The following is a 71618-nucleotide window of genomic DNA, read 5'->3' as shown; positions in this document are numbered from 1 at the left end:
TTCTCTGTGGAGGAATGTGGAGCGATGCGCTTGATTCTCAGTTGAGACGATAAAGGTCAAGCGTATTAAAACGAGCTATAATTATATACTGTCTAACATTTTTCATTAAAAGGACTCAAAGTCATTGGAGCCTTAAAGCAATTATAAAACTCTGACGTGCATGACTTGTGGGTCAGTTATGTAAACACAGAACTCTATTATTGTATGTTTTAACTCGTAGATCAATAGCCATACACACTACGTGGTTTGTTCATTCTCTCCACAAAAGCAATGAGATTAATTCTGCCCCCAGAGGATCACGGCCTCACAGAGCTCCTGCCCTCTGCAGTGAGACAACAATATCCGAGGCCTCTGCGGGCGAAACTCTCTGAGGTCGTTCTCCTCTGTTATATAACAGCTCCGATTCCCTCCCTCCTTACTCACTTATCATCTCTGCCTCTGAGTGTGTGTGTGTGTGTGTGTGTGTGTGTGTGTGTGTGTGTGTGTGTGTGTGTGTGTGTGTGTGTGTGTGTGTGTGTGTGTGTGTGTGTGTGTGTGTGTGTGTGTGTGTGTGTGTGTGTGTGTGTGTGTGTGTGTGTGTGTGTGTGTGTGTGTGTGTGTGTGTGTGTGTGAGAGAGAGAGAGAGAGAGAGCACAAAACAAGGGCTTCTCAGAGGCAGTGGTGATGGCTCCGGGAGGCTCCCTCTGCAGCAGGCAGAGATTAGTGTTATGTCACAGTTCTGACAACCTCCGTCTTTGTCCGGGCACTGGCCGGGGCCTCGTCTTGTTGTGGGTCTGAAACAGTGTAGGAATTTGTCTGCAGAGTATCCAGTGCACCACTCCGCCTTGCTTGAGAGCTCCTTCCCTCCCATCCCTGTTGGTTCCAAGTCTGGGTGTAAGCAGAGAGGATCACATGCTGCAAATGTGACCCTGCAGCAGAGTCACACTGACATCAGACTGATTTTTGTTTTGGGCCGTCTCATACTTTCCAGTGCACTTCTGATAGAAAGAGGCCCACAAACTGATCACAGTGGAAATCACCTCATATGATCTCTATTATATTTTCACATTTGTTTCTTGGTTATTGCTTAAACATTGTTGCTGTAATGACTGTAATGATTGTGACTAATAGCTTAGTTTTTTCCCCTCAATTGAACATGGGGTTCTACAGATCTGGATCATTATATAAGACGTGGTGTGTGAAAGCCTTTGGTCACTTGGAGTCATGTTTTACAAACAACATAAAAAGCACTAAAAAGTAGTCTAAGACAGGAGGAGTTGTGTAATATTCTCTGAACTCCTCATATGGTCTCCTAAGAAATGCTGTACTTGCTCGACACAGGAAGCTTGGAATGAAATCATGACATTACAGTCCACCAAAGTAATGACTTCAGTTCTGCTTTTCAAGAGGGGTTACCAAAAGAGTGTGTGACACTAACTGCTCTGATGGGGGGGCTTTAAATTGTATTTTGCATGACTTTATCTTGAATCTATTATCAGTAAATGTCCAGTCAGGCCCTCCATAACGTGATATAGGAAGAAAAATGTACACGGAGGGGATACACTCCGATTAAGACCTTTTATATGCCTTACTAAAGCATTTTACAGTTGTATAATCTAGATCTGTTCCTCAGTGTAAGCATACTTCGATTTGTGTCCATTTCAATTGCATTAAGGTTTTTACATGGGGTGGACACAGTGGATTTATTGCCTGAAGTGTTAGTTTTAAAGTGCATTTCAACGTACTGACTATTCTTCAAATTAATTCTTCTGTGTTTGGCAATTAAGCCTTTAAAACCCACATCAGCTCAACTCAGTACAAAGCCCAACTTGCACCAGGTCAGATCGTGGTCTGACCTGGTGTTGACCTGAAATTAGATGAGGACACAGATGTTGGACACACATTACATTTTACTTAACATACCAGTTGAGGTTTGTTGAACTTGACGTATTGACATATTACAGACAGTATCAACATTGGATATCCTTACATCCAACTCCTTGGTTTGCAGTGTTTAGAGACAGCAGATTTGCTGATGGATACTGTGTTTTCCCCTTATAAAGCTCTAGGAACCATCTGGTCCCTGTCATGTTTTGGCAGGGAAACACAGTGTTTCACTGCAGCACGAGTTCAGGCTTTGTCAGCTACGTCTTTTGTTTTAGTTTGGTGTTTACATTTTGGACTTTTAGCTCATGCTCTTATCCATACTGTTCTTCAGAGTGGCATTGTTAAATATTGTTATCATACATTTCTTGATTAACAGACTCAAGTAATCGGTGGTAATAAGTGTTAAACACAGCTGCAGAAAGCTGTCTGTGGGTGTAACAAAATATTCCCCTGACCCGACAGTGATCATGATAGAGAAGCGCCAGCAAAGCAAACAAGAGCTCAGCGAAGAGCATACTGTAGAGGGGAATTTTGTTAAGTAAAGAGAAAAGCAGTCAGAGGCTGAAGAGACACGAGAGCAGCATGTGTGTGTCTGAGTGCAGAGAGGTGAGCATGACAGATGAGTGTTCAGGTGAAGAAGGAAGAGAAATGAGGAAGTCTGTAACGTGAAGTGGCAGAGAGAGGTTGCAGTAAGTAGAGTTGGATGTTTTTCAACGGCAACGTGGCCAGATTGTCTTCATTTCCTGTTCAGATACAGATTTGGACTCTGGCAGTAACACACACTCGCACTGTGTTCCCTCATGCATAGTAGGACTGCTAAATCACACCCAAACAGACAGCTGTCACTCTATTTGTAACTTGGCAGTGATGTGTTTTTCGAGTAAATAAAGGTGATTAACCGAAACCAAAAAAATCTTTTCCACATCACTCTCTTTGTGAGAACCCGCTACATAAAGCAGGTAGCTCCACCTGGAGAAAGAGGCTGACGCTTTTGAGTTAATGGAAGGGGTGAGTGTAGACTGAGTGGAAAGGAGGGAAAGTGAGGAGTGAGTTTGAAAGTGAGAGGGTGACTGGGATGAACAGCCCCTCCACAGCTGTTTCCTGTTTTCACCGCACTTTTCCAGCCATTAGCATTTTAGTGATGTTTGAGTGGATGTCTTTGTATCTGTGTGCTCGGTTCGGGGGTGTGTATCCAGTATTCCTCCGGAATCAGAGGAGGTAATCAAAATGCAGATCCTCCATACTGAGGAATTCTTCTTGGTCATTTAAGCACTACAGAAGTTATCATGTTTCCAATGTTAATGGTTTGAATCCTGGTGTTTTTGTAAGTTTTTGATTGTTGTGAAGTCCAGACAGTCAAATCATATGAGGATGATTGCATTGTCTGTAATAGATGAACAAATGTCATGTTCAACAAGATTTATCATCATACAAAAGGTTTTGGCTTCATTTAATGACCTTAATTTGCCTTTGTGGCAGATTGCATTGATTTCGCCTCCTCAGTCCGTATACATTAAGTTAACTGCTGATGACTCAGTGTGCAGGGGAGTGCTGCAGCAAGCTTCATAAATAACTTGTTCAGCAGCACTTTGAGATTCAACTTGCACCCAGAATTCACTGGTAAAGTGAAGTTTCATGTAACCTTGATGAGGGAAGACATTGAGAATGTTTGTATTTACCTGGCAGTTTATAATATATAGTTTTTTTGTTATTTTCCCCTTATTCTTACAGGGTGATTATACTAGGGAGTGTGTTAAACATTGTCAAAGTAGCTTGTTAACTTTATGTTTAAGCCTACAGAAATGTTTCCGGGAAGCCAAACCCATCGGCCCTGAACTGCCCTGAAAGCCTCATCTTTGATTAGTCCTTTACTTCCATTATATGTTTACGTAAACATGTGCCACCCCTACACACACCCACAATGAGCAGGGCTAAAGAGCAAATATTTGGCGAGCATCCACCACGTCACGTCTGACGGATCAGAACATAGTGGACTTTTTGGGTTGGGGGACTTAAAGATACAGTACCCAAAAAATGCCTGTTTACACTCGGTGTGCACAGCAGTGCTGCCACAGCGGAGAATTGAAGCAGATCATTGTGTTTTTCATATGTATAAGCAGATTTCAAAATATGTATCCACAAATGAAATTAAGAACATGGAACTCGGTATAATTATCTATCTTTAATATGTCGCCTTTGATCTGCGCTTGTTTTTGTATACAGTTTCAGGTTGCTGTGGAAATAGGATCAAAAGCTATCAATGGTATTTAGCGAGGTGTGGTCACATCATGTCTAAATAAAGGTATGGTGCTGTTTGTTTGAGCTTTTATTGACGAACCCTGGGTAATATAGTCACCCAGGCTTCATTAGTTAAGTCAGGTAGGGCATTCCAGGGCCTCTGACAGGACACGTGGCTGTTGAAACTAAGGCCCTGGCGGCAGTGGGGGTCGTCCCGGAGGCCTTCTGCATACAGAAACATCCTCTCTAACTGCTTGGCTGTCCTGCCGCCCGCCGGCCTGGGTTGACGTCAGTGTTCCCCTGCAGGATCTGGCTGCTTCCTCAGCACTTTGCTCTCGGGCTGTTTATCTGAGCTATCGATGCGACCCGGCCACGCGGCTGTTTGTATTTCTGAGAGGAGAGGAGCCACGCAGCCAGGATGGGAGATAAGGATCCCATACTGCTGCATTGCTGACATGTTAAGTCATCACATGCTGGGGTACTGTAAGGGGGAGCTCCACTCAGACTGAGTTCAGCTGACCTTTTAGGGTGCAACCACATGTACAAAGGTGTTAATGTTCAGAGGTGGAAGGAAAAGTACAAACAACCCACAATTGTCCTCTCCTATTAAATAATCTTCTCATCTTCCCCTCCCAATATTGGTTTCCCTGAAGCAATAAAAGTCTTAATTCTTTGTTTGCTTCCTTGCCACATTTGGCTGTATCGTGAGTACTTCAGCATCACTGGGACATGTTGTTGCGTCTCTTTATCAAGCCATTAGTTTGAGTTGATGATCTAAGGAATTTGAGCCTGTTGTACTTTTGTCCTCAGTAAATGTTAGTTAAGGTAAAGCCATTACGTTTTACACCACCCATGCTGGCAGCAATTCTGTTTGCGAGAAGACTTTTGTTCTTCTTCCTGTTATGTTATTTTATGATCTGTTTTTGTTCTTTTTAGATGCTACATTAGGTTGTCTGGGCATCTCATCCCTGCTTCGAGTGGGTCTCTCCTCATGTTCTTTCTGGTGAAAAGCTTTTAAAAGCATCGCCTGTGATTTGGAGGCCTTCTCTGGTAGCCTCTGGTAGATGAAGGTACCAATGTTGCTCCCGTACATATTCCACTTTTTCTGAACTTCTGCTGCCCATTGGCTCTGTCTTCTAGATAAATGCAGGAAATATTTGTACTTTTCAGCTGTCTGCAGTTCCAGTTTATTGAGAGACACAGGTGTTTTCTGTTTAGGTTATAATAATTTGTTTCAACTCGACAACGACCAAGAACTGCCTGCAGTACAACTAGAATAAATGCTTGGAAGAGGACAATGACTGCCTTTGTATCAGTTTCGCGCTTTCATGTGGGCCCTCATTTTCTGTGAGCTCTCTGTGTTCAAGGCTTCAGTTGTGAGCTTCAGTGTCTTGTCTACTCTCACTGAGGCCTGTGCCACTGCTCCACAGTAGAGCTCTCAGAAGGCTCACAATAGGAAGACAATACATGGAGACAAAACAACAACAAAACAACTCCATGTATGCTCGCCTGTATGCCCCTGGATCCAGTTTAGTACAAATGTGTGTTTTGTCCATTTTAGATTTACTCTGTAAACAAACAAAAAGTAAACAACAATTTTCAAAAACAAGCCTTTTTTTATAAGATGACACAACTTAACCGACAATAAACCACGCCTTCTCAAACTCTGTCCATATAGAATGTAGCAGATCAGGCCTTTTTTTTTGTTTTTTTTTTTACATCTATGCAGCTTAATATGGACATGCTTGGAAGAGTGACATTAGAGCGACCATGTTTAAGAGCCAAAAAACACCTAATCCCTTTGTTGATACCTAAGTAGTCCTGTTCAGTGTTGCACCCCTGCCCCCTCCTGCTGCCTAAGTAAAAACACTGGAGGAATAATGAAGGCAGAAATACAAACGTTGCAGGTGAGATAAACCAAACGGCGCTGGGGCTTATAAAAACGTCTCGGGCTGAAAGGGAAAGTGGTGGTCCGGTCAGACTCCTCCTCCTCCTCTGCTCTGCAGGCTGATTGTCAGTAGATTTGAGGAGTGTGAGTGTTTCCATGGAGCCTGAACAAAGCCATCTGGACTGAGGAATGTGGTTTGGGAACGCTCCCTGTTGCACGCTGGAGGACCAAAAGCATGGGGGTCCTGATAAGAGCTGGATGACGAGGATAGAGGATAGAGGGAAGAGGGAACATCCTTCAGAGTCGGGTTATTTTACTGCTCCTTACTTATAGAACGTGCAAGAATAAGACTAGAACTTGACTGGAATAGAACTTGTCAAGTGAATTAAGAAAGCCTTAATTCACTGTTGTTTTTACATGAGGGTTGTGTTGTCTTGGGGCTCACTGACTTATATTCCTAGAAATTATGCAAAACAATGCTGTACAATATACATATTAGGGTTATTTTAATACAATACAAAACTAGTTATTGAATTTTTGGATAATTTGATAAAAGTTTTAAATATCGGTCTACAAGATGTTGGCAGTAAGCCCTTAAAGTGCCAGCATGTAAACTGAGCTGTCTCAGTACAGGCAATGTGTCACAACCAGCCCAAGCAGGACTGGATTTAGCTCAGCTTTGACATCTAATTAAAGGTGTTTTACTCACAGCAATGACTAATGATTGAAGTGGTTAAGGGAAGAGAGAAGGGGAAGGAAGTGAAGTTGAAAATCACACACCAGATTGCAGAGAGACACAAAGTGGTTGAATAAAATAAAGGGGGAGGGGAGTGTTAAGAGCAGCTGGTGTGTATGTGTGTGTGTGTGTGTGTGTGTGTGGACACCTCCTTAGTGTCATGACAACATAATGACACCTCCATGTTTGACATTAATAACAATGGTTTTGAAAAAGTGGTAGTAGTATTAAAGATGTGTTTTTGCTTTGAAAGGTCTCCCACAAATGCCCACCTGTTGTCCGATGTTCAGTTACGATGACATTTCTTGGTAATTTGCCAAACTGTCAATCACAGAGGAACAAACAGATCAATGAGCCAGTCTTGTTTTCACACTCTCCGCTGTGTTCCCAACAAATTGTCAGGATGTGTGGACACTTGGCACTTCCCTCGACATTTCATGAAGCGAACCCTAGTTTCACAGAAGCCCGTAGACAATTGTGGACAGTTTCCTCGACAGATTTTCCGAGGATAGAGCTGGTAGACAAACCACTTGACATCTTTTGTTTGTTTGTCATTCCATTGGGCACAGTAAGATGTATCTGTGTTTTCGCATGGTTCTCACAGATCCTTAAATGTTTTAGTTTTGTGAGTCAAGTTCTTGGAAAAAAATTGTTATTGATATCTTCCAACGATGACAGCTTACAATGCTTGCTTTGAATAATTAGAAGTCTTGCCTCAACCTCAATGTTTTTGTCATGAAAAATTGTTAATTGCTAAATACGTTTAAAAGGTTCATTCCTGTTAATTGTGTAGACAACCTGTGGTAACCAAATTGCAAATTGACACAGATTCCCTCTCTACAAAAGCTAATTTGTGCTCATCCAAAGCCCTGCCCTATGGAAGTGTTCTTGAGCCAGACATCCAATCCAGTAGCTCCTGCTAAAGCCTCTGGACATGGTAATCATCTAAGTGCCTAACTGCTGCAAAAGCCACGAGAATCAGCTCTATAATCCTGTCAGTTTGGGAGAATGTTGCTTGCGCTCGAAATGTTTTTGCAGCATCGCTCAGACTGTTGGGATCCACAGTGGACTCACTGGTCATGGGGTTGTGAGACACTGATGACATAACTGGAAAGAAATGTTATTCTGAAGTGAAGGAAAACAGTGAATCAAAATGTGTTGCTAACTCTCAATAACCAAGAAAGGTTGTGGAAAAGACTGTGTTGTTAGTAGCAGTATAAATATAGAGTTTGTGTTGTAAATCCAGGGTCTTGTGTTGTGTGTCTTTATGTAGGAACAAAGTTGTCGGTTGGCACATTTGCTGATGGCATGACTTATCACTAACCAAAATCTGCAATAGTATGGTATTTCCGAAGGGAAAATTCATGGGAAGCGTGGGAAAGTCTCAAAGCAAAGTGTATGTGACTGTGATTGATGTGTCCTTACTGGATGTGTTTTATTTTTTCCTTACAGAGAGGAGGTCCAAGAAAACTGTGTTCGCTGGAGGAAGAGGTTTACCTTTGTGTCCAAAATGAGTGCCAACCCCCACACAGGAGTCCTTGATCCGTCTGTCTGCAGGGTGTCTGTCAGGAAGGTACAACTACACATTTGATAAATCACAATTACAATTAGGATTTATTCTGAATTACAGTTAGTCTGTGAAATTTAATCTTGTTATCTAACATAGGTGCCACTTTGTCGATGAGTTTGTAGGATTACTACTCTAGGCACAGTTGCTACACTTGAGGAAATTAAGTACTTAAATGTGGTAATTGTACAAAAACTGTCACACTGTCAACATTTCCTGTGACCCTGTCACTTCACGCAAACAGCATTGTGAAATCTGAGCAGTTCTAAAGGTGTTTTCACACGTACATGGTTTAGTCTGCTTCTTTCAGACTCTTTCCTCTTGGCACACTTCACTACAGCAACGACACCAAGGTTGCACTTTAACGACCACACAAGGCCCTTTTGAAGAAGAGGTCCCAAACAAACTCTAAAGTGGTTAGTTAGTGGTGCCAACATGACCCAAACTAGTTCTGAACCAACTACAAGGCAATCTGTTTATCTATTAGCTGACGTAGCTCTCTGTGTGACGTTTTACATGGTTCCTCTAAAACATATTCCCTAACCCAGGCAGTGTTTACATAAGCCGGTCAAAGACAATATTTATTTAATCATGTTTATAGAGCTTTTATTCATGAGAGACAGCGAACTTTCTGGGGAATTTTCTGTTCAAACTGCTTGACCCTTCTGCTCTCCTGCTCGACTATGTGTGATATCGCATGTGAGCTTAAATGCCACGCTCTGCCTGTTTCCCTGCACAGGGAGCATGCGTGTGGTCACGGCTGTGTAATATGAGCTCTACTGTTGGAGCCCTGTAATTGGAAGTCTCTGTAAAATAACAGTGGATCAGTGGGATCTCTGTGGGTTCAATTACTCTTTTCCTGTTTTCTCCGCAGGAACTCAAAGGAGGAAAAGCATATACAAAGGTAAGAACCTGTCTGTACCGATCACCCACCTCCCCCTGCGCATTCATAAACAAATACAATTAATTAAGAATGAGCTCATTTTAGTCCTGTAAATGGTAATGCCTTGACATGTAAATATTAGCATTTCTTACAACCCTTGAGCGCATGTGATGGGGCCGCTGTGCGCATAAATCACACAGCCGTCACATTTTCCCAGAATCTGCAAAACATCCTGCCAACACCTCTCTGCCCGTAACCGTAAGAGCATGTGATGGATTTTTTCATCTCTTGTGAATGAATTTACAAGGTCAATCCCCTCATGAAGATAAAGTTTTGTTGATCCACGGACGGCTGTTGCCCGACAGGAACCATTTCCTTGTTTTCTCCCATTCTCCTTTTAGATTTCCTTTGGCTAAATTTACCCTGTTTCCCTCCTTAGAAGTTGGTTTCCTTAAATACACACCTATGAAAATAGGAGCTCCTAAAGAAAGGGAAACCTGGGGAATGAAGAATGGGAGCCTTCTCCTTTTGCTCGCCGCAGAGTTAATCAAAAACACATCACAACTGCAGTACAGACAATGGCAAATTCCTCACGGACAAGGCGGCAACGGTTGTTTTCTAAAGATGGCGTGTTGATCCCTATCTAGCCTTCAAATAAAGCACACAGCTTTGCCCTTTATGCAGACTGAGCAGATGTTGTTCGCACACATCTGTCGGCACTGACAGTAAAATTACGTGGCGCTCATATGTTGTTTTAGCTGTTCACATTTGTGTTCATTGTTTTTGAGAATGAGCCTTCATCCAAAGAGATTTTGGATTGGCCAAAGTAAATGCCAATCGGTGTGTATCTGCATTAACTAGCGCATCGTGGATATTTGTAATCCGTAATTGAGATTGCCAAGAAGTTGTAAGTCGTGGCATTTCATTGCTTCGCTGCTTCCTTTGTTACTTTGCATTTTGTCTGCCTGGCCTTCATTCTTGAAGAATAAAGGGCCTGTGTATTCGAAAAATCTGTTTCCATTTTTCTTTTGTTTGTAAAAATCTGCAATACTTTGATGTTTTTTGAATTTCTGGCAGTTTCATACAAATGGAAGGAAATGTGCACAGTAAAAGACGATGATGAGGTCGGGCGCTTCATAACAGACGGTTAAAAAAAAAAAAAACCTTTATTATATTTGTCGAAGCAAAAACCTCCCTGCTTTTGTTGGTGGCATGGGTCAGGATGGTAGAGCCGTTGTCTAGGGATTGGAGCGTTCCTGGTTTGTTTGCGGGCTCCTCCCGTCAAAGTGTTGTTGAGCAAGACACTGAACCCCCAACTGCTCCTGATGTGCAGGTTGGCCTCTTTTGCTCCTGCCATCAGTGTGTGAATGTGTGAGGCCATTGTGTTTTGGTTTCAGTTAAAGTTTTCAGTCTGTTCATTCATACATATACTGTATATATACACATATACTGTATGATTCTGCATGTGTTCCTGTCTCATAGCTTTGTGGGAGCTGCTCTGTGTCTGTTAAATTGTTGTTCAACCGTAAATATTCTTCTCACTGTAATTCAAATATTTCCGTCTGTTACTAAAAACGAGTCAAAAGAAAGAAACCGACTAATTGTTACAGAGACTCTCACTTCACTGCAAGGTCACAAACTAGAACTAGCGCAGCACTGCAGGTTTTCTACCCACAGCCATTTGACCAAGCTGTTAAAATAATCAAACCGTTCACATTTTCTCACTCGGTTAGGTATCTCTGATTAAGAGCATCACTTAAGTACTTAATTAATTAAATGAAAAGAAAGCCATCAGGTATGGTAGCAGATCTGTTTCAAAACACATGCACTCGCTGTTTTCGCCCGGTTTGTTTGCAGTGCCGGGGGATTAGCAGTAGGTTTTGCACTCTTTCATATGGTACAATTCAAAAGCCTCTGACGTGAAAGGTGTAATTTCCTTGGCACTCCAAATGATGGGGACACAGAAATGTCTCGGTTGTAAACATGCACCAAAAAGGAAAGCAAACCCCAGCATTAGTGAGTCTAGAATTACTCCATTCATGCCGCCTCTGCTTTTCACCCTCAGCTGGGTTTCACAGACCTCAACATGGCGGAGTTTGCTGGTTCTGGCTCCGCCGTGCGCTGCTGTCTGCTGGAGGGATACGACACCAAGAACACACGGCAGGACAACTCCATTCTGAAGGCAAGGCGCTCTACTAAAGGAGACACGTGAAGACATGTATATCAATAAATACACAAAGATAAACCATCATGCTGATGGCTGCTGGGATCCTTGGCTATTCTCTCTCTCACTCTCACGCTCATATATGAACATGAATTTAGAATTTCCTGTAATTTTTGTGTCCTACAGGTGATCATCGGGATGACCCTTCTGTCTGGAGATCCGTGTTTTAAAACGTGAGTAATTCACATTTTGATACTTTGATGTCTGTGACTATCCCTTTTAACTTTTTATGTCACCTGCTTGTACTTCTTTGGTGTTTTTTTTGCTTCATCTTATTCCCCATATTGCAATTTCAAATTGGATGCTTGGTTTTATATTTGTAAAACGAATACATCATATGAGAGATTTAATATTTATATATTTCAACTTTTGGACACTTTGTTCTTTTCTGCTCTTTGTTGCTGCCCAGATTCAGTTTCTCAGCTGTCAGTAAAGATAATCTAATCTGAACATCAGTAGTTACACATTCCAAACTGTAGCTCAGTATTTATTAGATTGTTTTAAGAGTGAACCTTTTTTTCTGCAGCCCTCCCAGCACTGCAAAATCCATCTCAATCTCGGGACAGGAGCACACCCTGCAGCTGGACTGTAAGGGAGAGGGAACAGCAGACCCGGGGCCAGCCGGAGGTGTTTCTCTGGGCCGATCCTCCAAACCGCGACCCTCCATCGTCAGCTCAGGTACGACTTTCACTAGCTAGATCTGTACACTGTGTAGACTGAAACACATCTGAAACCTGCCAAGTCAGGGTCCACAAGGGCCCATGATTGGTGGGCCAAAGTGATGTCTATTCATGGAGCCCAACATATCGGACTGCCTGGATTCCATCAGTAAACAATTATCAAAGCAATAAAGCAAATGTAGTTAAAAGATTCATTAACCAATATGTCGCAAAAAACATGGCTACTGTCGATCCTGGTGCCTAATTTGCCTCCTCAAACTCTCTTTAGACAGATGTTTTTCGAGACGTCTCTGGAAGAAGCTCTAAAAAAATATTCAGGACATTTTCTAACATGGAAACCGGTTGGCAGTGCTTTGCATTTGTGCAGCTCGAACGGTGAAACATGTTCCAACTTGAGAGGCAGGAATTTCCTCACAGCATGTGTGTCTTGCTATGGAAGAGCTCCAAAACACCTTTTTCACACAAGGCAAAAGTGTGTGCGTGTGTGTGATCAAATGCTCTGCTGTGATACATCAAGGTCCAAGAGTTGTCAGGGTTTTATTACAAACAAACGCTCACAGCAGGTGGTTTCACTGGTTCACAGGTCGGAATGAAAACCTGGCAGCTCTCTGGGCTTACAGGCACAGAGAGTACTCAGCTGAGAAACAATGATCCTGTGATTAACACATGGCTGAGGGAAATGTATCCTTAATGTGAAAGTAAAGAAAGGGAGCAGATATATGTCAATAAATGCCTCATGCTAACAGTTTTTTGTTGTTGTCGTCAGGTCTTCTGGATGAATCAGAAGTGAACCAGTGCTGCTCTGTAGACGTCTTCCAGTCCGGTCACTCCCGTAACTCCAGCTACGCCAGCCAGCACAGCAAAATCTCAGGTACACACACAGTCTCCAAGCCTTACCTGGGTTTTTCCTTTTGTCAATGATCTATGGAAACTTCAAAAAAACAGAACACTAAATGTTATGAAAACCAGCTGCAGTCTGAAAGGACAAATATGACACGAGTCCTCACACACACACACACACACACACATTTCTCACTAAGCACCATCCTTGAGTAAATATACTTAATTTTCCCACACCCTGTGCTGTCTTTACCAGGTTAGTCAGTTCAATTCCAATGTTTGTGCTCAGAGTGGCAGATAAAGCAAACAGTGTCTTGGTAGCTTCATACTTTCAGGCATTCAGGCTTCAATGTTTCAGGTACTTTTTCAGCAGTCTACAACATTTTCAGCATTTGCAAACACAGCGCATTTTCTTCAGGAAATGCATTTCTAGATATTATTATTATGGGCTATAATACGCCTTTGACAGATTTAGAGATATTTATGAATTAACTTCAGTTAACTAAGAGTGTTTAATGTAAGCGCAGTACTTTGTCCTGCTGGTATCCAACTATCCCAGCTGAAGGCTTCCTGTCCCCTCCTGCAGGTTACAGCACCGAGCACTCCTGCTCCTCCAGCGTGTCAGACCTCACTCACCGCAGGAACACCTCCACAGGAAGCAGCACCTCTGGGGGCCTGGTGGTCTCTGCTGACACGCTCACAGAGGGTGACAAAGAGGCTGTGCGCCCGGAAAGACCCCCGCGACCCCCACGGCCCGTCCTGCCCAACAGGCTCTCCAGGTACAATCTCAAAACCCATTGAACATTTTCCGATGTGTGATCATGGAAAATTAAATTACTAGAAAACTAAGGGAATGTGACAAATTCCCCGTTGTTATCAATAAAGTCCAGACAGTGTTGCAAAATGGAATTATGCACAGGAATTTACATAATCTAAGGGCAGTATTTTGAAGTAATTGTTAAAGGCCTGAAAAAACATTGCGTAGAACTTATTTAATGTGAAGATTTTAATTAAAAAGTTCTTGTGATGAATTCTGTAATTTAAATTGAAGATATATCAATAAAGTGGGTTAAACATGAGTTTAAATGTGTTTAACCTCACTACAGCCCTGCTCACATTCACCCTCATCAGGCTCATTCTGCTCTCACACCCATCCTTGGAACAAAAGGACATAAAGGTCAACTTCATCTGACCCCTTTTCCCCATCTTTTCTCCTCTGCTCCAGGAGGAAGCAGGACTCGGTGGAGAGTCAGCCCTCTTGGGTGGACGACACTCGCATGGATGCGGACGACATTGTGGAGAAAATCGTCCAGAGCCAAAACTTTGCAGATATCAACAACACTGAAGGTAGAGTGTGTGTGCCGAGTACTGTTTAAAGAGGGACAGAGGGAGGGATTCATGTACTCACAGTTGTGTGACAACTCCAAAACGAGAGTTCACTTTACCCAAACAACTCGCATGTTCAAGAGGATCAAGGGCAGAGAGGCGTGAGGAACTGTGTGTTTCAGTGTTCGTCAACTTCCTCAGAAGTCTCAGCATCCACAACTGAAAGAGCAGATTTGAATTCCTGAATTGGTTGAAATAAAGAGAATAAAATAGCTGTAAAGTTCATCTACACAATGTGTTATTTTCACCGACATCAGTAACACAGGTTGTGGGGCACAGTACCTAAGATAGCCCATTTTCACTCTGTGTGCACGGCAGAGTGACATTTTTCAGGTGAGAAGAAGGCTCACTCTCCTCTCCAGCACCCCCTCTTTCCTTTGTGGTGAATGTAATACTGCTGCTCTTTCTGTTCATTTGACATCTGTAGCTCCTTTAATAGTTCCATCATCTTTGGCCTGCACTCTCAGTTTTCCGACTCTGTGTTTGATTACTCTGGTGTGTTTGCGCGTGTGTGTGTTCATGCTGATCTGGTTTCTCTCAGTGTCCCTAACTCAGTCTGTGTGTTTGTGCGTGCAGACAGCAACCTCCGCCTGTTTGTCAGCAGAGATGGAACCACAGCGCTCAGCGGCATCCGACTGGGAAACAGGTGAGACAGTTTATTCTGCTGGCCTTTTTCGTCTCACTTCCTCCTTTCTGTCTCTCTAGTGCATCATCACTGTCTGTCTGTGTCTGTGTCAATCTTTCTTCCTCTTCACTGTCTGCATTTAGGAGTTGTACTTATGTAACTATTTCGGTTCGAGACAACGAATGTAATTGTATTTGGTCCGTCCCTATATTAGTTTATAGACTAGTTGACCACTACTAGTTGGCACTGGGCAGTAGTTATCTGCCCTGCTTTATTATATTACATTATTCTCAGTCCATGTTGTTTTATCACACACACCTGCACACACAAAAGTTCTGAAAAGTCCTGAGTTGTTACGCCATGAATTCATTTTCTCCACATAATCATTAAGCTTAACAGTCAGTATGTTTACATTTACACTGCATTCGTCTGCAATTAATGCACAGATGTGGACTAAAACATAGAGTGTACAAACATACATAACAGGATGCAGTTACTGGTTGCTTAGTTGGCTAGAGAGGCACCACAGCAGCTGAGGAAATGCATGCGGACCTCTGGGTTCTCTGTGGAAACCTCCATTATCTTGTGTACCACCAGGGGTCGCTCTGCTACCACCAGTAGTACACGCTTCACAGTTGGACAGCCACTGGTTTAGATTAGCTGTTTTGTTGACCTGCTCGTTGTGCAATGTCACTGCCAGTTAGTTTACTTGTTCTTTAGCTCCACCCACTGACCTTTAACTCAACCAATGAGAGTGTTTCTGCTCCAGGGGCAGCACGGCCTCTAGACCAGAAGCCAAATTCCAATCTGCTTACGCACACAAGCACATAAATAACACAGATGCACATGTAAACATCATTGAGAGTAGATGAAGTATAAAATATAAACGGTGACAAAGATGAATATATTGTACTTTCAGAAAGCATTATAGTGCTCATTTTCTCTTAATTCATGTGTCAGTTTGATTCTGCATCCTGTGTAATTGAGATTGAAGTGGGTTTTAAAGAGGACAGTATAATTTAATGTGTGTTTGACCCCTGCAGGGTGTCAGCCGGTGGGTACGAGCCGGTGGTGATCGAGAGCCACTGAACCGACGGCCTGAGCGGAGCTGAAACCTGACCCCTGGACCGTCTCCGTCTTTTTCGTCTCGCTGGTTTTCTGGGAGCTGCAGCCGGACTGAAGCCGTGAAAGGAAAACCTTCGATCACAGTTAGCACTTTACCAGCATTGCAACATTGAGCGATGCCACCCATGCACAAAATGTTTGTCTGAGGCGTTTAGGTGCTTCAGATTTCACAGGAGATCAGGCCACACCTGTTTGAACCCAAATCACTCACGTCTGTAGTCACTTTACATTGTATATGCTTCAGGTTAATATGGAGCTCAGCGGTTCTTAGCGCGGCTGTGCCTTGCTAACGCCTCCCTCCTTTTGCTTAAGTAACTGTCTTTAATGTAGTTTGGCTACTCATCAAATAGACGACAGTTGTTTGATTGACGAGAGACTATTTGCCACATCATCGGTGTTCAATTTCTCCAACTTTGCCACATAGTCACAATTCATGTTTGACTTCTTTAGTTTCTTCTCTGCACTTCTATTTACTGCCTTAGCAAATTCAGTGTCCACAACATTTGACATGTTGTGAGTGACAAAGGAACCTGTTTATGTAGGAAATGTGCTTTGTTTGTCCAAAGTTGGATAAGAGACAGATGTAGATGTGGTTAATGGTCTTTCATGACTCGAAAGCGTCTTTACGTTTGTGAGCAATGAAAGTATATTGAAGCCAGTGGGAGAGATGCTGGCCTGTGTGCTGATCCACAGGTGAATTGTTCAAAAGACTAAAGATCACATAAGTCCTGTGTTATGATACGGTCAGCTGTATTAAAAGTCAATTTAAGTCAGTTTAGTCACGAGCCACAACTCCAGTTTACCTGCAGGTTCAGGTAAAAGTCATTCAGTCGGAATATCTGCAGCTACAGATATTTAGCCGCATTCAAGTTGATTTCTAACAGTCGGAGAGGGATTTAATTGACCTCTAACACTAATGGATGGTGCCTTTGTGTTGCTGTCAAACTATAAGCGGGTGACCATCCCACCCATTGAAACGTGTCTGAGGGTGTCAGAAAACCACTGAGCAGCCACAAAGGTGCAGAAACTCTGAATGGCTCTTTTCTTTCTGCTCCTTTGATGCTTTTCCCTGTTGATCAGGGGAAACTCGGTGAAAGCCACTGTGCCTCTGAAGTGTGTGTGTGTGTGTGTGCACGTGCACGTGCACTTGTGTGTGTTTGTTTCTCTTGAATGAGCCGAAAGCACCAGGTAAAGTGGGAGAACGCAGTGCTTGTGATGGTGAGGAGAGAAATATTGTCTTTGTTTTCTCTTTGGGCTTCTCTCTGTCTTTACGTTATAACTCGGAGTCATTTTGGGAATCCTGCTCTTTACTGCATGACGATGGCTGAACTACTGCTGCGCTGGTGCTCCTTCTCCAGAACTGCAACACTGCATCTTAACAAGTCATTAAGTCAAGTCATTCATGTTTTTAGTTTTGAATCCACTGTAATCTTTCTTGAGTCTAACTTTGAGTTCTACCTTGTTCTTTCTTGAAATAGATGTATTAAAGGGGCTATCTGCAGTCTTGGGCCTTGTAGGAAAATGTTAATTCGTCTCTCTCAGTCGTTAGAAATATAAAGAAACAATCCACCAATAACCCAGCTGTAAAACATCAGTTCTGTGGTACATGTCAGTTACTGTAAACCAATTCAAGAAGGAGTTTACTGCAGGACTAAGTGCACAAAGAGGGATTTCTACTGTGGCTGTGACTGTAAAGGCCTTTGTTGCCCCCTGGTGGAGCAACAGCCCACGACGGGTTTGCTTGAGTTTGGGCCTTTTGGCGTTTACACATATGAGGATGTTTACTTTGAGGCAGAGCGGATTTGTTTACAGCCACCTTAAGTCAAATAAACCCCAAAGAAGCAGAAAAGGGACGAGTCGCATCATTTTGAGTTTCTGCAACACTCAGAATGTCCACAACACTCGAGAGGAATGTCCACAACCAGCCGGCTGGTTTTTGCTTTTTATGTTCGATGTAACTAGTTTTACCAACACAGTTTTTCTTGTTGTCATTGCGAATCCTGCGAAACATGACCAACTTAAGACGGAATGATAAGGTTCCAATCTGGCACAGTCTTAAAATCTCATTTCTGATTTTAAAAAGCTGCCATTTAGGCAAATCATCTTGTTTCACAACCCCGCTTTAAATTAAGTGAAGTAATCCTCATACAAGTGACTCACATCCATTCTAATAAATAAAATCTTTCAGCTTTGGCAGATTTGTTGATTTGTTTTTGCACAAGAAAGGTGAGATTTTAAGACTGTGCTCTGAATCAGTGAACTTGTTTATCTGGATATATTTCAGTGAAGCTACAGTTTAGTTGAACTGAGTGCTCATATTTTCAACACACTACGCTGGTTCAAATCAGCACATTGTATAACTTTGATCACTTACACTACCCTGTTTGTATTTTGCATACTGTATGTTTATTAATCACGTGGTGTTGGGTTAGTTATTCTCACACTCGGGGATGAACCACTGATTGTTTAGTTTGGAGTCTGGTTTATGTCACCACAGCCCTTAGTATTCTTTTAAAGCATTTATTTATATATTTTTGTTCTGGAGCTGGGTTTTAAGCTACGCACACAACTCTCCTCCATGTGCTTTTTTTTTTTTAATTAGAAATTCTAACAAATGATTCTATTGTAACAAAGTAAGCATAACCTAAATTTATAGATAAATAACTTGGAGCTGTGTTCTTCCAATCACCACTTAGCTTCTATGTTTGTTTGTTTTTGGCATTTCTGGAGAAATTACTTATAAACAATAAACAAAACAAACAAAATGTCTTGTGTTGAGTTTTTAATGATCTGCATTTATGGGACTTTTTGTTTTTTCTATGATCTATTGCCTTAGAGTTAGGAAATTAAGTTAAAACACATTTAAAATTCCACAACTTCCCATAAATTGATTGACATGAAATGTTCAAATTACACCATAAACATTCCTGTAGTTTGACTTCAGATCACGCTGTACACACATTAGTGGCTGACTTCGATTTCTGAAGCGATTCAGAAACTGCCTAAATCATGACTTACCACTAGGGGGCGCTGCGAGTACAATGCAACAGTACAAAAGTCAACTCTAGATTTTCCAGCCATCAAAGGGTATTTATGAAGAAGTAAGACAAAGCAACTGAATAAGTCCCTGAAACTTGGAAAAACTAACATAAAATGACTGACAGTCCCTAAGTACAAAGCAGTCCCTAAGTACAAAGCAGTCCCTAAGTACAAAGCAGTCCCTAAGTACAAAGCAACTGAATAAGTCCCTGACACTTGGAAAAACTAAACCAAACTGCACAAGTCATAACAGAATACATATATGATGTTGATAGTGTGTGCGTGTGTGTGTGTGTGTGTGTGTGTGTGTGTGTGTGTGTGTGTGTGTGTGTGTGTGTGTGTGTGTGTGTGTGTGTGTGTGTGTGTGTGTGTGTGTGTGTGTTTAAGTCCAGTGTCTCTCCAGTGTGTTTTTGGTCTTGATCTTCTTCTTTTCCTTTCGGCTGCTCCCTTCAGGGGTCGCCACAGCAAGTCATCCGTCTCCATCCACCCCTATCCTCTGCATCCTCTTCTCTTACACCAACTAACCTCATATCCTCCTTCACTACATCCATATATCTCCTCTTCGGTCTTCCTCTAGGCCTCCTGCCTGGCAGTTCCCACCTTAGCATCCTTTTCCCAATAAATTCACTATCCCTCCTTTCTACATGTCCAAACCATCTCAGTCTGGCCTCTTTCCAAAACATCTAACATGTGCCGTCCCTCTTATGTACTCATTCCTGATCCTATCCATCCTTGTCACTCCTAAAGAGAACCTCAACATTTTAATTTCTGCTACCTCTAACTCTGCCTCCTGTCTCTTCCTCAGTGCCACTGTCTCCAAACCATACAACATTGCTGCTCTCACCACTGTCTTGCACACCTTTCCTTTCATTCTTGCTGTTACTCTTTTGTCACACATCACTCCTGACACCTTTCTCCACCCGTTCCAACCTGCTTGCACACGCTTCTTCACCTCTTTTCCACACTCTCCGTTGCTCTGGACTGTTGACCCTAAGTACTTAAAATCCTCCACCTTCTTTATCTTTTCTCCCTGTAACCTCACTGTTCCACTTGTGTCCCTCTCATTCACACACATGTACTCTGTCTTACTGTGGCTAACCTTCATCCCTCTTCTTTCCAGTGCATACCTCCACCTCTCCAGATTTTCCTCCACCTGCTCCCTGCTCTCCCTTCAAATCACAATGTCAAACATCATGGTCCATGGAGATTCCTGTCTGACTTCATCTGTCAATCTGTCCATCACCATAGCGAACAAAGGGGCTCATGGCTGATCCTTGATGCAGTCCCACCTCCACGTTGAACTCCTCTGTCACACCTTCGGCAAACCTCACTACCTTCTTGCAGCTCTCATACATGTCTTGCACCACTCTCACATATGTCTCTACCACTCCAGACTTCCTCAAACAGTACCACAGTTCCTCTCTCGGTACCCTGTCATAAGCTTTTTCAAGATCTACAAAGACACAATGGAGCACCCTTTGACTTTCTCTGTACTTTTCCATCAACATCCTTAAAGCGAATACTGCATCTGTGGTACTTTTTCTTGGCATGAAGCCATATTGCTGTTGCTCAAAGTCTCACTTCTGTCCGTCGCCTACTTCCTATTACTCTTTCCCACAGCTTCATTGTATGGCACATCAACTTTATTCCCCTGTAGTTGCCACAACTCTGCACATCTCCCTTGTTCTTAAAGATCGGCACCATCACACTTAGCCTCCATACCTCAAGTATCTTCTCGCTCTCTAAGATCGTGTTGAACAACAGGGTCAAAAACTCTAGTGCCACCTCTCCCAGACACTTCCATACCTCCACAGGTAAATCATCAGGACCAACTGCCTTTCCACTCTTCATCCTCTTCAATGCCCTCCTAACTTCACCTTTACTAACCTTTGGTACTTCGTGGTCCACAACGGTCGCCTCTTCTACTCTTTGATCTCTCTCATTTTCCTCATTCATCAACTCTTTTTGCTCTTGATAAATACATTAAATAACTTTGGCAGAAGAACTCATTTGTATAGCATCAGACTGCAGATGGTTCAAATCCAGATGCCCTCACCATGGACTGCATAGCGCTGAGAGTTAAGCATCGCCTCAAGACAGCTCACAGTCTAATATGCACATGTCCGTTCATACATACTGAACTATATAAGCCTTACTGTCTCTCACCTCCATGTCTTAGATCAGGGGTACTCAAATACAAATCTTAAAGGTCCACAAAGAAATGTTTCAATAACACAAAGGTCCATTTATTATCATTCAAACTTTTAAACAATGCTTAATACGAGGTTGCAAAAACTAAAAAGTCTCTGTATGCAGCAGTTCTTGTTTGCCTTCAAACATGGTCTCCATCACTTCAGTCATGCATTCCTTTATTATTTCTGCATCAGAAAATGGCTTCTTGTGTTTAGCCAACACCTATGCCACTCTGAGTGAGGACTCAGACTTTTCTCGTTGTGACATGGATTTAACAAGGATCCTGTTTGCAGCTTCATATGATGCTTTCATCCCATTTATTTTTGTGGTTCTTACCGCTGAATTTTGAGGAAAGGTTGCTTCAAAATAATTGTGTTTTGTGTCATAGTGCCGTTTCAAATTGCCACTCTTCACAAGAGCTACTGTTTCTTGGCATATTAGGCACATTGGTTTGGTGCTCGCTTGAGGCAGGATGAACGCGAATCTTTCAGTCCATTCATCTTTGAATTGCCGATTTTCGCTGTCCACTTTTCTTTTACTGGTCATCTTTGAACATGCCATTTTCTACTACTAGCTGCCTGCTGTTGAAACTGATGAAAGCTATTGTACAGGTGAAACTAGATGCGCGACTTTTTTTTCTTTCTGACTCAGACATGTCTTGACCGTCAAGACGTTCCGCGGAGACGTCTTCGCGGAACGTCTTCGCGGAATACGTTCCGCGTGCGGGTCTCCGCAGTATTCCGCGAAGACCCACTCTACCTGGCCTCTGATTCGCAGACTGTTGGTGGGGGGAAAAACGCTGACGGGATGCTGAATGTGATTGGACCAAAGCGTTGACAGACACACACACTGACAGTGGAACATTCGGACATGCAGAGCGCTGTTTGCAGTGGACATAGCGGAGAATTTTGACTCGTTGCGTTTTGGCGATGTTTCGCAGATAACACAGATAATACAGATAATACATATGAAAAGTATAATTTGCTCAGAGTCCAGAGACAGTTGTGGTTCGGTCCGGATCCGGACCAGAGTCCGGACTTTGAGGATGCATGTCTTAGATCATGTGTACAGTTGGATTCTTCTTACTGTACAGTTTGTATTGTATCCGTGTTTTTAAAATGCTGTTCATACACATACTAATCAAAATACGAACCCTGGCATTTTTGCTTGTATGATCTGTTTGTGTGCAAATCGTGCGATTTCTTGCAAGACAAACACATTTTCTCTGAAAGGCACCAAATGGCCCTTTCCAAGACGTCAATTCTTTCTGTAACGAGAAAAAGTGGCACGTTTTTCACACTTTACAGCCAGTGCAGACTTGTGGTTTACACCTTAAGATGGCAAAGATTCCAACTTCGCTTTATTGCTTTGGCACTTTGAGCTATGTAGAAACAACATATAGAAACTTAACTGGAATCCTATCTATTAGTGAAAGTGAAAACCACCATCTGATAACTGATGCGCAAAATAAGTGCGGTGACATTTAAGCGAGCAGTCTGTTACAGACTTGAGGTTTTCCTCCAAAGCACAAACAAACCCAGTGCCTGCATTGGTTTCCGAAGGGAAACTAGACGCTTTCAAAAGACTGTAAAACTATATTGAAAGAGTTCTGAACGGAATAAGCGGAGCAACTGTAATGACCTTTTCTGTCATTACAGTTGCTACTTTAGCTCCTCCAATTATTTCGTGCATTTCCTTCATATGCTAGTATAATGTGAAAATGATATAGACAGATATGTGGGAAGCTGATATTTTATATGGTCAGCCTTTCAAAAAGTTTTATCTGAGAAGAAATCAACCACCAACCTCATGAAATCATCCAGAGTTAAGTAAAATGATGTTGACTGGTAAAAATTTGTTGTATGTTGAAAACCTTATGAAATTCATCTGACTGCAAACATGAGGGGACCTGTATGGGAGGCCGTATGAGACACATGCACTATCAAACTCACACAAGCACAATATCAAACTCACATGAGCACACTATCAAACTCACACATGTATGCTATCAAACTCACATACAGGCATGATCAAACTCAGGTGTGCTATTAAACTCACACACTTGCACTATCAAACTCACACATCCACTATCAAACTCTCACTCATGCACTATGTGAGAGTTTGGTTTGAATTAAAGACCCCTTGAATTAAACGTACGATGCATGTGTGCAAGTTTTGATGGTGCATGTGAGCGAGTTTGATAGTGCATGCCTGAGAGTTTGATGGCCTCTGAGAGCAAGTATGAATAATGTCTCATATGGCCTCCCTCAGTAGATTCCCTGAGTTGAGAATTTGAGGTTTGGTGACTTTTTTTATTTTTATTCCAGTTTCGAAGAATGCAAAAATCAATGATGCAAACACAAACACAAGTAAACTGAGCCATTACTGATTGCAACATTACAAAATTCAGTCACATCGCCCAAACACTGAACAAGACTTGCTGAGGTAAGCAGTCAGGGGTTTTTTTTTTTTATGATGTCTATGCTCAGCAGTAGCAGGAAGAGTATTGCTATTCTGATGCACATAGCCAGGAAATTGAAATTCGGTGGTTTCATTTATTGGCAAGCCAAGAGCTTTCACTATTAGCGGCTGGTAAATCAGCCCATCTGCAGTTGTGTGTAGGGGGTGGGGGGGGTGGTCTCTATTTTGATGCACGTGGGGGAAGTCCATTTGAGAAGGACTTTCTTTACTGCAAAATCAAAAGGAGAAGAAGGGGAGCTTTTAAATGCCGATATGGCACAATGCTTAAAAACCCACAAGATAAACACAGGAAAAATTTGAGACATGACTTTGGCCTTGGACAAAAGCCTAAAATGTGTGACAGAAAATCTGAGCATATTGACTATGCTTCTTTGACATAAATATCTCAATATGCACATTTATTCGCGGCATTATTAAAGCTTAACATTTGTCGCCCCTTATTCCTTTTAATTACTTGTTTGATATTTTACAAAACATGATCTGCTAGCTGGATTCCAAATTTCACTACAGCTTTTGTTTGGCCTGTGTAATATGTAATGTGTGTAATTGTTCATCAGCATTTGACTTTTTCCTAGTAATTCATCCTTGTACCCTTATATGTTATTTACAGCACCTCCATAAGCGATGTAACCTATAGGCAAAAAAAAGGAAATGTGTGTTCTGGAAGGTCATTAGGTCGATGTTATCGTTACTAAAGGAGGCTCCAGGAGTTATTAAATACAAGAATCAGACATTCATACATAGACTTTTGGTCTCACTCTTTGGTTATTAAGACTTACAGCATATGAGCTGTATATGAATCTTATTCAAAGTAGGGATATACATGTTTACACATTTTCTGACAAGAAAAGGATGTGGTTATCCATTGCAGACCTCTGTGTGGTAATTATAGAATAACACTGAGTATCTTGCGCACAGTTTGGTGATGCGTACACTCCAGGGACCTCCACAACGTTTTCTGTTCCTGATTCTGGTTGATTCAGACTGATGTAAATTAACTGACATTAATCTGCTTATCTGATTCATTCAGCAAAATGTAAAACAGAACACCCAGAACAAAACAAAACACAGTATCCTCTTTTAAAATGAAATCATTTTCTTATCCAAGGAAAATAATTCTATCTTGCACCACATGCACTCCATCAGGGGTCTCCAACCACAGCAAGGCCTCGTCCTGTGTGTTTGGAGTACCAAGAGAAAGCAATTTATTACCTGATAAACCCAGAAAAATGACATTTGTCATTCCACACTTGTCATGTGGTCACATTCAACATGAAAATAAACTTTAACAAAACTAAACATGCACATTCTACACAAGTCAGATATTATTTTAATGTATTAAGTTGCAGGTTATGGACAAATACCCTAAAATTACCCTTCACAGAGGTCTTGATGTAAGTTGGACGTCATTGCACACATATCTGCCTCATATTGCGAGAGCCAGCAGAGCTAAAGGTCAAACACTAAAGGACAAATTATGCTTCATCAGACAACATCAGGTTTAGAAGTGCAAGAAGGTGGAAACCACTAACGGCTGAGTCTGAGCAATAACATTGTCATCAACCACGCCTGCTTCATGCAGTGCGTCATATATGTGTCAACATATGGCAACAAGTGGGAATGGCTACAGGTCAGCATCAATATGATCTCAAACACTGTTTTCTTTCCATCACACCACAGAGAAAATTAACATGAAACTGTGAGCTTTTATACCCTTTTATGTCCCTTTTTAGAACTCTGTGGAGAGAAACAAAGAGAAGACAGAAATACTGTTAACAAGCTGATTTATAAGATCAACCACATTCAGATTACTTTGCCTCATTGGAATCCAGGAAAAGTTAAGCACACGTTTACATTCCGACTGAGTCTCCAAATTAGAGACAGATTGAACACTATTGAGGTAACTGCTAACTACTTTTGGAATTACACCTTTTAATATTTTATTTTAGTGATGCACTTGCGAACAATCATGTCATATACTTTCCACTTTATGTTAAAGCCACAGTAAAACAATTTTGCAGGCAAGAATCAATAAGTCTCATTGGTTTAATTTGAGCACAGAGAAAGCAAAAAAACAAAACCTCCAACTGTCCAAAAGTCCAACTTTGACTTGATCAGGAAGAACCCTTCAACACTCCTCTCATCTTTTTTTTTTCACAATTTCGTGTCTGGGGGTTGATCTTACACACACTTCCTTATTTGTTGCTTTATAAAGGCGATTATCCTGCATTTACTGTCACACACTCTCACATCCTCATTGATGCTGCGAGATTAAACAACCCAAACCACCAAGATGATAACCAAAGCCCCACTGCTGGTAGCTGTGCTGACTCTCAGCATCTTCTCTGAGACTCTGCAGGGTGAGACACTGTTATTTGTTTATTCAAGTTAATGATTACATATTATTAACATTTTCAATTAAATTACCTACCAAGATAATAATAAAAAGTCATCTGCATTTAAATTGTATATGCCATCACCTCAAGCTAGAAAGAAAATTGTATATTTATAATTTATAATTTGAAGGGAATTTATGGACATATAATAAACATTATTTGAATTTTTGCAATAGTTGCAATTTTTTTATGATGAAATTCATATTTATTTATATTTCCCTATCTTAACTGCAGCTATTCCCAGGAGGTGTGCCTGCATTCGGACCTTTTCTGCTCGCCCCAGATGGCAAGTTGGGAAAGTTGAGGTGTATCCTGTTACTGGACACTGCGACAGAGTTGAAATCATGTGAGTCAATTAAATAAATGTCTGTAAATTCTAAACTCATCTATCATGACTGTTTGCTGCCTGTCAAACAGCCCCTTCTATAGACTTGAAAGATGGCTGGAAAACTGTGAATTTATATTTCATAATTTCCCACAAATTTCCCAGGAGCTCTGAAACAAAGCGTGAAAAGTAAGCCAAGCTGCACTGCTACTTTGGGGGGGAAAAAATGTTAGGTACTGGAAAATGCTACAGGTTATTGTAATTATTATGATTACATATTATTGATAGAATTTGACATTTGAAATTGCCTTTTCTCTGGATTCCTTGGGCCAAGCCTATTCATGCCAAACTCAACTAATGTCAATTGTTAATTGTCGATTGTCTGGAGCGAGCTGGAAAAATTTCTAACTTTGTATTTTGATATTCTTTACTTTTTTCTTACAATTATCTACTAAAGTTGAGTGGGTATGGCTCATTCTTCCAAAAGTGCTGTATGAATGAATGAAGTCCACTGTAACCAAACATGGTGGACATGCTTCACTCACTACTTATGCAAAAACTGAAAAATCAATCGACGTGATGTTGCCTGCACAACAACAATGGTCAAATCACTTAGAACCAGACATGATGGAATCAAAAGTTATGACTCTGACATCTATGACATCATTGAGTTCTATAGTGCCCCCTTTGTCTCCACAGATTCACTAGGCAAGACGGAACGAAGGTTTGTGTGAACCCGGACGCCCAGTGGGTCGGTGGGTTTCTGAGGCAACTGAGGAGAAAGTAATGTCTTCCTTAAAACTAGTGTTGTTTATCATTATAATTAACCCGATCGAGATATTCAATTAAGCATATAACCAATTGCATAACGGAATTATTTCAATTCTGTCCATGTCTATGTACATGAAACACTCTCCACACATGCAAAGGTGATGTTATGAAGTCTCATTTTTGTCTCGTCTTGTCCACAGTAAATCAGCGATCCGCCCCTTCTCCACCGCTGTGGGAACAACTGCTTTGAACTAAATGTTTCTTGATCTGATGTGGAGAACACAATGAAACAATTCATTGCTATAAAAAAAAAATCTGTAATGTGACTGTGAACCTTTAAGTAATCATTATCAATCATTTCCAGTGAATGTGAAGCAAATTCTCCTGTGTTCATTTTGTACTCTTTGATGTTTTAAATCCATCACAAATAATAAAAGCACAGACAATTGGACTCTTCAAAAATGACTGTTTTATTGCCTACAGGAGGTGGGACAGTGGGGGTGAAGAGAGATGATACAAGTGCTGTTGAGCATGAGTGCATATGACATAACTGCTCAGAAATCAATAATAGCCTTTGCTGAGGTCCCCCTTCATTATCCTCATATCTCTGCTTTAGCAAATACAGCAGGCAGGTTGCAAATGTTTGTTATGCCAAACCCAGGCTGGGGATCTGAGGGCTCCAAGGGGTCAGCAGGAGCCCCCTCCCCCCCAAACCCATCAAATTATTAATTCAAAATTGTGAGATGGAAACTTTGACGTGCAACATGTCAACATTGTAAGAAAACGAAAAGTATCCTTGTTTTGTACATGTTGATACCTTCCAAAAGAAATCTATGGTCATTGCACTGATTATTTTATTTATGTTCTGAATGTGCTGCTGCACCTCAGTAGGTACAGAGCAGGAAAGGGGACCCCTGCAGAGGTGACACCTGCATTTGTATTTGTCAGATGAGCTTTAAGTCACATCTGTGATTGACAAACTCCACTCCTCTTTGCAGGTGTACAGTAATTCAGGTGGCCTATAAAGTTGTGCACCTTTGACATTCAACTGTCAGACATGCAGCCTTTGGCTTCCATAGAACAAATCCCGCTCCTTCTAGCAGCTCTCAACCACAACCTCCACTGCACTGCAGTTTTCATTCGAACCAAACACTCGCTGACTGCTTCTTCCTGTCTGTGGGTGGTTGAATTAAACGCCAACATGAGTCATCGTGGTTAAGAACCACTGGAGTCTGTCGACAAGCCTAACATGGTTTTTAATTAAAAGGTCAAGTGCAGTTGTTTGAAATCATCTTTGTGAGAAATATAGCACCTTGGTTGGTGTCTGCTGGTGGCTTAGATCCTCATTCAGTTTAACTGCAACTACTCCACATGAATAAAACAGGCAAAAGGCAGCAACAACAACTCCCTTCATCTGTACTTGGGAGAAAACACTTCCTTCTGAGTATACAGACACCTTAACCGCCTGATTACAGGTTTGAAGGCGAGCTGGAGTTAGTTAAAGTCATACTCGCTCCAAACACAAACAGAAAAATAAATTACTAAGTAACTTTGCTAAACGAATTGTAAGAACTGACTTCTTTATTGCCATTGTTCCGACACCATCAAGCGTAAAATCAGCATCACCAAATTTCAGACCACTTAGTGAAGTTACTGCCTTTGTCCTTTATAGGTCAGCTCCTGTTTGCTTTACATGGACTTTATTTCAGTTCAGCCAGTGTATTGACCCACGTAAAGTACTGCAAAAGGCCAACAATAAAATCTTTAAATTCTTCCAGACACACATGTGCATATTTCATTCTGACATCCTTTGCTGACATATTTGGTGTTTAAGCTGAATCTACTTCCTCAACCATCATGTACACACATTAACTCATAGATAAGGGGGGGGGCATCCTTTGGAAATATTTATTTTAGTTTCTAGAAGCCTGGATGGAGGCCGACAGAAATCCCCTGAAAACTGTAAATGCTTTGACAAATAAACCCAACTTTGACCCAATTCGAGGTAGCTGGGTTTCTCACTGGCCACCACAGACTCTGCTGATAACCTCATGTGGCAACCATGTACACCCGAATAGACAGAAACAAACCACGGTGAGAGATTTAACAACAGTAGTTTACATTCAGAAACCACATGATGAAGGTCATGATGATCCCATGAAAGATACAGTGAGCGCTTTGCAGTAGAAAGCTCACAGAGGAGAAGCATCAACCTCCCAGGCAACAGTGAGCATTTCTGCCTTTTCCCTCGGACATTCAGCCTCACTGACAGAAAATACAGGAAACTGAGGGTGATTTTTCATTGAAGGATAAAATAAAAAGCTGTTTGACACAAACTATGACTGAGGCTCATTGGAACTCAAGTCCCAAGTTTCTATTTTTTGTGGTATCATCCTCAAAAGGTGTCTCAGCAAGTTGGGATGAACAAATGGACGACAGGTTAATCTCTGAGCGTCTTGGTCTCATGGGCAGTGCTGCTGTTGGAGATATTGTACAAACTAGGCACGTTGATTTTTAGAAAAAAGTATGCAAGATGTGCTTCATAAAGAAATAAAACGGGCCAAATGCTTACAGATGCTGACAGTCCAATAAAAAATGGCTGAGGATGTTGGAGGATGAGTGAAGAGAGAGGTGAAGGGACGTGGGGATGATATGGGGGGAGACATCAGGTAGAAAGAGGAATAAAATTAAATTTCGACTCGACATTTGGCTTTGCGCAGTAGAAATAAAAGCAATTAAGATAAATTGCTTTTAACATTTATGGGGGTTTTTCCCCCCCAAAAATTGATAATACTGCATTGTACAAAGTACCAATTGAAAGCCGGCATTCCAGGCAGAGATGGAAATTGCCCGTAGTTGAAAAGCAGGTCGGATGGAGGTGCTGAGTCTGAGGTGGAGCTGGAGGTGTGCGTTCACAACAAGACCGCTTGAGTGCACTGGGCAATGAAAGTACAACACCAAGTAACACCTTTGCTTTGTGGGATAAAATACACCCCTTTTATCCCCCTCACACCCCAGCATCAAAGAGTTTAACGTGTTTATGTAATGTAATTTAGGAGTGAAGTATAGGCCTCAAAATGATCACACTGTCAATTCATAAACATCACCCAAACTGGAGGCTTACATGTGAGCCAAACCCTGTGCAAACCAAGCAAAGCCAAAGTGACAGAGCAGGCACATTTAACTGGCCAACTGTCATTCACAGCCGTTTACAGTTTGGCCAATTATGGCTTTTTAAATAATCACACAGAGCAAATGCTAAGTTTAATAATAAAATAATTCAGTCTCAGTTAGGGCTTAATTATCCACAAATCAGACCCTAGAAGTGTAGCATCTGTCTACAGTTGTAGCTATGGTCAATGTCCCTCTACATTCATCTATCCCGTCTGTCCCACGTGAATACCTGATTATGTCTCAAAAGTAATACAGCAGAACCAAAGCACAACATTTTAAAGCTTTTAAACGATAACGACAGAGCGCTTTTTGCACAGTTTAATGAGCCGAACCTCAATTTCCCCAGCTGTTCTTTTTTGGGAAGAAGTGCAGCCATAACTTAAACATGCGCAAAGACTGTGGACTTCTACAACAACATACTGTATGTAAGCACATGTAAGTACATTATATAAGTCACCCTGACAGGCCTGTGCTTATAAAGTATTTCAGAACAATAGCTTCCTATTTGGTTTTGCTTGTAGGCGACTGAAAGTCTGGAGTTTCAGAGGTACTGCTGAATGCACAGCATAGCCCTGAGTTACAACTTGGATAAAGGGCTCGCTTTCAATCATGTGACACAAAAACACAACGTTTAGAGTCCACAGGAATCTGGTATCAAATGGCTCACAGACTACTTCACAGTGAGCCTTCGGTATAAACATTCCACTCTGTGTCAGAAATCACTCAGTGATTTCTTGCAGTTATCTGATTCTGGTATCAATAAATAAATATATTTTCTCACAATCCTGGAGAGACTCTTTGGCCTTTCAGGAGCTGGGAAACAGGACAATAACAGTGTTAAGATTGTGTGTTAAAAAGCATTGATTCAAAAGCTAAGAACCTAAAGTGAGCTGTGTTACAAAAAATATTCTTTTATTATTAAAATGTATTTTTAAAGCATAGCAGTGAGTGCCAGGGAAGTTTGGTTGTGATGCTTTAGGTCTTGGGTTGAACTGATGAAACTCATGACCTGCATTTTTCAAAATGTAGTGAGCATTATTTGGCTGAGAGGTAAAGAACGTTTCCCTACATCTTCACACAAGCTGTTGGCTTGGTTGAAATCGCCATTTAGAAATGTTGAAGAAACAAAAACGATGAGGACAGTTACAAAAACCTGCATTATAACCAAGAAGGAAAAATGTGAGGAGTGAGTCAAACAGCCGTGAAAGGGCTCTCAGGCCGACGTAAACACAAATCTGCTTGTCTACATTTTCACTCAATATTCTGCAGTGCTCTGGTTTGTTACTCGCCGTGTTACAACAATGTACTTGCTGTACTTGTGTGTACTTATTGAAGTACAAAGGAAATAGTATGTTTTACCACATAGCTGTTATCAGTCTGAAAGCCCTTTAAAATGAGGCACTAGAACATTTTTTGTGCTGCCAACAGGTTTAAAACCAAAATAAATAAATAAAACCCACAGTTTGGACATGAGATGTTTCATTATCCACTTAGTGAATCTACTGATATAGTGTTACAAAGAATTAACCTCACATTTAAAGGCCTAAGCCTTATAAATTGCAGGTATATTAACATATTTAACAGAATACAACCTTTGTTTGCTTTGTCCTCTTTTCTCAGCTTCATTACACATGAATAAATTTGCCATTTGTGGCATTAATTTGAGAGCACGTTCCAATTCTGCATTTCTAAGTTGGGTGGGTAGGTGACCCTTGCCGTTTCTATAAATATTCTGTGACGTTGCTCAAGCAAGATCATAATTCTGCGGCCTTGCAATCGAAATTTATCTAAAAAAAAATAAATTAAGGTTTGCTGTTGTCAAAGCTGAATCTATAACTTGTCATGTTCAACTCTATAAGGCAAAAACACTTGACTTTGGGAGTTAGCAAAGCCACTTAATCCCAAGCCCAACTTTTGGTATCAAGCCTTTTTAAAGGGGAAAACAAGAAATAAAATACATTTACAGTGTGCAAAAACACAAAAAGGAGCAAAACCAGGCAAATACTTCACTCCTTGTAAGATGGTGGTGGTGGTGGGATGATGGATGGTGTCTGAGTTTAATTGTGATCAGTAAACTGTACAGGGTCCTGTGTAAGGCTAAAGTCTCAAGGAAAGTGTTTGAAGGTGGAGTTTAGCGTCTCGGGCTGCACTACCTGTGGACCGGCAGGTGCAGCCCGTTGAGGGGGTTGAGCGGGTGGGGCAGGGGGGGATGCAGCTCCAGCTGGGCCAGCAGGGAGAAGTGGTCCGAGGGGATGTGGGGGTGGGGGCAGCCTGTGATGCTGTTCTCGGCGAGCCACTGGCTGTCCAGCGGTCCCAGCAGGCCCACAACACTCATGTGGGTCTTGGAGAAGAAGATGTAGTCGATCACACCCTGAAAACACAGAGGGTGGAGCAGATCACCACACAGGCTGCACCTGCTCATTTGCTACAATGGACTGTTTATCTCTCTGATCTGACCACTAACTCTACAATAAACTCTCTCACGTTTCCATGGCTTTTCTTAAGGTTTTCCGGGCCTTGGAAAATGTTCATGATCCTGCACTTAAAAATATACCAAATAATCAGGCTGTCCAACCTGAAACATACAGCATGTTTGGTCATCTATGAACGTATTTCAGTCAAATAAATGATAAATAGACCTTCACCATAACATGTGAGTATTTGCTCTTGAGCCGACATGTTGAGGGCTTTTACCTTAAAGTCATACGTGTAGTTGGTGTAAGGCATCAGATTGCTGTCGTAGGCGCTCTTCAGCTGGAAGCTGTGTGTGATGCTTCCGTCCGAGTTGCCGTTCTTGCCGTTGCAGTTGAAGTTGGTCAGACATTCGTTGTAGCGCAGCTCCTTGAAGTCCTTGTGGTTCTCAGCCACACCTCCGTTGCTTAGGTATTCCACCACACCTGGATGATACAAAGTGATACTTTACTGACAAGGGAGACGGCATTGATTCAAAACAATGTAGATTTACAGACAAATATGCTTTAGAAGTCACATGTGGCGTTTAAAGAGCAGGGATGACTGAGGCATAACAAGTTTCCCTTAAAAATGAGTCAGTGGTACCAGAGTCTGGCAGTGAGTTGAGGTCAGCACACAGGACGATGGGGATGGAAGAGGGGTCAGAGGTCGGTGAGCTGGTCGACACGGAGCCAGAGGCTCTCTCAGCGATGCTCTTCAGCTCTGACAGGAACATCATGGTTTGGATCAACTTGACGTCCGAGTATTCGGGGTCCCAGTGCATGTGAGCGTTGGCAACCAGGATCAGCTGCCTCTCCTGCGGTGGCTTCATACCTGGAAGAAAAAGGATCTGGATCATATTACAGAAACTCAAGGGTCCACACACACACAAGCAAAGTGACACCAATGTCCTCTGTGGCTGATTGCTCACACAGTACAAACTGAAATTGGCACAAATGGAAGTGTGCTCATTCGGAGTAACAGACTATTGTACATGACACTAAATTGATTCATTCAGGCATGTACACATCTTAATCAAAGTATCCAGGTGCATTTCCTCGCCTCATATTGCGACTTCATTACACGGCACTGAGTTTGACTCCTGGTGAGCCCATGCGTGTGCAGGACACATATTGCATTTTGACTTTAATTTACTGCGTGACTGCAGACGCTCTTACCGCCAGTGAACATGTCTTTGTTGACCTCCAGCAGTACGGCAACCCCGATGTTGTCTTTGGTCATCACTCTGTTCAGCATGACCTCTGACCCCTCTGAATTAGCCATGGCCACCTGGTTGAACTCCACAGTGTGTTTCTGGACCAAAGTAAACCTGTGGGAACATGAGCAGCTTAGCACACACACACAATGGCAGGCAGTGGAAATGGATCTGTGGTATTTTCTGTGGTTGCTCAATTGGTAAAGACACAGTGAGGGAACCTGAATGAATAAATATGAGGCATGTGAATGACTACTTCTGATTGGCCTGAGGGATTTCAAATGCATTCCTAACTTTAATAATAAAAAACTGGGAGGTGTTGGTGTATTTCGCCGAACCTGCATCCCCGGCTGGATGTGTGGCGTTAAGACTTACTTCTCTGTCTTGAAGAAGACAGCGCAGCCGTCCACGTGCTTCCTCTCCTGTTCCGACACCAGTTTGGCACGAGACTTTGGACAGAAGTAGCCATCGTAGCCGCGCTCTTTCAGTGTTTCCAGGAAAAGTGTGTAGTACTGCTCCGTCTCCACCTCCTGCAAGACAAAACACCTTCGTCACCACAAATACGCACTACATTTGAGCTAAACGTCACCATATACAAGAAAGCATAGACAGACAGCAGTACAGTATTAAGAGTGAAGTACTTATGACTTATGAAACATTAAGCTGACGGTAAAAACAATTAGTGCTGCTGTGATGGGGAACGTGGAAGCTGCTGGTGTGTCGTCACTTCTGTCTGACTCTGTATCTTGAGTATTGAAGGTCGAAGGTCGGATACGCTGCGTCGATCTGAGCAGCAGATGGCAGCTCGACATGGAGTCCAGCCAGGTAATTACAGCAACACAGAGGCTATAAAGCAGCTTCGCACAGTTAATGCTGACAGACAAGTGTCTCCGGATAATGTAGAGTACGTGTTCATCAGGACCACACCAAGTTGAAGTTGACTTTTGATCAAATTAGCTTTTTAATATCTCCAGTGCAACAATAACTGTCTCGAACATAAAGCCTTTATTTTTCCTGCTCTGACTAACGACGTACTGACAGGAAGTGAAAGCGAAGACAGGTGGCTCACTTACCTGCAGGCTGATGATGTCGGCGTCGCAGTTAGTGATTTCTTCCATGATGCCTTTCTTCCTGTACTCCCAGTTGAGTGCCCAGGACGGACAGTAGCCGTACAGCTGCCGTGTGGCGTATTTGTCACACAGCACATTGTAGCACATGACGGTGAACGTGGCTGCACAGGATGGAACATGTAAGTTTTTACAAAGATATACAACAGAAACATACAGCACGTCTGTAATAGAAAAGGTGAAACCAATACGTTTGAAATGCACTGACTCATCTTCTGTTGATTATCTTGTTACTTTTCATCAAACTTTGACACAAACTTATAAAAACACTTTCTGTAGTTTGGATGCGAAGTCACATGGGTTTTGCTGAACACTTCTCTCTCCCTCTTTTACTGATTTAACAATAGTTGTTATTGATTTCAGGGCCGCACCCAAATAGACTTTGAGATCTGATCCTATTTGGCAAATAACTACAACAACCAAATAAATGTCACGGCTGCTTAGACCGCTGTGTTTGCTTTCAGGCCGAGCTGACGGATGACATTAAAGCTGCTCTGGGCTGCTGTGCAAGTTTGGCGGGTGAAAGGCCACGACCATAAAATCCCCAAATCCTGCAAGATGACAACAGTAACTAAACAAATACAGCTGATGTTTGCCATCAAAGTCTGTCTGAGAAACTAAAAGGGGCCAGAGAGTAAAACGACCTGAAGCTGCTGAATGAAGTTCTCTCTGAAATGTTAAGGTATCATTTGTTTGGACCAAAAAGGGGAAAATCTGCAGTGTGACAGTTATATGATGGTTGTTCTAACTGATTTTAGTTTCATTATGACTCATGACCACACAATGTTTCTGATATCGTCTTTCTTCCTTTCCGTTTCTGTTTCTTTGTTCTCACTTTTCTCTGTTTTCCTTCCTTTCCTCTGTCTTTTTTCCCTTCTACAGCTTCTTTCCTCTCTCTTGAATTCCTTCAATCTTTCTCTATTTTGAATTTTCAGGCCGTTCTTCTTCAACCAATCCAAAATCATCAAAATGCAGAAAGCTGGAGCTCTTAACCTAATTTCAAATAGAAATCTTCACGTCATGCTTTTATTTCTGCACACTAGAGTACATGTTGCTGCTTGTTTACTCGTGAAATATAAGCCTTCCTCATTGTCCTGCAGTATTTTGCACATTGAACATACCTGTGGGAATCATTTGGTCTCGCTCTTTCAGAGTGATCCAGGGTCTTTGGGGGAGCTGCTCTGGGTGCACTGAGAACAAGAGCAGGGGTGAGGGCAAATTAGGGATCGGCGCTCATTTGACCGAGGCAAACACAATGAGGCTGCGCTGCTCAGGTTTACAATAAACGGCCGCTTAAATATGCATGAGGCGCAGGAAACAGTCGGTGTGGAAAGGTGAAGCGGGGGGGGAGTCACTTACCTGCTAGATTGTCGAGCATGTAGTTCAAAAGCTTTCTGGTTCCATCCGGCTCCTGGTACAGATTGAGGATGTCCTGGGACAAAGGGTTACCTGTCAAAAAACGTTATTACAAATGAATAATGCAAAAGGCGTGAAATGCAAAGCAGGTGATTCACTTATTTGTCTCTGTGATCTTCCAGACATTTAATTTGTTCTTATATTTGACTGATTTCTATCAGCAAAATATCCTGTTTTGGTCTCTACTGATTTTACCTGGACTTTATGTATATACACACACAAACACACACAACAGTGTCGATACAAACTGCACAGCAAGTGAAAAACATCAACCCCACTTGTCTCGGCTTGCTCTAGTTAACTTAGTCATGTTGAATAGAGTTGTAACTTGCGAGCCTTTTAACAGTCGTATCAAGGTCGTTATCCACACGGGTTCAGATGCAGACCAGTAAGCGCGTCACACTCACCTTTCAGGCCCAGGGTTTGTAACTGGAAAAGCCTCCCAAGTTCATAAGGCAGAACTCGTAAAAGATTGTTGTTTAAAAGCAATTCCCTGGAGGAAATGGAAGAAGAATGCAAAAGTGATTAAACCTCTTTTACTTTCCTTTGTCAGTGTGTGTGTGTGTGTGTGTGTGTGTGTGTGGACATTTATGTGGCCTCTTAGTTGTTGGTGTCTTCTACTTTTTTTACATTTAACTTCAAGCCAAAGCCAGCATTCAATTATTTGTGTAAATCTTAAAATAAGCAGACACATATCAGCCACGACGCAACTGGACATGTCACACACACACACACACACGCAAATACAAAGCAGAATAACGAGATTCACTTGTACAGTTTCTGTTTTATGCAAACCTTCACTTTCATTTTGAACTCCACTAGAGCGGACGTTAATGCGTTGACAGAGCATCAGACACACACATCGGTCGCACTCTCAGAGGGGAAACACAGAGGCGGCAGCAGCGACGCGGCGTCTACCTGAGAGAGACCATGTTGCCCAGTTCGGCGGGCAGGCTGCGGAGCTTATTGGACGACAGGTTCAGGTAGACCAGGTTGGGCAGCTTGGCGATGTCCGGCGGGATGCGGGTCAGGTTGTTGTCGTTGATGTGCAGCGCTGTCAGATGGGTGAGCGTCCATAACGAGCTGCTCAGGCTCCTCACCCTTCCTGCATCACCACCAGAAAATAAATTATTATTTATCGGTCAACATTGTCTTAAGGGAATGTTAAGTTAAAAATCTGTTAAACTTCGCTCAACCTCGTTACGACTCCTTTCATCACAATTCTTCTCACTACATTTCTGAATTTAAATGAAGAATCCGTTTAGAATGAAGACATTTGCTGACCGTGTATGCCGCTGTGGTCAGGAAGAAACCCTCATGCAGATGTAGACATGTTATTTGCTCTTTACTGAGCTGAATGTCACCTTCACTCTTTGCACATTCTCACCTTGACTTACACCCTTCTACTCAAACCTGGCAAACTATCTAATATCTGAAAAATCAAACCAGAATACAACGAGCGCCTGAGTAGAGGTTAAACATTAACCTTTATTATTCACCCTGGGAGAGTTCGCTGAAAATTTCTCCTGCCGCTCCAGATTCACATCACATCTGCCTCAGCACTCTGATTGAACAAACTCTTTATGTACATTTGAAGTCAGTTCGCTATTCATACATTGTGAAACGTGACTTAATATGGAGCAGAGCAGCATCTGGATAGAACACTTTGTCTTTTTCTTATCTTAACATAACCTGAGCACCAGATAATCCCTGTTCTTGCTTTGAGTTTTTACCGATGTGTATTTTCTCCCGACGCTGCAAAAACACGAGTTCCAATACTGCGACAAAGTCCAAGAACAGATTAACACACGAGATAACTAACTACTGGATTAAACCACACAGAGAAACACAATATTGTTCATTATGTTTATACTTTTGGCCTATGTGAAAATGACTCTTCTCTTCCCCACAGAAACTACAAAAACATAAGAGAAACCAAATAACACCAAATAAATGAGGATACAGCGAGCTCTCCGTCAGCTGGGCAGGAGCGTAACACTCACCAGATATCTCGAGCTCAGCCCAGTAAGACTTCTTCCCGCTGGCCACCTCCTCAGCTGACATGATGGTGTAACATCTGCGGGGATCTGGAGGATCATATTTTTCCTTTGGCATACCTGTTAATCTGGAGACAGAGGAGTAATTAGCTCTCTACAACATAAGAGAATGAAAGCATGTTTGTGCACATCAAAACAAAGCCATATACTGTATACATGTTCTCTCTTGACAGTGTATTTGGGTGCTTAAATAGTGAAAGGTCATCTTCTCTTTGACTTTGAAAGGGAACGCTGCTCTCTAGTTCTTCAAGGTGACTGTGCGGAATTCTGTTTGGAAACTGAATTTACTTTTAAGAGATTTGTTGTTCTTTCTTTCTTACACAGAAAGAAAGTCCCTAGATTTCAAGAAAGGCGATGACCACAAACACCTCCATTTCTGCATGGTACCAACAAGTCAAAGTGGAAAACAAAGACTGGTAAAAATAAGACAAATCTCCTCAGCAGAAATCTCATTCCGGTAAATCAGAATACACAAATGAAAGCCTGCGTGTTCAGGTGGCGTCTGTCACCTCAGCAGCCACACGCAGCGCTCGCAGCACTCAGCTGGGGATAAGAAACAGAAACCAGAGAGGAAGCACCTGAAGGTGAATTCTGACACTACACAATGAGATATGCCATCTAACCACAGCTGTGGCGCTGACTTCACTCCTGCAGAGGCTTTGATTATCAGCGTTCTGGTGTCAACAGGAGGTGTGAGGAGCTCAAGTTGTTTATTCAAAATATATTCAGGCTGATAATCGATCCGTGTTTCCATGCAATAATCTTGGAGAATACGGTTTGCTTGCCTCATCCCATAGATTGAGATCAGAAGTAATGAGTTATAGAACTTATAGAAGTAATAAGCTTTATATCCTCAAATCTGTCTGTGTTTCTTGTGAACCAGAGTAGAACGAGAACCGTATTCCAGATGATCATGATGAAACGCTTGGGCTCTTCTGACAGAACTCGTCATTGCCATCGTTTTCTACTAAGACCATCCAGGCCAAAACAGTAAGTAAAAGTAACACTGTCCAAACATTTCACTCATCCAGTCAAAAAAATGAAGAAATATCATCCTGATTGCCAACATGGGTGGGTGCTCAAGTGTTTTCCATTAAGAATGCAAGACTTTCAATTATCAGTTGTGTCCTCTTGCATTCAGTTCTTGCATTTGTGCAATTTGTTTTCCATCTTGTTTTAAACATTTTGCTTCAAATTGTGCCAAACGCATGTCAATGGAAAACCTCCCTTATGATGTCACTATCAATCCAAAATCTGTTTGCCTATACAGAGTCACAGGCAGGAGTCGAACTGTCAAGTTTGTTTCCAGATATGACAATCATGAGGTGAAACTTTTGAAAGCGTGCAGATTTGCTTTTTTGTGCTTCCCAATGTTTCCTGATTGCACCAAGATCACCAATTTTGCAGAAGGTTGACTGAACAAGAGAGACCGGATGGAAGTCGAGAGACACAAAACTGCTCTTGGTCTCATCTCTGGTTAACTTCTCAGGCTTGTTGTCCTTTAAGGTGGAGGCTTCTTCCCCATCTAAAACTTATAAATAGCTAATTCTCTTGTTAATTTTTCCACCAATAAATCAAAATAAATGAATGAATACGCCAATAATACATAAACTATCTTCCCTTATGCCTCTTTTGCTCTATTTTAATTAATATTCTTAGACTTCCTTAACTCAGATTATTCTCAATTTGGTCTTGCAAGTGGCTTAAACTCAACTACTGTACAATGCTCTTGTTAAAAAAACAATCAGGGCTAAAACTGTATCATTTTTGACAAGCACAGATTGATGTAGCCCTTCGACACAACATGAATGACTGCTATAACACAACACAATTAAAATACCTGAGTAAATGAAATGACTTTTCAAGTACAGTATTAAACATCATGGGATCCATTGATCTAAGACAACAATCACCAGTTGCTGCTCTTTATTCTGCAAAGTAACTCCTGCTGCCATACACATGACACACACACACACACACACACACACACACACACACACACACACACACACACACACACACACACACACACACACACACACTATAATGCTCATACACGCCGCATTGCCACGCTATTACACATGGCATTCATTTCATAACACAGTAGATGGACAGGGGCAGGTTATGATGCATCCGAGCCTGCATGAGATTGGCTGACTGCTGTACAAGTTTGCAGAAGACTTACATAACGTGTTTACACACTGCTGGGTCACAAGTAACCGGCAGCAGCAGCTCGGGACAGACATACGGCCTGCTGGCACCGGCTCACGTCACAGCGATAGGAGGTTAACACTGAAGCGGCTGTGCTGACTCTGATCATATGACTTGAGATTATATCGACAAACCACAGACAACATACATAATTCTGGTAAACCCCAAATATGTTGCCTTGGAAACCAAAGCGTTATTCCGGCACGCCACGAGTTTTATGGATGGAAAAAATGTCGCAATGGCAGCTGTAGCGGCTCCGACAGCTGAGGAGCGAGAGTCCAAACATAGCTATAATGTCCAAAGTGACAGGCACATATATGGGCCCGTTTAGGAGAAGTTCGCCCCCCCGCCCCCGGCTCACCAGCTGTCATACCTGACAACGAGGTAAACACGCCCTCTCGTTGTGTTTACTCCTTTTGATTCACCATGAAGTCGGGTTTCAGTGATCAAAATGCCAAAACAGCGCGGTGTCAAAGTATGCACAGTTCAGCCGTCCGTGTTGAAGCACGGCGCTTGATTTGCTTGGCTAGCGGCTGCAGGGCGCACGCAACCCGGGCTCACCGAGTCCAACTGCGGACAGTAATCGGACAACTACAAATGTCGGCGAATTTAACATGGGGATGTCAGGAGCTCGATAAAGAGCGTATGGCACAAACACAAGCTGGCAAATGACATTACCTTCATTCGGGAGCGGGAGAAGACGATTTGCTGAGGGAATTGTTAAAGACATGCAGACACGGCTGGTGAACCCGATTAGACCCTGAACGTCTCGGAAACAGGAGGAAGAACAACAAACATGGCTTCCGCTCGTGCGTGTCCGCACGCATTCGCTGCCTGTTCTCATTCGCGTACGTCACCTAATCTTAGTGATGAAGTTTCTTAAACGAGTTTTAATAATAATATCAAGCACAAATAAATGTTGAATGAGTATATTTAGCCTCCTCTACTTTAAACACCCCCATGTAAATAGCCTTGAAGGGTAGAAAGTAACCATTTGCTTTTAATTCTCAAATTTCATATTGTAGCATATATTAACGCAGTGTGTCACAGAGTGTAATATTTGTAATATTTAATATATTTGAATATCGAAATGATGAATAATTCGGCACAATGTAATCCACTGATCCATGTTTAATTTCGGTCTAATTAAAGTAATGAATCAATATTTTATGAAATTTTGACACTGTGTTCCACTGGAAAACGACTGTAGAACTTACAGTCGTGCTCTTCCTTTACGTCAAACGTTGACCTAATAATGGAATGCTTGTCGTATATACACCGAATATAAGGAGAAGTCCTAAAATTACATAAATGATATAATTATTTTTAAATAAACGCTTTGTATATTTATATTAAGGCAAGGCGACAAATTATATAATTTATTTGAATGGAGTTTGGCTTAAGTTGATTGGCGGAACTGTTTCTTAAGTGTCGCTGTTGCCACACGGAACAAACAGTGAAATTCCGAACATGGCAACCTGCACGCGGGTGTTATTAAAAGGTCAGTTCGTTTTGATTGATGTATTTATTTGTGCTTTCTTATATGCGTTCTGTTCACATATGATCTAAGAGGTTAACATGTAAACATGTCAGTGCTTTGAGGCTTTCTGGCTGTGTCATTTAGATAATTCCTCTTGGCTGAAACATCTCTAAGTGATTCAGCGATGCTCCAGTAAACTAGAACGGCCTTAATGAAACGAAATGCCCTAAAGGTTTTGGTTCTTTGCCCGTCGACCTAAACAAGCTGCGGCAGGCGTTAGTGAGCAAGGGAGGAATCTAAAAATGTTGATTGGGAAATGTACATCCTTAGCATTTGAAGAAGGGTTAAGCTTGCGGTCTATTTTCTGTTTACAGTTGGCATTTCCGTTAACTTAATCTTTAAGAAATAAGAAACAAACTACTTTGATTCCATTTGATTCGTATTGGAGTTAGTTGGCATAGCATGATTGTAATGTCAGTGTAGTTAGTTATTCCTGTAAGGGTTCTGTCTGTCTGTCTCTCTGTCTCTGTCTCCGTCTCTCTCTCAAATATGCTACTTTTACATAGCAACAGATCTGTTATTTTTATCGGAAAGGTGAGGTGAGCTGCACACGTAATCTGCAAAGGACAAGTACTGACTGTAATGTATGAAAGGGAAAGAAAGAAAGAAAGAAAGAAAAGGAACAAGAATCATTGAGGCATCTGAGTCGCTTTCCTCTAAACCTTTATCACCTCCAACAAAAACTGTCACTTTTCCCATGTGTTTTCTCAAAGTTGTTTGTGCGTCAACTGTGACATCATTCACAGTAATTTCTATGTGTGTCAATGAAGTCATTAACAACTGTGACATCATTCATTCTCCTATCTCCAAATGCTATAATTTACCCCATAACAATGTTTCGGCCTAATCTGGAAGTGATTGGCAGAATGATGCACACATGCTCTCCTAAAACAAAAGTAAAATACAATATATGAAAATAAAATAATATATAAAAGGTTTTTGTGTTGTTCCTGCACTTCTTGATTCTTATCCATGCGGTGAAATTGCAGAAAATGCATTTAATGGTAAAGCCTTCCTGCAGTGGTTACAGGTGCCAGTAAACTAGTTCAGTTTGAAACAAATCCACTTTCACTTGCAAATGAATGACACATTTGCCACAAAGGGAAGATAAAATTGACACAGACATGAAGCAGGTTTTCTGAGGCAGATTTTGGCACGTTAGTCCAAATAAGAGCTTATCTTATCATGCAAATAAGAGCTGTTGGTGGCAATCTGCATTATTATTGTTGTTACAACAATACACCATTACATGTGATACACCAATACTAATACCCTGTGTGTTTGCCTCCATATTTTGCTTGATCTCCAGCTTTAGCAGGATGTCAGAGGCAGCTGCTGGGTGCCGGCGGTTCCTCCTACACAAACATCCCCAAGACACTGCCTAGGATTCTACCAGCCAGGACGTTTGCAGCCGTCAAGTGAGTTCAAAAGGTCTTAATGCACTAAAATTAACTAATAATAAATAACTTTGAAGATCTTTAAACAGTACACTAATCTGTAATATCCAAAATAACAAACTTATCCTTTGCATTTTATAATTTTATTACATACACATTTAACTGTTCATCATTTGCAAAACAGCACAGGTCTATTCTTCCATTTAAAAAAAATAAATAAATAAATAAATAAATAAATAAACCCCCCCCCCCCCCCCATAAACCTTGTTGACTCTTCCCCAGCATCACGATGCTTTTGCCTCCCCCGTGTGGTGTAGAAGATTATTACATTACATTACATTACATTACGGTCATTTAGCAGACGCTTTTATCCAAAGCGACTTACAATAAGTGTGTTCAACAAAGGTAGATAAAAGAACTTCAGGGGTTGTTACAAGAATGTCAGAATGTATGTCAGAAGAATGTCTGAATAGTGAAGTTAGTGGAAGGTAAGTGATGATGATTTCACCCCACCATACAATACAAACTCCATTTATTTCTGTCAGACATGGTTTGAAGTTCCTTAAGAGATGTGCAGGGATACTATGTCATTAAAGTACATTTTTTTGTCACAGTACTGAGTTCTGCTCTCTGTGGAAGGATGAAGGGAAATGCGTTTAGAGTGAAACTTGGTATATTCTTCCCTTCTGCTGTTGTTGTTACTAAGTGATATACACTTATTTTCCACTTTACAAAGTACATCTGTACAATCTACTGTAATCCAGTACTATAGGTCTCTAGTAAACAACCTCTGACACTGTGACAATAAATCTGATTATTCCAGGACCTGGGATTGATTGAGCCTGTTCTGTTCTGCCTCTTAATCAATGCCTTTCTCCATTTCCTGTCTGGTTTTCCCACCTGTCAGGGCAAAGAAGAAAGACAAGAAAGAGGAAGCAGACAAGGGGGTGAAGAAAGAAAAGAGGGTCATTGATGACAAAGACCGGCACAAACCGTTCGGCAAGACAGCGTGGGCTCCCGTGGATGACGTGTACATTCAGAGGTTTTACCCCAGGACCGTCCACGACGCAGCAGACGCCATTGACCTGCTGAAGAGCTTCCAGGTTTTAGACTTTGCGCCCCACAACCAGCAAGTTTACATCGATCTGCTGCTGGACATGAAACTGGAGAAGAAGGTAATTGCCAGTTTTGATCAACAAAATCATCAGCTCCACGTCTTCTTTCTTCCGATTTCCTTTTTTTGTTCAGCTGTCACATTCAGTTTCTGAGATTTTATTTGATTATTGAGAAACGTGGAGGATTAACAGGTTTTGTGTTTCTCCAAGGATCTTTAAGATCACCAATGCGATTGTAATTAAGTTTTTGGATAAAGGAAACACAAGTGCACAGTTGCAACAGTTGCAGCTGCATCTAATTTCTCCAAGGATCTTTAACATCACCAATGTGATTGTAATTAAGTTTTTGGATAAAGGAAACACAAGTGCACAGCTGCAACAGCTGCATTTGCAGCTGCATCTAATTTACAATTAGATGCAGCTGCAACTGCAACACAATTCAGTTTCTATTGATCGAGTAATTCAGTCATTTTACAAAATGTGACCCCGCTCTTATTATGAAGGCGGTTTGCAGACGCCTGCTGCTTGGGTGGTCTGACGTCTCAAGACACTCAAGTGGGATTTGAAGTAGAAGAATGGAAATCGACAGTTAAACGTTTAGTGAAAGAAATCTAATCCCTGATTGATCTTGGTCTGAAAATGTACGTTTTCTTTTTCCTCGCAGAAAAAGGTCGACGCGTTCGTCAGCACAGTGCACCTGCCGCATTCCTTCAAGAAAGAGCACAACACGGTTATAGTTTTTACAGAGGTAAAACTCTTTCTCTCCTGTTGGAATCATTAAATCTCAATTTCATCCCGTTTGGTTGTTGATGACGACGATGATGGATGGCTTTAATATTGCCTGGACACGCTGCAGATGTGCAGCAGTGCGCAGAGGAAGCAGCTGTTTTATCACAGACGTCTGTGTGCAGGTGTAGATTAATATCAGTGCAGCAGAGCACAGGTTATGGGCTGAACCCGACGAATACATCACAATAATAATGATTATGGATGACACCAGAAGGGTTCGCCAGGCTCTGATGCGCTCTGTGCGGTGTGTCTGCAGGATGCTAATCAAGCTAAAGACGCCCAGGAGAATGGAGCCACGTTTGCCGGAGGCGTAGAGCTCATCGACGGGGTGAGTCCACGCCACGTTAACGTAACCTTCGTCCCACATTATTAATTATCAAAAACATGAACAGACGCTTCCACTTCAACCTATAAATCCATCAAGCTACGTTGAATCGAGCTGGGATGACACGTCTCATAATCGGTTGTTCTGTTGCAGATCTTGGACGACAAAATCTCAGCTGACTTCTATGTGGCCGTGCCTGATATTCTCCCTAAGATCGTCTCACTAAAAAATAAACTGAGGAAGAAGTTTCCAAAGAGCAACAGAGGTGAGATGAAGTGCCTGTTTGTCTGCTTGGTGTTTGCCCTGATTGCAGTTCAAAGAGAGCGATTCAGGTCAAGGATGACGATACTCAAAGTCCCTTTCTTTTCTATTAAGGACCCATGGCTCCCAACGTTTGCGAATGTAACTTAGGTGGCTGTGATCTGTCGTTGTTGAAAAACTTGAATGCTTTTCTTGTAATATTGGTGATTGAGCAGCTGATGCTATTGCCAAAAAGTATCAAATAAATGGTAAATCCATCCATGACTAGAGGAGATCAGTGCTAATCTTCTTTTTCCTCTTTCCTTTGTCTCTCAGGCTCAGTGGGCGTTAATGTTTTGAAGATGCTTAAGACGTTTAAGACGGGACACGAGTTCATGGTAGAAAACAACTGCTACATCAGGACGCAGATAGCCACGGTAGAAAAATCATGCCCCTACTGCCAAAATCCCAAATTATTCTTGTATGAAATTAATGATGTTGCTGCCTGTTTGTAACAATTTATTTCCTCTCTTTGTCCAGCTCGACATGCCCAAAGAACACATCTTTGCCAACCTGCAAACCATCCTGATGGACGTGTGCTCCCACCGGCCGGCCATCTTAGGTACGCAAACCACCAGTTGAGCCTCTGACAGAAACTAACCAATTGCATGTGACCCCTCAGCGCTGCTCCAGTAATCTACAGGCCAGCTAAATCTGACACAGGGTTTGGTTCTGGTCGGGTCCAGACCAGGCAGACTTCCAGATGAGGAGGTTTGACTGTTTTACTGGCCAAATTGTTTCTTGATAGTTATTTGCCAAAGCGGCTGTTTAATGGTTTTTCTAGCTTTTATGTCTCGATTAAAATTATTATCAAGGAGTATTCCAGCTGCAAATTGTGTTTCGTCGGGATCACATATACTAAAATTGGAACAGCTGCTTTCAAATGCTTAAACCTGAGAGCCCAACCTAAGTGCAGGTTTAACAGAACAAGATTTAAATCCCTTTTAAATTCATAATCAGCTCTGTCTTTGCTTTACTATAGCCGGGTTACGCTGGCTAATGGAGCCTCATTAGAATTGATACTGAACTGTCAGCTTGATACAATCTAGTTGCACATCTCTTAAACGTCAGCAGAGGGCAGTGTGGGCGTTGCGATCGTCCTATGTGGCTCTGCGGTCAGTTTACTGGTCAGTGCAACTATCTTTCAGTTGCGCTTACACCCACACTCTAATCACCGATCAGGGTGTTTCTGGCTGCTGTCATAGAATAATAGTCAGATTTGCTTTGTAATGACATCACGCCTTCAGGTTTTCCTGGGCCGCGAGTCAGATTTGGCCGAAAGCCAGTTATCCAGAGGAGGAAATGCACAGAAGCCATCCAAATGTCCTGCAGGAGGTGGTAGTGGCCCCTGTAGTGGAGGGCATAAATCCTGCCACTGGCCTCGTACCACACTGACCGCTAAGGTTAGAAGCCTGAAGGTTACTGAATGATTAAAAAAAGGGACGGTTACTCAGGTTATGTCATTTTTCATACGCTGTCCATCTTTTTTTTTTCTACAGCAGGGAGTGGTAGGGAGTTGAACGTTTGAGGTTAACGTCAAATGAGAAGCACCCAGTAAGAGCAAACCTCTGGTGCCCAGCCGCCCTGAAAGCTTCATTTCCAATTGAGCTCTTTATGTCTATAACATGGCGATGTCGACCGTATACGCACTGGCACACCTGGATACACACACAGCCTCTGAGTGAGGATAAGCGAGTGAATGTTTGGCCGGCTGCCACGTTTTGCAGGTGGTGGATTTTGCCAGCTCACAACTGATGGACTGACACGGCTGGTTAATCACATCAGAGCAGGAGGGGAGCCTTGAATAGTCCAAACCTGATGTCAGACATTATATAAAATAGTTGAATATTGAATTGTCACTTACCAAAAACTCACCATTCTCATTATCGTCGTCATTGTTGAATGTTTGGCAGACAAGTTAACGGGACTGACAAATAAAAATACCGCGACGTCAGTGTTTCCCGTCCCTCCTCTGACTGCGGGCCAACTAAAAGTAAGATGTGAGCGTATGAAGTGAAGCGAGGGAGGACAGTTTGATGCTGGACCAGCCCTCCTGGGACAGGGACCAGGTGCGGGGAGCGTCCTTTGCACGCCGGGGGCTGTCTGAGATGCCACTTTTGGCGTTTCTGGCGTGGATGGCGGCAGGCGGAGCCGAGCCAGCAGTATCATGTGTGACCTCTGTCGGCAAGCAGCGGCCATCTTTGTTCCCACGCCAGCAAATATCACACAGCATTTTGACTCCTGTCAACAGCGTGATAACAGTAATACACCCCACAGGTCCAAAGTAACACAGGTGCATTTAGCTGTGCTGTTCTTCAGTTCTATTCCCCTACATGAATCTGACAGGTGCAGTTAGTAGTTTTGCCGATTGAGACTTGCGCTCCAAAACATCATCTTTCTTTTCCGTGCTTTTTCCTCCTTTAGTTGCTCTCACTCCTGCATGTTTTAACTTAAGATTTAAACTCATCTCTCGCTGTTGTAGTTGTACATACACAAGAGGAGGCTCAGATAATGTGCCGTACTCTGTCAGTAGCTGGAGTCATCCCCGTTTCCCTGACACTTAATTGTTCATTTTGAGCAGAAGCTAATGGCTGAAGTCTGGGCGGCAATGAGAATGAGAAAACGTGTGTGTGTGTGTGTGTGTGTGTGTGTGTGTGTGTGTGTGTGTGTGTGTGTGTGTGTGTGTGTGTGTGTGTGTGTGTGTGTGTGTGTGTGTGTGTGTGTGTGTGTGTGTGTGTGTGTGTGTGTGTGTGTGTGTGTGTGTGTGTGTGTGTGTGTGTGTGTGTGTGTGTGTGTGTGTGTGTGTGTGTGTGTGTGTGTGTGTGTGTGTGTGTGTGTGTGTGTGTGAGGAAAAGAACACCCAAGGGGCTAATGGGTATTATTCATGACAAAAGAACAACAATATGCCGATGTATCCAGAACAGAACATCAAGCAAGACGACATACACCAAGACAGGCCAGGGAACGTCACACAAACATTTCCAATCATAATTTAGTTGCAGAAAGTATGCAATTAAGGGAGTTTGAATGCATGGTGGGGATTCAGATACAAAGAGAGAGAGAGAGAATGTGTGGGTGAGGACGAGTTTACGCAGCTGTTTAGCATCTCACAAACCGATGCTCCACATGATGAGTAATAAAAGTGTTCTTATATTTCATATTTAACTTTATTATCCTGTGTGAGTGGGCTTTAACCCCTCAGGTTCTGCTTTCTGTTGTGCTGTAACTTTTCGCTAAATATTCATGGTTTCAGTTTCAAAAATGCTGTGAAAAGTTGCTGGTCTGCCTTTAATGTCTTTACAAAGTATAATTCATTCTTTTGATCACACTAAGAAATGTTGGACTATAATTGTATAATCAATAATGAATCATCAAACTGGAAGCCCAAAGACAGGAGTGGTTTTACTCAGTATCACCCTTCCAAGTTGAGTCATTTCATTCTTTTTCTTATGTAATAGTTGCTGTTGCCTGTTGCTGTGGTTCTAAACCTCCCTTTGAGCAACAAGCAGAGACAGATTTATAGAATATTTATGGTGGTAGATTTATGGGCGAGTGCAGAGTGTGTGGCACAGTGTAAAGGTGTTCTGTAAATCTGAACGTCACAGCCGTTCTCATTCTCCTTCTGCTCCTTCTCTCATCAGGACCTTTCATCGAGCGCGCCATCATCACCAGTCACACCAGTGAAGCACTTTGGTTCAAGAGTGACAGCGTCTTACCAAAACCTGCAGAAGAAAAGAAGGAATGACCTCCCAGTTTGAGATTTAAGACATTTCTGTATATAATATCTGTATTAAAGGAGAGTTGATCTGACTTTGTCGTTTTATGTTCTGTATTGGAGGATAACTGCTTTGCTTGAGTTGAATATTAACAAGTAATCATTTCTCCGCTCACAATTGTAATTTAATTTGTGTAACTCAGGTGCAGTGCTGTCTTGTGAACACTAGGGGGTAGTATTGACATAGTCCACAGAATTGGAACACATTTCCTCCTGCGACCCTCCGAAGGAGGCCTCTAAAGAAGTTCTTCTCTTTTGGTAAGTTTCTTATTTACAAAAGCCTGAAGGCCGTAAACACTAATTTCACATGACAGTGACAATCGTCCTGAAGATTTATTGATTTTCTTATCAGAAATGTACCAATTCATATTTGATAGACCATCTCATGATCTTCAGAGTCTGTGCAATTCATTTCTCTCAAGAGGAAACTGACTTAAACATGAAAATTGAACTGGATTGTCCTTGAAAGGTTCTCATTAGTATCTTATCTCTTAATTAATATTCAAATGGAAAATGATAGACCCTTCTGTTGCCATAGTAGTGAGTTCAGAATAAGGAACTGTGTTGAAATAACTTTGATTTTGATTTGCTGCCTTCATCCAATTATGTTCAGGACAGACGAGCCTAAAGATATATCTAGTGAATTTGAGCTTTAATTGAAACACTCCTATATTGGTATTTCAAACAGCTTGTCATTGTCTCCACACCTTACAACAAAGATCATATTCACTACCAGAGTTTTTTTGTGGTGATTTTCCCCCACAACACAATGGATGCTGATTTTGGTATAAACTAATAATTGAAGAGGCAACAATACACAGCAGTCTTAAACCAGAGTGACAGAGAGGTGTCTGTTAAAACTGGAAACGCCGAATCAATCCAAATAATTATTCATGTATTCTTGGCTGCTGTACATGCCAGTATTCTGTATAGGCTGTAAGATTGTGATAAAATCAAACTTTGATTGGTCCCTGTGGGAAAATTAGTTTGTTGCAATGATATGTAACAGGATTGTGCAAGGAGAAGAAAACCCACCATAAAAATAGGCAGGAATAGTGTGAACAGTAAATATGACTCAAAATGTCTTCTGAGTTTCCTGTTGAGAAATTGTCATTTATAAAGTAGCTTATTACAATTGCATCTGCATTCTCATGACCTCAAGATGTCCTTCAGAGGGAACACACGTTCACACACAAGAAAATTGCATACCATAATAAGTAATAATTCTAGACTACATTACCAATAATATGCAGTATTTTCTCAGACAAGGTTTATTGACACTGAATGGGGCCTTCTAGTGAGTTGGAAGGTCTCTCTGCTGCACTGTAGCTGACCTGCTTCACCTTTGACCTCCCTTAAGTTAACAGCATAGGAATCAAATGTCACTTTCAGCCACACAAACATAATATTAGATGCACTCCCTGAAAAGCTACTCCAACTGACTTATGCTCTCACTTATTCTTAATCTAATCTAATCGAAATTCAAGGAAAGCAATGAGACATTCACACCACAAGTGCCAGACTGATGTAGGCTGAAGAGCTTTCAAAGTGGTGAACACTAATTATTCTGACAGATTTCTGCTATTTTGGAGGTTTAATGACATTATGATCATAGCTTGAAGGTTGGAGTTTATTCATTTTTTAAACACTCCACTGCATCACTAGTAATAAATAGCAGTGAGCTCAGTATAGGGAGAACACAGTAGCAGCATTAAAGCTGCAGAAAGAAAACTTGGCGGTCAACTCATTCAAAAGCAAAAACTGTTTCTGATCTCAGTTTTTGGCAAAGGACAAAAGGGCTGACTGGAGATCAGGTTGCTGCCATGTGACACTGAGGAATCTCAGCTCCTGCACGCCTACTTATTAAACACTATACACTCAGACAAAGAGAGATGCAGTCATCCTATGTTTAGCAGGACACAATAACTATTACACATGAAGAATAACACCTCAAGAAATACGAAAGCAATAAGACATGAAAAGCAAAGAAATACTGAAAACATTATAATGCCACAAGAGAAACTGTACCAAGTCCAAAGATCTCTATGGTAAGAAGATGTGTCACACTTGAAATATAATTATAACATAGAGATAAATCAAAACGAGCATATTACAGGAATATAATAATGTTTTCAAATTTGAATAATGATAGAAAACCCTCATAAATACTACAGTCAACACAAACTAATGCCAGCAGTATGTTTAGGATACAATGAGGAAAAGTTAAAATTATAATTCAAACAAAGAAATATCTCAATGAAGCAGATTTCATTTGTGAATTTACCTCTTTAACAGAATTTCAAGATTTCAATTGTTTTGATTCCCCATAGATATTTCAGGAATCATTTGTGTATCACAGCAGGCACTTCGAGTAACATTGGTGATACATGTGCAACATTTTGAGAACCGCTGCCTTGGCAGGAGAAGTTTGTCATAATTAGAATGTCATATGGTAACATAAAGTCACAATAAACACCTTATGGACGCCATAGATGTTATTATTACATACAGATAACAGTGTGGGGATAAGAATGAATTGACAGCAACAGATGACAAAAATCCTCTTGGGTGAATCATTGTGGAGCCAGATAGAGCTCAGCTTACCCCAATTTAAGCAATATTCCAAAATGTCATCATTTTTGAGAAATTTACATCTGAACTAGGTCAGGTCTTTGTGTAAGTCAGAGAATTATGGATATATTTCGCATTCACATTCGCATGTGCCAGGTTCGTAGGTGTTTGAATGGACGGACCCATGTTGCTACATCCTCTTTGTAAAGTTCAGAAGGTCTCAAACTGGGTATGAGAGCCAAACATTTTGCTCTATGCCTCTAAAGCCATTTAGGCCCTGTGGCACTGTTCTGTTTGCACTCAAGTTCTAAGCTGCAATACATCTAACAAACCTCCAGTAGTGTGTGTGGGCTGGACACAAAGTTTTCTTTCACAAACAGTGTATTGACATTTTGAGTGCAAACTGAGCCTATAAGTTTCTTTAGCAATCAGAAGCCTCTTCAATTCTGCCCTACTGGACTCTTTACTAGCTTACACATTAGAGAGTTACCTGAACCAGGTACTGAACGGCTCCACACACTCTTTAGTTGGAGGGCTTGAGGTGACTGGCATTGCACGTTGTCAGAGAGTTTCTGGTTTCTATTAACTAGGGAGGCTGAGGAGCATGAACATGGGAGCTGACCCCATAACTCTGACCTCCCTAAACCTAACCCTCAACTAATGCTGAGAAAGTTTGACGTTGCAGAGTTGTGTGAACTCAGGCCTGACGGAGTGGGAGTCTGTCCAGTTTGGTTCCGGTTCAGGACTTACATAGATTAAGACATGCTATGGGAACTTTACATCAGTGAGGAGCTCTGAGCCTCCTGACACTCTAGACTCTGTTTGAGGTCAAATAAGAATATTCACAGTATCATATCTCACTCAACTGTTTGCATTTGACTTACATACTGATGTGTATTGCTGTCCTGTCTTTTTATGGTGCACTTAAAGTAGTGTAGTAGTGGTAAGTATGCCCCCGAGTCTCATCCAATTCTATGTAATTAGCAGGCACCCCTGAAGTAACATAAGCACCCACTGCTGTATTTGAGTGACACCATGTGAGAATTCTTCCTGACAAAATAACTTATATTGATATTGCATAGAGATAGTTTTATTGTGGAATTACTACAAAGAGAACCACAGGTAATAAAACGTGATAAACTCCCAACATGAGTATAATACTGATATTCCAGAGGATAAAAACGCCATAAAGTGTGGTCAGGTCAGTGTAAAGTGATGGTCCTGCATGATAAGATTCAAGATTTAAGATTTAAGATACTTTATTACTCGTCATTTTGCATGCAATTCACAGCAAATCGCATGCAATTGAAATTTATCTTGCATTAAGGGAAGATAAAGTCACTTGAAAGAATTAAAAAAAAACTGTCATTTGCAGTAGAAAATGGCATGTGTTCTGTAAATGCATCTGTTCAGACTTTAGCCTTTAAATTCAAACTCTCTAAAGTTTGTATGTGAGCTGATGAGATCTGCGAGGTGGGAGGCGGTGGAGGTGGAGGGGGGAGAGGAGAGGAGAGGTGGGACGTCCTCCTGAAGAGAGGAAGGGAGGACGAAGAAGAAGAAGAGGGAGAGGGAGAAGAAGAAGAAGAAGAAGTGTGGGACTAGGCAGGGCGATAAGACCGCAACTTCCCCGCAAGAAGTGACTTCAAACACCGCGAAACATTCGGCGCGAGGAGCGTCGGTTCTCCCGGTCCTTGGCGTCATGCTCCTCGGCTTGTGAAGCGGTCCCGGCTGCCGGCTGGGGGGGCACACAGAAAGGAAGGCAAACACCTCAAACACCTTGCATTTGATTATTGGTTTGTTTTGAAGGCGGTGGCTGAGTTTTGTAGAGGAGTACGAGCAAGAGGAGCTGGCGAAGGAGGTGTCGGTGGACACTTTCTCCAGGTTACGGGACTGCGGCGCATTCCTGCCCGAGCGCAGCGTGGCTGAGTCGGACCCGGCGCGCTCCGTTTCCCCCGCTCCTCTCCTGCACTCCAGCGCGCAATTGTAAGACTCCCGGAGGAGAACAACAACAATGCCAACTGGACCCCGCTTCCATCTCAACTAGACTTACTCAAACACACACAACACACATAGGCGCGCACATACACACGCGTTTCCTGACTTGGATTTGGAGTAAATGGCTGTGACCATGGGAGCTGGATGGTGGATGTTACTCGGCGCTCTGGCCGGGATCCTCGCTGTCCCCCGCGGGATACATGGTTGGTATTTTTGGCTCTTTTTTTCCAAACCAGTTGTTCGGGTTGTTATGTAGGTCAGAGGTTATCATGGACCACCGCATGGACACAGACCCTCATATGATTCTAGATTCATCTCATGTGGTCTAATTTCTCTTTAATTCAGTATTGAGTTTAGAAGTTGCAGTTGTAGAAGAAGTACTCAAGTCATTTACTTTACTAAAGTAGTAATACAGCAGTGTTAAAATACTCCATGACAAGTTAAAGCCTTGTGTTCTCTGAGTGTGGCGGTATAATACAGAGAATGTTAAAGCAGCTTCCACACTGTTTGCATTGTTGATGCGTTCACGTACCTGTTAAGGCATCACTGATCTCAACTGTAGGAGATCAAGACTCGATGAGAAGCAGCTGAACTCTGTCTTTCATCGGAAGGATTCAAATGTTTCTATACAGTTTGAGTAAACTTAGATAATGTCCAGAAAAATTCACTACATTCAAGTCATTCGAGTCTTCGGAGTAGTAGTTCACAGTATTTTCTCGCTAGCTAAGCGATTACACGTGTGTTTAAAACTTTGGGACAGTCTGAAACAAGGCTGTTGTCACTATTCCTGAAAAATAAGAAAGATATCTGGGTTTTTACCCAGCAACAGCAAGTATATTCCGAAGCTGGTAATGAACCAGTAATTGGATGCTTCCCAACCTCTCAACTCCATGAAGATGAATGTGGAACATGAGGAGACTGTATCTCAGAATAATCTCATCTGGAACAATTTCTCGTCAACTTTGTGATAGTGAACAGAAATTGTCCCTGGTGCCTCCAAGTTATTGTTTCCCGGGGTTACGAGCAGAGATTTATGTTAAAAATGAATGTGATTTGCTGCTCCTGCTCGCAGCTTTAAGTCTACGTTGTTCTTTCACACCTCTGGCTCTGATTTTAAAGAATAGCTCAGCTCAGGAAGCTAATATATAATCAAGATGTTGACTATTAAAGTCATTTATCAGGGTCGTTTTTATTTATGAACTAAAGATAAATGCCTGAGGTGAGTGAGAGAGTGTGTGCATTGTGGTTCGTTTCTGCTTTGTGAATAACTGCAGATGCTTACAGCTGGTTTGAACAGAAAATACAACTCGTGAAATGATATTGTTGGCTGCATCATTCAATTTCTAAATAAGTCTTTGGAACTGTTCCTGCATAAATATGCCTCAGTGTATCTAAATATTCATAATGCTGAGGACTCTTACAGACCTTTGTCAGCCTCTCGTGTCTGCTACTGGACCGACTCGTTCAGGATTTCGCTTGGTTCTTAAAATCAAACTGAGGCTTGTTAAATTTACAGCTAGAGCGAAAGTCCGAGTCAAGCTGCAGGCTCGCGCACACAGCAGATTGTGACTCCAGGCCTTCACCCTAATCATCAGCATCCTCTCTCTAATCCCAGCATGGGTCCAAACCACCCAGCAGCAATATAATTCACACTTGAAGAAAGAAAATATGTTCCTCCTTCACTTCTCCCTTGGAAAAGCCAGGAGAGGAAGGGAATTGTTTGGCAGGCTGAGGTGACACTTTCGAAAGTTGAGACCGTATCATTTCCCAAACCAATTACGCTGCCAGATTTGACATTGGCAAAGAAAGAGACAATAGCAAGAAGCAGCCATTCAAGCAGTTTGTGTACTAGTGCAACTGTAACGGTACTCCTGTTGTCCCATCTGGACCATCATGGTAAATGTTTACTTCTTGCTAGATAACCCCTAGAGACTTGTATCACATTCCCCTGCTCTGGTTTATTGAGACTGATAGGACCTGAGGATCACTGAGCCGTGTGTCCCTCTGTCTCTGTGTTTCCTTAACACTGTCCAAAGTGTAATTTCAGTTCAAGGGCTTTATAGTATTTAGCTATTCAGTATCATTCAGTTTAATTGTATTCATACAATTAAATTCATTTGTAGTTGTCACCATATTGGACTCAGTTTTAAGTTAACAGAGTAGAAAATTGGGTGGATAAAATGTCAAAACTTTACAAGATAACAGAGAAGTCGGCTGCGTCCCATTAAAACATTAAATAAATTGGGATCTGTCCAATGGCTGTAGTGCATTATTTTGTTCCTGGTTTCATGGTTGACCTGTAGTTTAACAGATCACTGCAACTTCAGAAGCCGTTGTTGAGCTATGAGTACTGAAAACTAAACTTGTAGAAGAGAATGTGAAGCTTTTGTTGGCTTGTGGTAACCATAGAGTAGTAGTACAGTAGAATAGACAAATGATGGTTCTCAAGGTCTATACTGCGCACAAGGGGTCTCAGATGTGTTCACAGATATGCTCTTCCGTCATTTGTGGAGGTCTTTGTGGGTGCAAATCTTTTGGAGCCTCACCTCAAATAGGAGCACATTTTCTCCTGCAGTGATTCTGATACACTGTAAGATCAGAGCTGCTCTACTCCACTGGTCTATAAGGCATACTGTGTTAATGACCTGTGATCACAGCATGGTACCCTACCTGGACACGATTAGACGGATTATAACTGTGACCCAGCCTGACTTGGGTCCCAGGTCAAGCAGTGAACCGTGCAGACCTTCAGACCCCTAAATTCTTATATATTTTTGTTGTCTGAATTGCTGTAACACAGAAAATATGATGCTATTATGGTTCCCTGTGATTCTCTCTCTATCCAACACGGGGACAATTGCAATATTTCAGAGATGTATTGAGCGGCTTACAGGAACTCAATCTTTAGACTCTGAAACCATCTGAAATCTCATCATTCATGAGTCTGATCTGCTGTTTGACCTGAGCGACTGTGAGTTTCCATGATGTGGGAGAAAAAACAGCTTCATGACATATCGATTACCAACATGTGATCACGTCTAGACTTCTGAATGCTAATGCTCCTTTTTTTTCCTTCCCCCCCCCCCCCCCCCTTCTTCTCTCCTCTCCCTTGTTCCTCTATTATCCTAGGAGCGTGTGTGTACCAGGGATCTCTGTATGCGGTAGGTACACCCTGCTGGTCTTTTTCATCCTATTATGTTGCTCTGGTATCACTGATTAAAGTTTCCTCTCAGATCATCCTGTCCGACCGCTGAATGACGATGTTCAGTCCGTTTGCAAAGCCTGATGGGTATTTGCTCATGTATTATTCACAGGGGACATTGGCAAGTTAGTACATCTGAAGGTCTGGAGTCTTTAAGTGTGTGTATGCATGTGGAGGGAGAACGCACACATGTTATTAATGGGGATTGCTGCTCATCCTCTTGTCTGAGATGAAGATGATGGGTCTCATCTATAATGCATGATGGCCTCTGACTTTGTGGATGATAATGCTGTTAAGAGAGCGTGATGAGGGCTCAACTGCGGACTGTTAAAGAAAATGGAGATCTGCCGGCTCCAACTGAAAGAGTGTTGGACTCCCTTCAAAGTTAGAAAGAAGTTTATAATCATCTTCTTTCCTGGTGGTTCTGCTGAATGGATGTTTTCTTTGGCTGACATTCGGGATATCTGCTTTTGTTTCATGTTCTTTACAACCTGATGCTGGATCTGTGGTTTTTGGACAGTGGACAGTCAATTGAGTTGAAGCATTAATCGTTTCATAAATTGTTTTGCGGATACCAAGCTTTTATTAGATATTAAAGGGCTATGTGAAACTGCCAACATCTGATTGTGGTGACTTGACAGTAAGAGCAGGCTTTTATGTGGGAGGGAGGCCTCAATTGACATGTGTTCACTCAGTGTGCACTGTGATGCTACAGCTATAGTGAGTTTAAGCCGACTGGTGTGGTTTTTGCACATTAAAGCATTGCAAATGTTTTGAATTAGATTCCCAGGCCAGTAGGAAAGTTATAATTCAAGTTGACTCAAAATTGCTTTTCAATTGTAAGTGTTATTTTTCTATGAAGAATTGTTACCATTTTCCTTGTAATTGCTCTCACACTGGCAGTAGTGTTGCATATCTAAAATGATAGCAGTTAAATTAACTTATTTCAAGTAGAAAAGCTGCATATATATATAAATTTAGCCTGCAGGCAAGGATGAATAGAAAGTCAGGTCAAAAATCTGCATGTATATACATTTTTATTTCTTTGACATTTTACTCGTTGGCCCAAAGTTCTTCCCTGTTGCTTTCAGTGCAGACTAGTCAAAGTACATTGTAAAACTTACATGTAATGATTTTTTTTTTTCAGAAGAAAAGACTTTCTGAGGCAATGGTGAACATACCTGTATCCAACTAAACGTTAATAATAATACGAATAAAGTAAAAAGTGGCAGTTAACTATTTTGACATTATTACACTGAAAATCATTACATTATATAAAATCGCTACCTTTGAATCAGTACGTTTTTCGCACTATGTTTTTTCCTTTCGGTTTCCTTCCCACATTTCCGTCATGTCCTCTCTCCCGTATCTTTGCTTTGGCCCTGTTTGCCACGGAAACAGTGTTGGATATTCTTAAGGTGTTAGTTTCAAGTCCCTCAGTGCCTCGATCTGGTTTCAGTGGCGCAGTTAGTGTGCAATGATGTTCTCAAAGAGGGTTTTTTGGGGAAACATGACTACCCTCAATTTAAAGACAGCAAACACCAGCGCAGGTGATACTTTGGGTGACTTCAGACTAAGATATTTCTGCTTGTCTTCTACCTCAATAAAAGGGCCTGAATTGTGATGCTATGCACTTTAGTAAAACACCACTTCTGTCTCAGGGAACAACTGGTAATGTCTCTTAAAAGCCGAGCACATGGTTCTTAAGATAGAGACGTGGTTCCCAGGCCCAGCAATGACGAGCTCCTGCGTCTTTGCTTCTATGTCTTCACTGTAATTACATCAAAGCGTGAAGCAGCGAACACTACCCAACATCTGTAAGTGCATGAGAACACATCCTTCCTCCTGACGTTCCTCTTCCCCGGCTTTGAGGCCAGCGTGAAGGCGGCTAATTGAGGATGTAAAGACAGAAAAGTTTCAGTGTGGGAATGGAGGAGGAGGAGAAGGAGGAGGCAGGGGAGACAGGTGGGACGTCCCTGCATGTTTGAACACAGTCAGGGAAGAAAAGCCCTTCTGGAGTTCAAAGTGAAGAACCCCCCCCCAACACACACACACCCGCTAACACCTGGATGGTGGGCTGATAGGAACAAATGGAAGAACAGAAACACAGATTAAAGCGCCGGTCTCCATGGAGACCCTCAGGACTCTACTTTGAATGTTTATACTTCTTTTGTTCAGAGAAAAACAAAAAAGGCTTCCTACATGGCTTCAGTTTTAAAGGTCAAGAGAAGTGTTAATAATAATAATAATAATAATTGAAGGGCTCCCAAGGCTGAGTGAGCCTAAACACAAATGTCCATGTTGTAATAATAAACTATTGCATAGAGAAAGAAATTAGTATAATAGACCTAGAGCTTGATTTCTTTATTCATTATAGGAAACTACTTTTAATACAAGTTTTTCCAGGTCAAATTCTTCCAGATTATGTTACTTTGAGCTCTGTATTGTAATTGAATCAAACATGAAGGAATATCAAATGCGATATTTTGCAATTTTTTCACTTCTTGGATGCAAACCTTGAACCCGATTGGCACCAGCTGGTTGGTCTTGGCGTTCTGTACCTGAGTTGGAGTGAGAGAGAGACAGATGAGCCAGAGGAGTGTGGAGAGTCACAGGCTGCTGTCTGTCTGCCTTGTCACGGCAGAAACGGTTTGCATTGATCTAACTGTTCATCATGAGTTTCTCCAGACTGCTGAACTCTGTGGATGATGTTGGCCTTCTAACTAAATCATTTAGCACTCAGCTGTGTCCAGCATACAACTTGATGAATCAAATTAGGAAATGTTGTAAAAGGGCCTGAAGTCCTTCCCGGGTGTAAACAGAGGTCCGCAGGGACGTCACCTTCAGGGAATTTGAGGAAAATATAGTTAAGTGTTATAGTTAAGTAGAAAAATGCCAACATTCCAGAAATTCTGCAAAATTGAACAAGAAACAAGAAAATCTAGTTTTGAAGATGATAATGCATAATCATGTGTCATACAGTAATAACGCATCAATCCAATAACAAAAAGCTAACAAAGCAAAATTCCATAAAAAAACAACAAAACCGAATCGGAAATACGGTATGAAAATACCCAAAATTGGACACATGAGGTCACTTTCACCCATATCAGGTTTTTGAAATATATATAATGAATATATTAAACTTCAGACGTCATATTCATCATCCTGAAAATGTAATATTTGGACATATAATACAAAGAAGTAGAAAGTTCCCTAAGTGAAATAAAAGGTACTCAGGTACATTACTTCGTCACGTCCATGCTCTGATTGCAGCCCACCACACTGCTGTATGGTGCTCAGGGGATTATGGGTAATGTGTACTACATGACAAATTTAAATAGCTGCAGACTGTCTGCACTGGTGCAGTGTGCCACCGGGCCTGACATAGTGCTGAAATACAGCATATAGCCTGAAGTGAAGGACAGCAGGGCAACATGCAGCACCACGTCCAAATATATCACCTGGCCCTCAAGGCTTGAATTCCTGGCATTGCAAGTTGCAGTCCCTGTAGGAATCAAGATGTAGGGCACCTCGAGAATAGCACCATCAGGATGTAGAGGCTTGGACTTTCAAAGAGGCAGAGGTGGAATTTGACCAAGCTTTAACCTCAGGTCAGCATAGTAAAAGCAGTGGCTGCAGATATATGAGATGTTTTGGTACTAGTTAGGGTTCACTAATTACACAAGATAGCACAGATCCACTTGACTTGACATCATAGTAATTATACTGTCGTTGAAGCGTTAACCAGAATTTTAGCCATGATGCCCAGATTTTAATGGACACCTCCCAGCCAATCAGGAGGAAGTATTTTCTGTGGCCAACAATAACAAAAATCCCATCTTGACCTCCGTGCTGCCCTTAGGTTTTCTCTTTTCCTGCCCAATTCTTAATCTGATGCCTGCCTCTAGTGTTGGACGTGTCCTTGCTATGCATTGATATGTTTGTGCAAACTCAACAAAATGTTGTTCCGTTCCAACCTTTCCTTGCACCCTGATGACTTTGTAGTGAAAAGCTGTAACAGCAGACCTGATCAGTTTTCTGCAAAGTGCATTTGAGGCAGCACCTGAGATGCTGAAATACAGACTGAGCTTGATTGCAGTACACTGTGGTGATCTCTCAGGAAAACATCCTGAGTGGTTTTCCATTGAACAATTCAAGTTACAGTCAAAGAAACAGTCTCAGCAATTTCTGACTGCTGTTTTTGCCTGACAAGCCTCAAAACGTGACATTGACAGCAACAACATCTGCTCAGAGTTGCATTAGATGGGAAGTATAGTGATCACAGAGCTTATCATCGACTTCGCATGGTTCAAGCAGGGGATATTTTAAGCCAGGGTATTCTTATCCATTGACACTATGCCCAGCGGCTTTTGGTGGTGAAGTATGATATTAAAAGCACTAATAGGATCTGACTGCTGTTGGACAAAATATGTTTATTAGAGGAAACTGCCTTTTTCAAAAGCCCTTGGTGGATTAATGTTCAAACTGTGGTGATAATTCCTCTGTGATGACCGGGTCACGGCTGACTGGTGCTCATGCTGTGGTTTGACTCTCACGGCTCAAAACCACCCATGTGATCAGAGGAAAAGCCCAATCAGACCTTGAATCCCCCACTGAAGGGTAAGACATGTGCCCCAGGGACACTTCGAGTCAATGGGAGGAATCAGAGAGCAGAATGATTTAGACGAGTATGGCTGTGCAGGCAAAAAAGTAAGAAAGGGAAAAAGAACTGGAAACTGGAAAGCACTGAAGTGTTCTCCAAGACAGGATAATCATCTGAAAATGTTATTTAAATGTTTGTTTGGAAATGTCCAATCTGCATTGTGATTGAGTGATGGCAGTTGAAATGTATCATGCTGCTCTTAAGAGGTAACAGAATCGCTTAGAGTTGTTGGGCGTATAATTTAAATGTGTTTCTTGACTCTGTTCAAAGTTATGGTTGTTTTTATCAAATAGGTTATTGCGACTATAATTTCAAGTTTGGCATTTGTAGGAGGAGTTGCCAAAAAATGTTAAATAAAATGTACTGTTGTTGTGAAAAATTTAATAATACTACACTGATACATTCATCCTGACCCATTGAATCAATTAACATTTATTTCTACATCTCACAGATGAGACATTACAGACCAAAACATAATGAGCCACATGCTGCCACTAAAGCGTAATCACCTGTTTTTTGGCCCAGCTGCAAAATTTCCAATTGAATTCATTCAGGGGTTTTTTGGGGCATCCAGCTAACTGACACACAAATAGACAAACTGACACACAGGAGCAAAAAGCCCCAAAGGGAAGATAATGAGGAAGAGGAGGTGTAAAAAATAAAGGCTCAGGTGTCAGTTGATGACAAAATAAATACAGTATAGGCGATGTAAAAAGTGACAGCAGTGACCCAGCTTAACCTCAGTCCACTGAGAGCCCACTCAGCGTTTCCCCCTCAGCCTGATCACAGGGCTGACAAGTAAAGTCACTGCAAACTAAAGTGCACACTGCAGGGTTACTGACACTTTTCAACTTTTTACTGGAAAATGCTGAACTTCTACTTCCAGTAGTGATCAAGTTAATTTATCCGTTCAGAATACAATTCAAATATTTCAATGTGGCCTAAAATCTACAACCAAAAAATAGCAGAAAACTGTGTGGAATTATTTCACCAATAACAATGAATGTGTTTCAAGCCTTTTTTTTAGAATGAAGCAGCATTTTTCTGATACAGGGGCTGTTTGGTCTTGGTTCAAAAGGGGCACTGTGTTTCCCAAATCTGGTCCCCAAGTGCCAACACACATGCACTTCAGATTAGCTACACATGCCTGACACTGACACTCAGGTGTGTACATCAGAGGGATTGTTAAAATGGATCCAGGGAGTGGAAAATATTCTTGTACGGCATTTTGGTAAAAAAGATATAATATAAATATTAAAATATAAATATTAATATAATAGATTTGTATTTTGTATCTTATTGGTGCTTAGGCTGCCAAATAATGACCCCTAACGGACACCCAGCCTCCAGATTAAAACTCAATGATCTAGATCATCATGTGTCAGTGCTTCATATTTCAAGTGCAGTTCATGTCAACTTTATCGCATTTACACCATTGGACATATTTGTTTGTTTGTGTTGGTTAGTCAGCATCAACATCTTAAATCTTTATAGAAACATGGAATGTAGAATTATTTAAATGACCACAAGAAATATTCATGTATTATTTTGGTATGTTGTCCTTTTTTTTATCTCATGGATTTTTTTCTTGTGTTCACTTTCCACTGTAATGCAAGACTTCTTTTTTTTACTAAAGCTATTGTATTGATTGCACATTACACATGTTTTTCTGATCACCTCAAAGGGCTCTTCCAACGTTATGCAAAACTAATTTTCACCTAAAATGTCACAGTCTGTTTTTGCACTCATCCTGCACACATTATAGATTGTTGTTTTAATAAATGTTCAATTAAATGCCCTTCAGACCAAATACAGCATTCCATGTTCCTATCAGAGGTTTTTCCTTGTAACTGTGATGAGTGAAGTTGTCAACATAATGAAATAAGAATAGAGCTTCGAAGGAACATTGTGGTTCAGGACAAACAGACATACACTTGAAGTGGAAAACACAATAATAAATAATAATAATGGATTTGATTTATAGGCGCCTTTCAAGGCTCTCAAGGACACTAAACGAGAAACAGTAAAACACAACACGCAGCAATGTATCAAAATATCATGACATCCAACTAGACAGAGAAGATACAATAAGTGAATATAAAAGCAGGTATAAAAACATTGTCAATGCAGTGTAACCAAAAGAGTCGGGATCAGACGGGATAAGCCCGTTTAAAAAGGTGTTTTGAGGCGGGATTTAAAGGTGGAGAGAGAGTCAATATTGCAAATGTGCTGTGGGAGAGAATTCAAAAGGTGCAGAACGGCTGAAGGCTTTAGAACCTAAGTGCCCGTGCTCCTTTTCACATGTTGGTGTTTGTGTTGGTGTTTATCAGTGAACCATCAAGTGTAAAAGTTAAAATTTGACAGCGAAACAACAATCTTGTGAGATGTTATTTCCACTATGTATTTATTCCGTAAAGGAGACAGAAGAACACCTTTTCGCTGGGGATGGTGTTGATGTTCCCCAGACACACAAACCTTACAAACACAGGCGAAGAGAGACTGAGAGAGATGTACTGTAACATATAGAATGTATTTTTTCAGGCGAAGCAATGCTTTCAATAAGTACATTAAAATAATTCATGTTTTATCTTAGTTTGAGCACAAAAGCTGCATATTGTTCCTTCAGGAAACAGTAGACAGTTCAGTTAAATATTTAATGGTAGCATAAATTCAGTGAACACCAGCCACTTTTGGGAGGACAGTGTTATTGTTAAACTAAGATGTTTACCGAGGAAATGGCACCAGTGTGCCCTGAAGATGAGCAAAGCAGAGACAGAAACAGAGAACACAGTTCGCTGTGAACGTGGTGATGAATTCAGACATTGTGCCACATTGCAAATGGTAAATTAATAAACTAATGCAACATCGCTTGTCATCTCCTGTGAAATTAGAAGGTTAGCAAGGTTAACTATATAGTTGGCACCAAAATAGAGGTAAACTAAAGGAGTCATGTAAACATGTAGCAATGTAAATTCAGCAACCATGTAGCAGAGTGACCTGGGGTGAACATTGATGCCCTGGTGATGCACTTCAGCCTGGGTAATGAAGTTTAGCTGTGAGTCAGCAGGATGCATGTTATCCATGCTGCACTGTGGGTGCCATGGTGTTATAATCTGATTTGTTATTGTACTTGTTCAGCACCGACACAGGGGTCACATAGTGAGCACAGCTTCATCTTCAGGATCAGCAACATCTACTGAGTCATAAGCGTCTTTATTTCCTCAGTAGTTCTTCTGGTGACTCCTGTTGCATTGATTTTATGAGTAATAGACATTGACATCCAAATTCGTTTTTGTTTCACCTCAGCCCTGTGCATTCTCTACCTCGATCAATAATGTGGATATATCAGAGAAACTCTTCAACACAACATTGAGAGTTGGACAATGGACTCCTGGGTGGTTACAAGTCAGTTACCTAACCTCTGTTTTCAGGATGGCGGCTGACTCGTGATAAAAAGCATTCCACTGTTTCTCTAGTTTAATAAATTGGAGTTACTTTCCAAAGAATACAATCATTCCATATGCAGACAACAAATCAAAGAGCCATTTTATGGCCGTTTTATTATTATTCCAACTATCTGGCCGCCAGTGGGGGGACACCTGCATTTCTGTGGGCGGCCCAGCCCCCTAACGCCCCCTAACACCCTCCATGAGTGTCCAGAGCCTGTGAAGTGGTGAGTTCTGGAGCTAATCTGTATCTTGCATTTGGAGCCTGAGCAGCAGTTTCCCTTTTGTATTGCACCAGGGAGAAATTTACATAGTGCAATAAAAAATATCCCCAAAGTCATCTTACATTGGAGCCATAGTAGTTTCAAGTGATGTTCATACTTTTTCAGTCAGATGTTGAGATGCTGTGCTGAAGTATGTTGTTATGAGGTTGTTTACATACATTTATAATTCAATCAGAATATAAAATAGACAGCAGAATGTTTTGAAACTCTAGTTTTGCATATTTGAATCTTTTCCTCTACCTTTTCGTTGCTTCCTGCTTATGTGGCTGTAGTATGACAGCTGGGTAATGCATCACAGTGGACATGTCTGCTGTCACTGATGAAGAGTTTCATTATCGCTGGGTGGTGATGCAGCAATACTTCAAGCGCCGCATTATTTCAATAATAATGTAACCACAAATAGATGCAAGATGATGATTCAATCACAATCCCTAACCAGTGTTACACCTGTTGTTGATTTTGATGCTGTATGGAAATGGATGGAAAGTAACGGCTGCTGAGAAGGCAGGGAAACAATCTACAAGGCTTTGTTTTGATTGAAGAACAATCAGAAGTAAAGTACAATACACATATTTTGTAGTGAATGGGGCAGATTATTAAACACCTCTCATATGGTTCTTTAGTGGGGAAAAAGGTACTTGTTTCTGTTTTTGATTTTGTGATTTATGTGGGCAGCTGATATAATACCTGAAAGACTATTGTGAAGCAATGATGCTGAAGTGACTCAACTGGGGTTTATTCAGAGAAAGGTGCATTTCTTTATTACTACAATCAATGTGTTGCCTAAAGCTTGTCCTTCCCCCTTAAATCATGGTGCTTTAATACATGTCAAAGCACTAATAGGAATCATTGGGTGGAAAACAAGACTGTGGGTATTTGGGGGGTCGAGGCAGTTGGGGTTGGAGCAGGTTGCCAACTATATTCATCTTTCAACTCAGTTTTATGAAGCCAAGTTAAGTACATGTATCTTTTTTAACTGTAATAAAAACCCAAATTCTACCTTCAAGCAAAAGTCTTTGCTCACTGTAATGTCAGCTTTTTTTTACTTGCCTGAAAGTGAGCCATCAGTGCAGATGTTCAGGGTGTTAGGGTGTTGATGACAATGTTCATGACAAGGAAATGAGTGTGTTGAATTCTGTGTTGAATTTTCAAAAGGTTTTGCTAAAGAGCAAGATGTAACTTTCTATTCAGTCTTAGGTTTAGCATGAACTCTCCCTGTCTGATTAACTCCACTTTTCACTCACTAAATCGCATTCACTCATTAAACATTTTCCTCTAGCTGTTTCTCTGGCAGGATCTCATTCATTTGCAGCTTTCAGCAACTCAGACAAGATCGTTGAACTTTTATTAGCGAACACAAAAACAGAACACTGATGCAAACGGATACATAGCACTGCTTTATACTGAGTTATGTTCTTTGAGTGACACATTTCACATCCTTTCTGGCATTTTCCCCCTTAAAATATGTTAGTGACACCAAATTGAATAGCTTGGAGTACTGAGCTTTTTCTAGCCTTAATAATCCGATTACTTAGAGAGCACTTAGTGGTGAGTGGGTCATGGCTAGGACCAACATGTATATTATGTCAATCATTCATTTTAAAACATCTTTGGAATGTGGTTTGACATGATGTGAGAAAGAGACGAATGACAGGATTTGCCAACATGTTGCAGATACCTGTCAAGAATTCATGTTCGATAATTGAATAAAATTGCTTTGTTGGTTAAATGTCTCAAATGGAAGAACTTTCTGCTTTTCTATGTTGAACATAATTTTCAGTTGAATAATTAATAATAATGTTTTGGACTGTTGGTCAGACAAAGTAAGCACTCTGGGAATTTGTGAACTTTTGTCCCTGCGGTGGACATTTATAGACTAGATGACTAAATGTTTAATTATACAAATCAATTACTTGCGACAAATGTTGGATAATTGCAGCCCTTTTACACCATCAATCATAATATTTGAAAGGCATGTTTTTCCCATCATTAATGAAACATCAGTCAGACAGTCAGAGAGCCCTGATCTTCAGGTTGAGACCCGTCCTTTGTCACTGTTCTATGCCTCAGCAGAGCTGGCTGGCTAAATGAGGGGTCGCCGTGCTCCCTTGACTGGAACTAAGCCTTTTTTTCCACCAGCACCCTGCAGACATGCCAGGCGGTGAAGGACTGGCGTGGAGTTTAGTGCTACAACCTTTGGCAAACACCCAGCTGCTGGGCTAATGGGCAAACAAGCAAGCTTATGCCCCCCACAACCCCAGTGCATCCGGTGGCAGCTTTGACAGTTTCATGGCTGAAGGTCCGGGAGGTTGTTAGTCTTTTGTTTCTCAGTTCATTCAAAGGGTTTGATTCCTGGCTCCCCATTCAAACCAGGCCACCAATCAAGCCTCTTATCTGTAAATACCAGCATGCCGCCCTCAAGCTCACGTTTGCTTTACTTGCTCTACTTTTTCTTTGTCTGGGCCTTCAGGCTCTTAGAGCTACAAGTGTGTGAGCAGAGTTAAACTGAGCCGTGCCTTTTGTCCCCGGCGGCTCACACTGCTGTGTTTGCACATGCTGCAGATCCCAAACTTGCTATCCACGGGGCTCTTTTTTCCAACTTTAGCCCTGCAATTCCGTTGTGTTCTCTGTCCTCAATGCAGCAGTAGGACCAAGTACATCTGCAGTGAGGACTTGGTGGGATACATGATATATGGATGGATTGTGTAGTTCTGTAGCACTACTTATGAAGCAGTCATATACAGTATAAGCAGAATCCTCAAAGTCCGCCCTCTTCCAGTCATCTCATGGCCCTCCACAAAGTTCCCATCCTGCAGATTGAGAACCAGTAAAGGTCTCTCAGTCGCTATTTCATCAGATTGGGACTCCTGGTTTTCAGTGCTGTGCTTTGATCTTATATGAAGATCCACCATGGTGCTTCAGAGTCAAATCAGATGTCGGTGCCTTGAAGAACTCTCAGGAATCACTGTGGGCCGATGTGGAAGGGTTGTGTGGTTTGGATGCAATGTATTGTTGGCATCCCTACCCACCTCATCCCTTTAAGATTCTATCATCTGCTATCATCTGCTGTCACTCAGTGTGATTTATGTTCCTTCTCTTCTTTCTCCTCCCCATTGCTGGAGTTTCTGTCTTTCCCCCACGTGGTCAACCACATTTCCTTTCTGTCTGTCTGCATTATTGATGAAGCAAGTGAGGCAAAACCAAACAGACTGCAGGCAACGTGGGGAGTATGAGCGGTACAGGGGTAGACAGTCTAAGATAAACACTTTGAAGTTACTAAATCATAACAGGAAACTGCTGCAAAGGTCGTTCATATTTTAGTTTGTGTACAAATAGGAGCATAGAATCAATGTTGCTCCATGTCAATAACTTGTCTTGTTTTTGTATATTTGTCACGATTTTCCAGCCTTTTCTCCTTGACATGTGCAATCATTTTCTGTTTGAATGATTATACTTAAGGAGATTAGTTCTGTAGGGATAGGATTGTTTTCCTTTTTAATGTTTAATCTTTTTTTGCAGAGTAGCACAGGAATTAACCACATAGCTAGAGGGGAACTCGGTAATTGACATTTAAGTGCAGAAAGCAGGTGTACTCGTCCTTAGTGCACGCATGGAACACCAGTGCATGAACTGGCACAATCCAAAAAACAAAGAAGTGCAATGTAAGTTCTCCCACTTTTGTGTATATTTCCTCATAAAGTTAGAGGGACAAGTGCAAGGACAGACGGCCAGTTTATACAGAGAAGCTCAAAGGTGCAAAGGTGAGGCTAGATGTCAGTAAGAAGTGCAGCCCCAACAGTCTCTGCAGTTTTCACAGCCACAGCAGCACTTAGACATTGAGATATGCAGCAGAGATGTGTGTGTGTGTGTGTGTGTGGAGGGGGGGTCACAGCTCACCTGTCATTCAAACTGTTTGGGTGGTGGCACATAATTTTCCATTTTTTTCGATGGGGTGGACACAAGCTGACTGAATGTTACAGAAATGGGTTTCAGTCTGAAGCATTTGTGTATCTTTCTAAATGGAAATGTCACTTCTCGCTGGCTTTTGAAAGGAGGACAATACGCCTGACAACAGCATATTAACAGATGTCTACCTTAATTCTGCTCTTATACTTGATATGTATGATTGGCTCAAAGCTCCAAATCTGTGGTAGGGAAATCCCCTGTGTATAATTCTCTGAGATTTAAAACTAGAGGCCTTATTGCGTACTAGTCTGTCAGAGACTTTTATGAGAGCAGTGTTATCATCTTAGAGTCTGCACTCATTACTGCAGCTGTGATCCTTAACTAAAAGATATTGTGGTCCTGTAAGATAAAGTTGATGATGAAAGGTGGAGATGGATGTTCGCCTTAGGGTGAAACGTTGGATACCAGACTTGGCCTTTTGATGACTTCATTTCCCATCAGTCAGTCCTCCTCCACACCTTCTCAGCCCTACCTATGTGTCGCTGCTTGCCTCAGCAGAAATCAAGCCTCGTCTCCACTCCGTTTGACCCCACAGGATGCCGGGATTATGTTTGCGATCCATCCACATCAAGCGTATGAGTCCTGGCTTGCTGCCTGATCGAAAAGAAAGGAAGATTGTTACTTTTGAGAGGATGACTCTCACCTCATGGCTCTCTTTTCAAGCTGTAGATTTAATGGTCGTCTACTTAATCATTCATGACCGGCAAGTTAATTCGACTTCGTCTCTCGTGGCTTTCAGACATCTATGCATTTGCATCTTCTCATGGATTGAGAGCACAGCTTTTTTATTTCTTCCTTTGTTTGCTCAGAATAGTTGTATTGGACAGAAAAAAAACTGAAAAATATCCAACCTATTTCGTCCAAGAGATGTGAGTCAGCAATTGAATCCCTTACAGTAGAGATAGGAATGTAATATCCCTGCAAAGGACGGTGTTGTCCTGAGGACCAGGTTCATCCTCTGGGGAGCATTGGTAATCTGCAGTAATCGACCAATTAGATTTAGTTTTTGTGTCACAACTGGATACCAATGATAGCACGAGAGGAAAGGTCAAGAGTTCAGCCAAACATTAGGATTCATGCTCCGGAGACATACAGTAAATGAAATTGGAAATGCATTGGAAATCCATTTGTTATTCAGGAAATGGTGTCATAGACCCCAAGCAGAAAACTTAAACTCATTCTCGTGCCAGAGGAAAGTTCTTGGGGTCATCAAAATCATTGGGAATGATCCTCTGGGTGCACTGATTATGTGTAAACAAAACGTCACGGCAATCTCAGCAGTACTGGGCAAAATATTCACATTGTTTGACCTACTTCCTGACCAACTGACAT

At 41.6% G+C, this 71618-nt stretch overlaps 4 protein-coding genes across 4 annotated transcripts in view; 3 read left to right on the top strand and 1 right to left on the bottom strand.

Annotated features, from left to right (window-relative positions):
• Positions 1–18823, top strand: part of eeig1a (estrogen-induced osteoclastogenesis regulator 1a) — a 23497-nt gene extending 4674 nt beyond the window's left edge. The window contains exons 3-12 of the mRNA XM_076150781.1: positions 8181–8301; positions 9170–9199; positions 11244–11360; positions 11529–11575; positions 11929–12080; positions 12849–12953; positions 13509–13701; positions 14148–14269; positions 14885–14954; positions 15977–18823. Coding sequence (XP_076006896.1) covers positions 8181–8301; positions 9170–9199; positions 11244–11360; positions 11529–11575; positions 11929–12080; positions 12849–12953; positions 13509–13701; positions 14148–14269; positions 14885–14954; positions 15977–16022 — 1003 coding nt within the window. The 3' untranslated portion in view covers positions 16023–18823. The remainder of the gene's footprint in view (positions 1–8180; positions 8302–9169; positions 9200–11243; positions 11361–11528; positions 11576–11928; positions 12081–12848; positions 12954–13508; positions 13702–14147; positions 14270–14884; positions 14955–15976) is intronic.
• A 7163-nt stretch (positions 18824–25986) lies between these two features.
• On the top strand, positions 25987–27690 carry cxcl13 (chemokine (C-X-C motif) ligand 13). Its single transcript, XM_076150762.1, has 4 exons — positions 25987–26131; positions 26402–26513; positions 27192–27275; positions 27464–27690. Exons 1-4 carry the CDS (start codon positions 26065–26067, stop codon positions 27516–27518), a joined length of 318 nt encoding a protein of 105 aa, XP_076006877.1. The 5' UTR covers positions 25987–26064; the 3' UTR covers positions 27519–27690.
• A 2353-nt stretch (positions 27691–30043) lies between these two features.
• cnot6l (CCR4-NOT transcription complex, subunit 6-like) lies at positions 30044–41717 on the bottom strand. The gene is made up of 12 exons (XM_076150761.1): positions 41594–41717; positions 38651–38772; positions 37566–37752; positions 37055–37140; positions 36591–36680; positions 36353–36421; positions 35178–35335; positions 34480–34634; positions 34067–34218; positions 33495–33722; positions 33132–33334; positions 30044–32808 (listed from the first exon to the last, which is right to left on the bottom strand). The coding sequence occupies exons 2-12, from the start codon at positions 38760–38762 to the stop codon at positions 32587–32589; spliced, it is 1662 nt and encodes a 553-aa protein (XP_076006876.1). The 5' UTR covers positions 38763–38772; positions 41594–41717; the 3' UTR covers positions 30044–32586.
• A 645-nt stretch (positions 41718–42362) lies between these two features.
• mrpl1 (mitochondrial ribosomal protein L1) lies at positions 42363–50182 on the top strand. Its single transcript, XM_076150885.1, has 9 exons — positions 42363–42416; positions 43765–43873; positions 44760–45027; positions 45632–45715; positions 46013–46084; positions 46235–46346; positions 46658–46758; positions 46862–46943; positions 50023–50182. The coding sequence occupies exons 1-9, from the start codon at positions 42386–42388 to the stop codon at positions 50124–50126; spliced, it is 963 nt and encodes a 320-aa protein (XP_076007000.1). The 5' UTR covers positions 42363–42385; the 3' UTR covers positions 50127–50182.
• The last annotated feature ends 21436 nt before the right edge of the window (positions 50183–71618 follow it).

Source organism: Genypterus blacodes, unplaced genomic scaffold, assembly GCF_046128005.1.
Source record: "Genypterus blacodes isolate CSIRO-AG114 ecotype Tasmania unplaced genomic scaffold, CSIRO-AGI_Gbla_v1 ptg000053l_1, whole genome shotgun sequence".
NCBI lineage: Eukaryota > Metazoa > Chordata > Actinopteri > Ophidiiformes > Ophidiidae > Genypterus > Genypterus blacodes.
The sequence above is the reverse complement of the archived record's forward strand: the minus strand, read 5'-3'. Positions and strand labels throughout refer to the sequence as shown.

Coding starts and splice junctions, on each gene's coding strand:
- cnot6l (XM_076150761.1), bottom strand. CDS start 38,762: ATGCCAAAGGAAAAATATGATCCTCCAGATCCCCGCAGATGTTACACC. Junction 34,635..35,177: donor CCGACATCATCAGCCTGCAG/GTAAGTGAGCCA, acceptor TTTGTCTTGCAG/GAGGTGGAGACGGAGCAGTA. Junction 32,809..33,131: donor ACTACACGTATGACTTTAAG/GTAAAAGCCCTC, acceptor CTGTGTTTTCAG/GGTGTGATCGACTACATCTT.
- mrpl1 (XM_076150885.1), top strand. CDS start 42,386: ATGGCAACCTGCACGCGGGTGTTATTAAAAG. Junction 42,417..43,764: donor CACGCGGGTGTTATTAAAAG/GTCAGTTCGTTT, acceptor CTTGATCTCCAG/CTTTAGCAGGATGTCAGAGG. Junction 46,759..46,861: donor TCAGGACGCAGATAGCCACG/GTAGAAAAATCA, acceptor CTCTTTGTCCAG/CTCGACATGCCCAAAGAACA.
- cxcl13 (XM_076150762.1), top strand. CDS start 26,065: ATGATAACCAAAGCCCCACTGCTGGTAGCTGTGCTGACTCTCAGCATC. Junction 26,132..26,401: donor CTTCTCTGAGACTCTGCAGG/GTGAGACACTGT, acceptor TCTTAACTGCAG/CTATTCCCAGGAGGTGTGCC. Junction 27,276..27,463: donor CTGAGGCAACTGAGGAGAAA/GTAATGTCTTCC, acceptor TCTTGTCCACAG/TAAATCAGCGATCCGCCCCT.